The 72,089-nt window shown below is 35.9% G+C and overlaps 2 protein-coding genes across 3 annotated transcripts; one reads left to right on the forward strand and one right to left on the reverse strand.

Moving 5' to 3' along the window:
• Positions 1 to 37,852: 37,852 nt before the first annotated feature.
• Positions 37,853 to 38,299, reverse strand: LOC137940641 (uncharacterized mitochondrial protein AtMg00820-like). Its single transcript, XM_068785794.1, has one exon. It carries the CDS (start codon positions 38,297 to 38,299, stop codon positions 37,853 to 37,855), a length of 447 nt encoding a protein of 148 aa, XP_068641895.1.
• An 8,631-nt stretch (positions 38,300 to 46,930) lies between these two features.
• On the forward strand, positions 46,931 to 50,478 carry LOC137940581 (transcription factor MYBS3-like). 2 transcript variants are annotated; one of them, XM_068785727.1, is made up of 4 exons: positions 46,931 to 47,416; positions 48,803 to 49,011; positions 49,095 to 49,646; positions 49,897 to 50,478. In XM_068785727.1, the coding sequence occupies exons 1-3, from the start codon at positions 47,140 to 47,142 to the stop codon at positions 49,623 to 49,625; spliced, it is 1,017 nt and encodes a 338-aa protein (XP_068641828.1). In that variant the 5' UTR covers positions 46,931 to 47,139; the 3' UTR covers positions 49,626 to 49,646; positions 49,897 to 50,478. The 2 variants fall into 2 exon arrangements, with proteins under 2 accessions (XP_068641828.1, XP_068641827.1); XM_068785726.1 differs by having other exon boundaries at positions 49,095 to 50,478.
• The last annotated feature ends 21,611 nt before the right edge of the window (positions 50,479 to 72,089 follow it).

The following is a 72,089-nucleotide window of genomic DNA, read 5'->3' on the forward strand; positions in this document are numbered from 1 at the left end:
TCACTCAATAGGATTTAATTCTTATATTTGTTTGAGTAGGATTTATTTCTTATATTTTTTTAAGTAGGAGTTATTTCTTATATTGTTTTAAGTAGGAGTTATTTCTAATTACTTTATATGTAAGGGCATTATGGGGAATTATTGTAACCCTAACCCTAAAACTCCGTGACGTGACCTATTTAAGGGAAAGGTATGAATGAAATAGGTAAGCTTTGAGATTTTAGAATAACCTAGTCTAAACAGGTTGAGATCACCTCTTGATCTCGAGTTTAGGGTTTACTCCAAAAATCCAACCTATCCTTCACCCTCCATTGCCATCCATCTTCACCCAAATTCATCCCTCATCATTCATACTAAGAAAAGGTGTTTCCTACCCCTTTTCTGAGCCCAAAGAGAGGATATTCTCTCATCACCAGCGTCAACAAGAAGTTGGGTTCAATCCCCTCTTGACAAGCAGTAAAAGAGGAGTAATTCTGGTTCTCTCACGTGAGGGATTAGAGCAACTTTTCTTGCTGGGAATTCATCACGAAAATAGAGCAAGGACAGCCATCAACGTGAGCCAAGGCTGCCCCATCAAGCTAGGTCTTCAAGTCCTAGAACGAGCTGCATCAAATCAGGGTTTAAACCCTGATTAACGTGAGCAAAACAGGTATTTCTCCATTCTTTCTCCACCTGAATTACTTCCATTCTAGCTATAACTTTAGCACTAGAATGAGATCATAAAAAGGGAGATTGATCACTGGTGGAAGAGTACCCAAAGAAGGGACCTTTAACCCTCCTTACCGAATCCAGCAACTCAGTACTAGTGCTGGATTCACAACTCCCACGCCGTGTTACTCGATCCATGACCCGGGACCGTAACAGTATTACAATGTGGGGCCCTCCATGGTGCTCGAGCTGGTGGGACCCACCATGAGGACGTAGGTCATCAAAAAGAATCCTAGAGGACTTGGGACGCCAAGAAGAGTCCTCTCCCAAAAGCAAGCTCGAGTAAAGGAATCAAGAAGCACAAGCTAAGTTGATTTAGAAGACTTGAAGATCAAATGGGTCTCACAAGATCTCACGAGCTGGCACAATTATCAAGGTGCCCTCGAGAATCAGGAGGGGCCCACTAGGATAAGGCCACAAGCTGGCTTATCCCTTATATTCACGTGGATAATAAAGAACTCCTAGTCTACTCCAATTACTCTTCTAAGAGTTCTAGTTTGAATAGACTTACTTATATTGAAGAGTTAGAGTTATAATGCAATTAGGATTGAATGACAACTTGTATGAGGACTCTACCTCCTCCTCTCCTATTAATAGAGAGGTTGTAATTCGGAATTAATAAAGCAACACATTCAATCCCAAGTTTGTTCTCTCTCTCTCTCCCTCTCCTTGTTTGGTGCAGCTCATCCTTTCCCTTTTAATTTTGTCTGCTCTACCTGAGAGCTTTTCTCCCTTTTTCTCTCTTTTTCTTTCTTCTTTCTTTCGTTCGTGATTATGGAAAAGGGGCCCATCACAATCCCATCCAGCCCACTAAGCTATGTACATAATACAACATACAACAAGCATAAGTGATACCTAATATACATCCCAAAATATCGTAACACTAGGAAGAGGATTACTTTATAAAAAAACATGGGCTCTTCATCATAGAAGGTTTCTCATATGCAAATTGGGCTGGATCACCTGATGATAGGAAGTCTACATCTGATGTTGGAGGGAACTTGGTTATATAGAAAAGTAAGAAGCAAAATGTGGTTGAAAGATCTAGCGTCAAAACAAAATACTGAGCTATGGCCCACAGTTAGTGAACTCTTATGGATTAGGACCTTTCTTACCAAATTAGGATTTTATAAAGGAGGTCCCATGGGTCTAAATTGTGATAACCAAGCAGCCATTCATATTACTTCAAATCTAGTCTTCCATGAAAGGACCAAACATTGAGGTGGATTTCCACTTTATACGAGACAAATTTCAAGCTGGTATAATCTCTTTCAAACATGTTTCATCTCAAGAGCAAGTAGTAGATAGCCTTACTCAACCAGTTACATCAAAAATCCCATCCTTTATATGTGGCAAACTAGGTATCTATAATGTTTTTACTCTTCCAGCTTGAGTGGGAGTGTTGGAAGATGGGCTCACCCACAAGTTCAAGACAAGTAAGCCCACACATCTAAGTGGTGGCATATGGGAAAATAAGATGTTTTTTTCATAAAGATGGCATAAAGGTGTAAATGCTTGTTCTTTTTATGTCTCTTTTTTATAAAGTTGTAGCCCTAAGGGCATTGTAAAGCTATAAATAAAGGCATTGGCTCAGAGGTAGAGAATTGATGCCCTCTCCTCCTTTCTTCACTTGGTCGCCGCACCTCTCCTTCCCCTTAATCCAAACTTTCTCCTTCGTTAGTTTATCTCTTCTACATCTCTTCTTCTTCCTCCTCTTCTTCTTAGTTAATCTAAGTTCTCCACCTGGGATCCAAAATTCTACATTCTCTAACCTCTCTCTCGGCTGCACTTGATCATCTTACTCCGGGTGATAAAACCATAACAATGGCACTCCCAAATATAAAGAGAAAATTAGGGCAATCGGATTACAAGTGTAAAATCTCCAAACTACCCTAAATGAAACAACAATCAGTATACCGTACCTACTCATAGGACATTCGGATTTTCAATGTAACAGAATACCAGCATGACCTTTGATTCTTCTAATGGGAATATTTCTTTTAATATAGATCAGATTAACATAAAATTTTCTCATTATGAAAGTAGACTTAAATATGTTTCATCCAAGTATAACTTCACTCCATAAAATATAATTATCAGAAGATAAATAATCTGATAGATGTCGGTCTCTGTCATCTGGCCAAAGTAAGTATTGTTCCTCCTTTTTTTCCTAAATGACCATCGACTCTTCCAATAACAATATCTCTGTATAAAAAAATCATACCGAGAATTGGTTGAATAGATAAGAAAATAGATTTACGTATCTTTCTTTTTATATATAATTGTCTCAATAAATTCTTTTTCTTGATAGCATAAAATACCTCGAAAGTTGAGATTTTCTGCTGCCGCTTGAACCACTTTTTCAATCTGACCTTTGCTGCTTCAAATATCGATTTCTCTTAGAAGATAACTCAAATAAAAATTGGTTGAATAGGTAAAAGAATATACTTACAGATCATTCTCTTGATATATATTTCTCCATATCAAGTATAGTTCTTGATAGCAAAAAATACCTTGGAATCTGAAGATTGCTGCTGCTGCTCAAACCTTTTGCAATCTGACCTTAGCTCATTCAAATATCGACATCTCTCTATAGATAACTCTGATTGGAACAAATCATTTTTGTTTTTAAATTAGACTCAAATATCTTTCCTTAAATCTTTAATTTTAAATATGTAAAAATCCGTATAGAAATAAAAAATGCAAATAAAACTACGGGTATAGAGACTGAAAAAAATAACTACGAACCTAGACTTAGGGTTTAGGGTTTAGAGAAAATGATCACATTACTTCCATGAGTTGACCAAGTCAACTCACAGAACCTGCTCTGATACCATGTTGAATTTATGGAAAAGTTAAATACTTCATGGACATCAATAACTTGTTGTAATTAGAGTACATGAACCTCTATTTATAATAGAGGAAGATAGTTGAGTCCAATTACAATAAAACTACCCTTGTCCCAATTACACCCAAACTCTAACACTTAAAGATAAGTCCTAACATAATTAAATAACTCAATATAGTTAAAAGACAAACATAATTCAAACTAAAACTCTTCTTTGACATGACCATAAGATAAGATACTTTTGTGAGTCCTTCTTCATCTTCCAACTGATGTCATAAGGATGCCAGCTCTTGGTAATCATTGTGGGTGTTACTTCTTAAGGTCTTGGGCCCATATTGTGGGCATTCCTTGGTCGTGTGGCCCATATTATAATAATCTTATATATGTGGGCCTTCCTTGGTCGTGTGGGCTTGAGCTTCTCTTTTAACACATGTTAGGATCAATTTAAAATCTCATTCTGATAAATTTCCAAGCTATTAAGGTTGAAATAGTGGAATTTCAAAAACTTGGTTAACAAAACTTTTGTGTTCATTTGTTGTGTGTGAATAAATTTTATTTACTTATATTTATTATTATTTTAAATTTTTTCCATACATAAACTCTAAATTTTTCATTTTGTTGTGATCTATTTGCCTTACCTTTTTTGATTTGCGAGAGATAAAGGAAAAATGAAAACTCAAGTTTTGGTCTAAGAAAAAGTATACATTCAAAATGGAAATTCACAAATGTAGAGAGAGATAATTCCACAAACTCTCTATAAGTTTTAGGGATTGTAAACTCTTTTTAGTTTTTATATATTAGTTTTACAATCATCGGGAAAAGGGGGAGGTGGGGGATTTTTAACTGAGAGTTATATAAGTCATTTCTTACAAAAATATAGCCCATTACGCATGCTCAAACGATAAATAACTTGCCCAATCACCTATAATTTTTAGGTCCGCTTTTTTTAAATGGGCAAAATAATGGCTTGTTTGACTCAGGTAAATATCCCACCGCACATTCACTTGAGAATTTAATCAGCATTTGTTATTCTCTTCAAAAGGTTTGGATCCATAGGTCATTTGCATCTTTAACATGTTTCAAGAATGCACATTATCCATATTTAAAATAAGTTAGGATCAATCAGAAATATCTTTCTTATAAAATTTCAAGCTATTAGGGTTGAACTAGTCGAATTTCCCAAACCTGGATAACAAAACTTTTGTTTTTATTTGTGGTTTGTGAATAAATTTTCTTTACTTACTTTTTTATTCTTATTAATATTTTCCATTCATAAACTCTAAAAATTTTATTTTTTTGTGATCTATTTGCCTTATCTTTTTTTGTTCACGAGAGATAAAGGGAAAGTGAAAACTCAACTTTTTAATCTAAGAAAAAAGTATGCATCCAAAATGGAAATGCACAAATGTAGAGAGTGATAATTCCAAAAAGTATCTGTAATTTTTAGGGATTGTAAACTCTTTTTAGTTTTTATATATTACGTTTTGCAATCATCGGGAAAAGGGGGAGGCTGGGGATTTTTAACTGAGTGTTGCATAAGTCCTTTATTACAAAATATAGCTCATTACGTATGATTGATCGATAAATCACTTTAAAAATACCCTATGATAGTAAGGTCTGCTTTTTGTAAATGGGCAAAAATAATGGTTTGTTTGACTCGGGTAAATATTCCACCGCACGTTAACTTGAGAATTTAATGAGCATTTCTTATTCTCTTCAAAAGGTTTGGATCCACAGGTCAGTTGTATATTTAACATGTTTCATGCATGGATATTATCGTTATTTAAAACATGTTAGGATCAAATAGAAATCTCTTTCTTATAAAATTCCAGCTATTTGGGTTGAACTAGTGGAATTTCCCAAACTTGGATAACAAAACTTTGGTGTTTATTTGTGGTGTGTAAATAAATTTTCTTTACATACATTTTTTATTTTTTAAATATTTTTCTATGCATAAAGTATAAAATTTTTATTTTGTTGTGATTTACTTGCCTTATCTTTTTTTTGTTTACAAGAGATAAAGGGAATGTGAAAACTAAAATGGAAAGGTTACAATCTTTTTTTTGTCTTGATATCAGAAAAAAAAGTATACATCCAAAATGGAAATGCACAAATGTAGAGATAGATTATTCCATAAAGTCTATGCAATTTTTAGAGATTGTAACCTTTTTACTTTTTATATATTAGGTTTTTTAATATCATGGAAAAAGGGATAGAGAGTGGATTTTTAAATGATTTTTACTTAAGTAATTTCTTAAAAAAATATAGCATGTTACGCATGATTGACCGATACATCACTTTAAAAATCACCTATGATTGTTAGGTCAGCTTTTTTTAAATGGGCAAAAGAATGGCTTGTATAACTCAGGTAAAACTCCCACCGCGTGTTCACTTGAGAATTTTTAAACAAGTGTTGCATAAGTTATTTCTTACAAAAATATAGCCCGTTATGCATGATTGACAAATAAATCACTTTAAAAATCACGTATGATTGTTAGGTCAGCATTTTTTAAATGGGCAAAATAATGGCTTGCTTGACTCGGGTAAATATCCCACCGCACATTCAACTTTGAGAATTTAATGAGCATTTGTTATTCCCTTCAATAGGTTTGGATCCATAGGCCATTTTCATATTTAACATGTTTCAAGCATGCATATGATCCATATTTAAAACATGTTAGGATCAATTTGAAATCTCTTTCACATAAAATTCCAAGCTTTTAGGGTTGAATTAGTGGAATTTCCCAAACTTGGATAACAAAACTTTTGTGTTCATTTGCGGTGTGTGAATAAATTTTCTTTACTTACATTTGTTATTGTTTTAATTTTTCCATACATAAAATCTAAAATTTTCATTTTGTTGAGATCTTTTTGCCTTAGTTTTTTATTTTTGCGAGAGATAATGGGAAAGTGAAAACTGAAGTTTTGATCTAAGAAAAAGTATACATTATAAATGGAAATACACAAATATAGAGAGAGATAATTCCACAAAGTCTCTGTAAATTTTAGGGATTTTAAACTTTGCTTAGTTTTTATATATAAGTTTTGCAATCATCGGGAAAAGGGAGTGGCGTGGGATTTTTAACTGAGTGTTGCAGAAGTTATTTCTAACAAAAATAAAGTCTGTCACGCATGATTGACCAATAAATCACTTTACAAATCACCTATGATAGTTAGGTCAACTTTTTGTAAATGGGAAAAATAATGGATTGTTTGACTCAGGTAAATATCCCACCGCATGTTTACTAGAGAATTTAATGAGCATTTGTTATTCTCTTCAAAAGTTTTGGATCCATAGGTCAATATCATCTTTAACATGTTTCAAAATGCATATGATCCGTATTTAAAACATGTTAGGATATTTTAGAAATCTCTTTCTTATAAAATTCTAAGCTATTAGGGTTGAACTAGTGGAATTTCAAAAACTTGGATAACAAAACTTTTGTGTTCATTTGTGGTGTGTGAATAAATTTTATTTTCTTACATTTGTTATTTTTTTAATTTTTCCAGACATAAACTCTAAAATTTTCATTTTCTAGAGATCTCCTTGCCTTATCTTTTTTTGTATACGAGAGATAAAAGGAAAGTGCAAACTCAAGTTTTGATCAAAGAAAAAAGTATACATCCAAAATGAAAATGCACAAAGGTAGAGAGTGATAATTCCAAAAAGTCTCTGGAATTTTAAGCGATTGTAAAATATTTTTATTTTCTATATACTATGTTTTGCAATCATCAGGAAAAGGGGGAGGCAGGGGATTTTTAACTGAGTATTGCATAAGTCCTTTATTACAAAAATATAGCCCATTACGCATGATTGACCAATAAATCATTTTAAAAATCACCTATGATTGATAGGTCAGCTGTTTGAAAATGGGCAAAATAATGGCTTATTTGACTCGGGTAAATATCCCACTGCACACGTTCACTTGAGAATTTAAGGAGCATTTGTTATTCTTTTCAAAAGAATTGGATCCATAGGTCATTTGCACCTTTAACATGTTTCAAGCATGCACATTATCCATATTTAAAACATGTTAGGATCAATTAGAAATCTCTTTCTTAATAAATTCCAAGATATTAGGGTTGAGCAGGTGGAATTCCAAAACTTGGATAACAAAACTTTTGTGTTCATTTGTGGTGTGTGAATAAATTTTCTTTACTTACATTTGTTATTGTTTCTAATTTTTTCCATACATAAACTCTAAAAGTTTCATTTTGTTGTGATCTATTTGCCTTATCTTTTTTGTTTACGAGAGATAAAGGGAAAGTGAAAACTCAAGTTTTTATCTAAGAAAAAAATATACATCCAAAATGGAAATGCACAAATGTAGAGAGAGAACTCCACAAAGTCTCTGTAAGTTTTAGGGATTGTAAACTCTTTTTAGTTTTTATATATTAGGTTTTGCAATCATCGGGAAAAGGGAGAGGCAAGGGATTTTTAACTAAGTGTTGCATAAGTCATTTTTTACAAAAATATAGCCCATTAAAGTTAATTGACCGTTAAATCACTTTACAAATCACCTATGATTGTTTGGTCAGCTTTTTGTAAATGGGAAAAATAATTGCTTTTTTTACTCGGGTAAATATCCCTTCGCACGTTCACTTGAGAATTTAATGAGTATTTTTTATTCTCTTTAAAAGGTTGTATCCATAGGTCATTTGCATATTTAACATGTATCAAGCTTGGAGATTATCGATATTTAAAACATGTTAGGATAAAATAGAAATCTCTTTCCTATAAAATTCCAAGCTATTAGGCTTGAACTAGTGGAATTTCCAAAACTTGGATAAAAAAATTTTGTGTTCATTTGTGGTGTGTGAATAAATTTTCTTTACTTAAATTTTTTATTTTTTTAAAGTTTTTCCAAACATAAACTATATAATTTTCATTTTGTTGTGATCTACTTGCCTTGTCTTTTTTTTGTTTATGAGAGATAAAGGGAATGTGAAAACTAGAGTCTTGATCTAAGAAAAAAGTATACATCCTAAATGGGAATGCAAAAATGTAGAGAGAGATCATTCCAAAAAGTCTCTGTAATTTTTAGGGATTGTAAACTTTTTTAGTTTTAATATATTAGGTTTGGCAATATCCGAGAAAAGGGGGTAGTCGGGGTATTTTTAACTGAGTTTTACATAAGTCATTTCTTACAAAAATATAGCCAGTTACACATGATTGACCGATACATCACTTTACAAATCACCTATGATTGTTAGGTCAGCTTTTTGTAAATGGGCAAAAGAATGACTTGTATAACTCTGGTAAAACTCCCGTAGCACGTTCACTTGAGAATTTAATGAGCATTTGTTATTCTCTTCAAAAGATTTGGACCCATAGGTCATTTTCATCTTTAACATGTTTCAAGCATGCATATTATCCATATTTAAAACGTGTTAGGATCAATTTGTCTATATTGAAAACATGTTAGCATCAATTTGAAATCTCATTCTAATAAAATTTCAAGCTATAAGGGTTGACAAGTGGAATTTCCCAAACTTGGTTAACAAAACTTTTGTGTTCATTTCTTGTGTGTGAATAAATTTTCTTTACTTACATTTGTTATTGTTTATAATTTTTTCAATACATAAACTCTAAAATTTTCATTTTGTTGTGATCTATTTGCCTTAGCTTTTTTTGTTTGCGAGAGATAAACGGAAAATGAAAACTCAAGTTTTGATCTATGAAAATGTATACATCCAAAATGGAAATGCACAAATTTAGAGAGAGACAACTCCAAAAAGTCTCTATATGTTTTAGGGATTGTAAACTCTTAGTAGTTTTTATATATTAGGTTTTGCAATCATCAAGAAAAGGGGGAGGTAGGGGATTTTTAATTGAGTGTTGCATAAGTCATTTCTTACAAAACTATAGCACGATACACATGATTGACGGATAAATCACTTTGAAAATCACCTATGATTGTTACGTCAGCTTTTTGTAAATGGACAAAATAATTGCTTGTTTGACTCGGGTAAATATGCCTCCGCACGTTCACTTGAGAATTTAATGAGCATTTGTTATTTGTTGGAAGAGAAGCTCAAGCCACACGACCAAAGAAAGCCCACATATCTAAGATTATTATAAGATCGGCGACACGACCAAGGAAGGCCCACAAGATGGGTCCAAGCCCATAAGAAGTAGGACCCATACTGATTACCATGTGTTGGCATCCTTATCCCATCAATTGGAAGATCGAGGAGTCACAAAAGTACCTTATCTTATGGTCACGTCAAAGAAGAGTTTTACTTTGAGTTATCTTTGTCTTTTATCTATATTGAGTTATTTAATTATGTTAGGACTTATCTTTAAGTGTTAGAGTTTGGGTGTAATTGGGACAAGGGTAGTTTTATTGTAATTGGACTCTACTACCTTCCTCTATTATAAATAGAGGTTCATGTACTCTGATTACAACAAGTAATTGAAGTCAATGAAGTATTTCTCTTTTTTATAAATTCAACATGGTATCAGAGCAGGTTCTGTGAGTTGACGTGGTCAACCTACAGAGGTAATGTGATCCTTTTCTCTAAACCCTAAACCCTAGGTCTAGGTTCGTAGTTATTTTTTTCAGTCCCTACCCTGTAGTTTTCTTTGCATTCTTTAGCTCTACACTGAGTTTTTAATATTTAAAATTATATATTTACAGAAAAATATTTGAGTCTACTTTCCAAAGAAAAATGATTTGTTCCAATCGGAGTTATCTACAAAGAGATATCGATATTTGAATGAGTGAAAGTCAGATTGAAAAAAGGTTCAAGCAGCAGAAACAATCTTCATATTCTGAGGTATTTTTTGCTATATAGAACTAAAATTTATATGGATAAATATATATATCGAAATAAATATCTGTAAGTAAATTCTTTTACCTATTCAACCAATTTTTTATCTGAGTTATCTACAAAGAGAAATCGATATTTGAAGCAGAAAAGGTTAGATTGAAAAAGAGGTTCGAACGGCAGAGAAAAGCCTCAACTTCCGAGGTATTTTATGCTATCAACAAAAGAGACTTTATATGGAGAATTATATATCAAAAGAAAGATACGTAAGTATATTTTCTTACCTATTCAACCAATTCTCATTATGATTTTTTTATAAGGAGATATTGATCTTGGAGAGTCAATGGTCATTCTGAAAAAAGTAGGAGTAACTGAACTTAGTTCGGCAAGATGACAGAGACCGAAATATATCAGATTATTTATCTTCTGATACTTATATTTTATGAAGTTAAGTTATACTTGGATGAAAGTTATATAAGTCTACTTTCAAAAGGAGAAAATTTTATTTCAATGTGATCTATATTTAAAGATATATTCGCATTAGAAGAATTAAAGGTCATACTTGTATTCTGTTGAATTGAAAAATACGAATTATGCCCATTGTTTTGCGTCACTTTAAGAGTTGATATATCAGAAAATATCTCACTTCTCCCTGGTTTGAGGGCTTATTTATACATCTCTATTATTTGGGCCTATCGCTACATCTATGATATTTGGTTCAAGTTGGGATCACTGCTATTACCTCCCAGCTTGAGGGGGAGAAGTAGAAGAAGTACAAGAAAGAGGTATTTTATTTCATATGTTGTGAATAAGTTTATGTAACCAAAATATTCAAGAAAGGGGGAGTACAAAAGATGAAGCTTTTACATCTAAGAAGAAATTTTTATATCGGATTATTTCATGGGTTCTTTTACAAAGTTTATTATTTGGTTCATGTTATATGTGTTCGAAAAAGGTCGTGTTATTATACGGCTATTGCAATGCCGATAGACACACTACCGATAAAAGACGGAGTGTGCCCTATATCTAGCATTAGGACTGGAGTATGAAACAATGGCTTACCAGCTAGGAGTAATTTTTAGTCTCACTTATATTATGCCAGTAGGGCATCATCTAAGGACGCAACAGCGTGAGGGGGAATGTTGGAAGATGAAGGCATATTGGAAGATGTGTCATTATATACAAAAATATTCTATACATCATTTGGAGCAAGCTGGGAGTTCATGTCGTTCTCTCACCCCCAGCTTGAGGGGGAGTGTTAGAAGAGAAGCTCAAATCCACACGACCAAGGAAGACCCATATATCTAAGATTATTATAAGATGGGCTACACGACCAAGGAAAGTCCATAGTATGGACCCAAGCCCATAAGAAGTAGGACCCACAATGATTACCATGAGTTGGCATCCTTATCATATCAGTTGGAAGATCAGGAAGGACTCACAAAAGTAACTTATATTATGGTCACGTCAAAGAAGAGTTTTAGTTTGAGTTATGTTTGTCTTTTATCTATATTGATAAATTTAATTATGTTAGGTCTTACCTTTAAGTGTTAGAGTTTGGGTGTAATTGGGAAAAGGGTAGTTTTATTGTAATTGGACTCTACTACCTTCTTCTATTATAAATAGAGGTTCATGTACTCTTATTACAACAAGTTATTGATGTCAATGAAGTATTTCTCTTTTCCATAAATTTAACATTATTCTCTTCAAAAGGTTTGGATCCATAGGTCATTTGCATATTTAACATGTTCAAGCATGGATATTATCGATATTTAAAACTTGTTAGGATCAAATAGAAATTTCTTTCTTATAAAATTCCAAGCTATTAGGGTTGAACTAGTGGAATATCCCAAAATTGGATAACAAAACTTTTGTGTTCATTTGTGGTGTGTGAATAAATTTTCTATACTTACATTTGTTATTGTTTTTAATTTTTTCCATATATAAACTATAAAATTTTGATTTTGATGTATACTTTTTTTTTTTGTTTATGAGAGATAAAGGGAATGTGAAAACTCTAGTCTTGATCTTAGAAAAAGTATACATCCAAGATGGAAATGCACAAATTTAGAGAGAGATCATTCCAAATGGTCTCTGTATGTTTTAGGGATTGTCAACTTTTTTAGTTTTTATATATTAGGTTTTGCAATATCCGGGAAAAGGGGGTAGACGTGCATTTTTAACTGAGTGTTACATAAGACATTTCTTACAAAAATATAGCCTGTTACGCATGATTGACAGATACATCACTTTACAAATCACCTATGATTGTTAGGTCATCTTTTTCTAAATGGGCAAAACAATGGCTTGTATAACTCAAGTAAAACTCCCACAGCACGTTCACTTGAGATTTTAATGGGCATTTGTTATTCTTTTCAAAAGTTTTGGATCCATAGGTCATTTTCATCTTTACCATGTTTCAAGCAGGCATATTATCCATATTTAAAACATGTTAGGATCAATTTGAAATCTCTTTCTGATAAAATTCCAAGCTATTAGGGTTGAACTAGTGAAATTTCCCAAACTTGGATAACCAAACTTTTGTGTTCATTTGTTGGGTGTGAATAAATTTTCATTACTTACATTTGTTATTGTTTTTAATTTTTTCCATTCATAAACTCTAAAAATTTTCATTTTGTTGTGATCAATTTGTCTTAGCTTTTTTTTATTGCGAGAGATAAAGGGAAAGAGAAAACTCAAGTTTTGATCTAAGAAAAAGTATACATTCAAAAACTAAATGCACAAATGTAGAGAGAGATAATTCCACAAAGCCACTGTGAGTTTTAGGGATTGTAAACCCCTTTTAGTTTTAATTTATTAGTTTTGCAATCATCGGGAAAAGGGGGAGGCAGGGGAATTTTAACTGAGAGTTGCATAAGTCATTTCTTACAAAAATAAAGCCCATTACACATGATTAATAGTTAAATCACTTTACAAATTACCTATGATTGTTTGGTCAGCTTTTTGCAAATGGACAAAATAATGGCTTGTTTGACTCGGGTAAATATCCCACCGCACATTCACTTGAGAATTTAATGAGCATTTGTTATTCTCTTCAAAAGATTTGGATCCCTAGGTCATTTGCATCTTTAACATATTTCAAGAATGCACGTTATCCATATTTAAAACATGTTAGGATCAATTAGAAATTTTCTTCTTATAAAATTCCAAGATATTAGGGTTAAACAAGTGGAATTTTCAAAACTTGGATAAAAAAACTTTTGTGTTCATTTGTGGTGTGTGAAAAAAATTTCAATACTTACTGTTTTTATTGTTTTTAATTTTTTTCCATACTTAAACTCTAGAATTTTTATTTTGGTGTGATCTATTTACCCTATCTTTTTCTGTTTACGAGAAAAAAAGGGAAAGTGAAATAACAAGTTTTGATCTAAGAAAAAAGTATACATCCAAAATGGAAATGCACAAATGTAGAGAGTGATAATTTCAAAAGTCTGTGTAATTTTTAGAGATTGTGAACTTTTTTTAGTTTTTATATGTAATGTTTTGCAATTATTGGGAAAAGGAGGGAGCTGGGGGGGATTTTTAACTGAGTGTTGCATAAGTCCTTTATTACCAAAATATAGCCCGTTACTCATGATTGACCGATAAATCATTTTAAAAATCACCTTTCATTGTTGGGTCAGCTTTTTGTAAATGGGCAAAGTAATGGCTTGTTTGACTCGGGTAAATACCCCACCTTACGTTCACTTGAGAATTTAATGAGCATTTGTTATTCTCTTAAAAAGGTTTGAATCCATAGGTCATTTGCTTATTTAACAAGTTTCAAGCATGCACATTATCCATATTTAAAACATGTTATGATCAATTAGAAATCTCTTTTTTTAAAAATTCCAAGATATTAGGGTTGACCTATAGGAATTTCCCAAACATGAATAACAAAACTTTTATGTTCATTTGTGGTGTGTGAATAAATTTTCTTTACTTACATTTTTTATTGTTTTGTTTTTTTTTCCAAACATAAACTCTAAAATTTTTATTTTGTTGTGATCTATTTGCTTTATCTTTTTTTTTTTTTTACGAGTGATAAGGGAAAGTGAAAACTCAAGTTTTGATCTAAGAAAAAAGTATACATCCAAAATAGAAATGCACAATGTAGAGAGAGATAACACCACAATGTCTCTGCATGTTTTAGGGATTGTAAACTCTTTTTAGTTTTTATATATTAGGTTTTGCAATCATCGGGAAAAGGGGGAGGCAATGGATTTTTAACTAGGTGTTGCATAAGTCATTTCGTACAAAAATATGACCCGTTGCGCATGATTGATTGATAAATCACTTTACAAATCACCTATGATTGTTAGGTCAGCATTTTATAAAGGGGAAAAATAATGGTTTGTTTGACTCGGGTAAATATCCCTTCGAACATTCACTTTAAAATTTAATGAGCATTTTTTATTCTCTACAAAAGGTTTGGATCCATATGTCATCTGCATATTTAACATGTTTCAAGTATGCATATTATCGATATTTAAAACATGTTAGGATCTAATTGAAATATCTTTCATATAAAATTCCAAGCTATTAGGGTTGAACTAGCGGAATTTCCCAAACATGGATAACAAAACTTTTGTGTTCATTTGTGGTGTGTGAATAAATTTTCTTCACTTACATTTGTTATTGTTTTTAACTTTTTCCATACATAAACTTTAAAATTTTCATTTTGTTGTGATTTATTTGCCTTATCTTTTTTTTGTTTATGAGAGATAAAGGGAATGTGAAAACTAAAGTCTTGATCTAAGAAAAAAGTATAATTCCAAAATAAAAATGCACAAATGTAGAGAGCGATAATTCAAAAAAAAAATTGTAATTTTTAAGGATTATAAAGTTTTTTTAGTTTTTATATATTAGGTTTTGCAATATCCGGTAAAAGGTAGTAGATGGGGGATTTTTAACAGAGTGTTACATTAAGTCATTTCTTACTAAAATATAGCCCATTACGTATGATTAATCGATAAATCACATTACAAATCACTCATGATTGTTAGGTAAGTTTTTTTTAAATGGGAGAAATAAGGGATTGTTAGACTCAAGTAAATATCCCACAAAACGTTCACTTGAGAATTTAACGAGCATTTGTTATTCTCTTCAAAAGGTTTGGATCCATAGGTCATTTGCATCTTTAACATGTTTCAAGATTGCAAATTATCCATAATTAAAACATGTTAGGATCAATTAGAAATTTCTATCTTATAAAATTCTAAGATATTAGGGTTGAACTATTAGAATTTTCCAAACTTAGATAACAAAACTTTTGTGTTCATTTGTGGTGTGTGAATAAATTATCTTTACTATTGTGATCTATTTGACTTATCTTTTTTATTTTACGAGAGATAAAGGGAAAGTGAAAATTCAAGTTTTGATCTAAGAAAACAGTATACATCCAAAATGGCAATACACAAATGTAGAGAGATATAATTCCAAAAAGTCTCTGTAATTTTTAGGAATTGTAAACACTTTTTAGTTTTTATATATTGGTTTTTTCAATCATCGGGAATAGGGGGAGGCGGGGGATTTTTAATTGAGTGTTGCATAAGTCTAATCTTAAAAAAATATAGACCGTTACACCTGATTGACCGATAAATCACTTTACAAATCACCTTTCATTGTTAGATCAGCTTTTTGTAAATGGGCAAAATAAAGGCTTGTTTGACTCTGGTAAACATCCCACCACACGTTCACTTGAGAATTTATTTAGCATTTGTTATTCTCTTCAAAAGGTTTGGATCCATAGGTCATTTGCATCTTTAATATGTTTCAAGCATGCATATTATCCATATTTAAAACATGTTAGGATCAATTAGAAATCTCTTTCATACAAAATTCCAAGATATTATGGTTGAATTAGTGGAATTTCCCAAACATGGATAACAAAAATTTTGTGTTCATTTGTGGTGTGTGAATAAATTTTCTTTACTTACATTTGTTATCGTTTTAAATTTTTTCCATACATAAAATCTAAAATTTTCATTTTTTTGTGATCTATTTTCCTAATTGTTTTTGTTTACGAGAGAAAAAGCGAAAGAGAAAACTCAAGTCTTGATCTAAGGAAAATACATCCAAAATTGAAATGCACAAATGTAGAGAGGCATAATTCCAAAAAGTCTCTGTAATTTTCAGGGATTGTAAACTCTTTTTAGTTTTTATGTATTAGGTTTTGCAATTAACGGGAAAAAGGGGAGGCAGGGGATTTTTAATTGAGTGTTCCATAAGTCAATTCTTACAAAAAATATAGCCTGTTACGCATGATAGAAAGATAAATCACTTTACAAATCACCTATGATTGTTGGTTCAGCTTTTTGTAAATGGGCAAAATAATGGCATGTTTGACTCTGGTAAATATCCCACAACACATTCACTTGAGAATTTAAAGAGCATTAGTTATTCTCTTCAAAAGGTTTGGATCCATAGGTCATTTGCATCTTTAACATGTTTCAAGCATGCAAATCCGTATTTAAAACATGTTAGGATCAATTAGAAATCTATTTCTTATAAAATTCCAAGCTATTACGCTTCAACTAGTGGAATTTCCCAAACTTGGATAATTAAATTTTGTGTTCATTTGTGGTGTGTGAAAAGATTTTCTTTACTTACATTTGTTATTGTTTTTTATTTTTTCTATACATAAACTCTAAAATTTTCTTTTTGTTGTGATCTCTTTGCCTTATCTTTTTTGTTTTCGAGAGATAAAAGGAAAGTAAAAACTCAAGTTTTGATATAAGAAAAAAGTATACATCCAAAATGGAAATGCAAAAGCTAGAGAGAGATAGTTCCAAAAAATCTTTGTAATTTTTAGGGAATGTAAACTCTTTTTAGTTTTTATAAATCAGGATTTGCAATCATTGGGAAAGGGGGAGGCGGTCGATTTTTAACCGAGTGTTGAAAAAGTCATTTCTTACAAAAATATACCCTGTTACGCATGACTTAACGATAAATCACTTGACAAATCACCTATGATTGTTAGGTCAGCTTTTTGTAAATGGGCAAAATAATGGCTTGTTTGACTCGGGTAAATATCCCACTGCACGTTCACTTGAGAATTTAATGACCATTTGTTATTCTCTTTAAAAGGTTTGGATCCAATGGTCATTTGTATCTTTAACATATTTCAAGCATGCATATTATCCATATTTAAAACATGTTAGGATCAATTAGAAATCTCTTTCTTATAAAATTCCAAGGTATTAGGGTTGAACTAGTTGAATTTCTAAAACTTGGAGAACAAATCTTTTGTGTTCATTTGTGGTGTGTGAATAAATTTTCTTTACATACATTTGTTATTTTTTTTAATTTTTTTAATACATAAACTCTAAAATTTTCATTTTGTAGTGATGTATTTGTTTATCTTTTTTTGTTTACAAGAGATAAAGGGTGAGTGAGAACTCAAATGTTAATCTAAGAAAAAAGTATACATAAAAAATGGAAATGCACAAATGTAGAGAGAGATAATTCCAAAAAGTCTCTGTAATTTTTAGGGATTTTAAACTCTTTTTAGTTTTTATATATTAGGTTTTCCAATCATCGGGAAAAGGGGGAGGCGGGTGATTTTTAACTGAGTGTTGGATAAGTCATTTCCTACAAAAATATATCCCGTTATGCATGATTGACTGATAAATCACTTTACAAATCACCTATGATTGTTAGGTCAGCTTTTTGTAAATGGGCAAAATAATGGCTTGTTTGGCTTGGGTAAATATCCCACCGCACGTTCACTAAAGAATTTAAAGAGCATTTGTAATTCTCTACAAAAGGTTTGAATCCATAGGTCATTGGCATCTTTAACATGTTTTAAGCATGCATATCCATATTTAAAATATGTTAGGATCAATTAGAAATCTCTTTCTTATAAAATTCGAAGCTATTAGGGTTCACTTAGTGGAATTTCCCACACTTGGATAATAAACTTTTGTGTTTATTTGTGGTGTGTGAATATATTTTCTTAACTTACATTTGTTATTGTTTTTTATCTTTTCCAAACATGAACTCTAAAATTTTCTTTTTGTTGTGATCTATTTGCCTTTTCTTTATTTTGTTTACGAGAGATAAATGGAAAGTGAAAACTCAAGTTCTGATCTAAGAAAATGGTATACATCCAAAATGGAAATGAACGAATGTTGAGAGAGATAATTCTAAAAAGTCTCTGTATTTTTTAGGGATTGTAAACTCTTTTTAGTTTTTATTTTAGATTTTTCAATCATCGGGAAAGGGGGGAGACAAGGGATTTTTAACTGAGTGTTGCATAATTCATTTCTTATAAAAATATAGTATGTGACGCATGATTGAATGATAAATCAATTTACAAATCATCTATGATTTTTAGGTCAATTTTTGTAAATGGGATAAATAAGGTCTTGTTTGACTCGGGTAAATATCCCACCACACGTTCACTTGAGAATTTAATGAGCATTTGTTATCTTCAAAAGGTTTGGATTTATAGATCATTTGCATCTTTAAAATTTTTTAAACATGCATATTATAAGTATTTAAAACATGTTAGGATCAATTAGAAATCTCTTTCTCATAAAATTCCAACCTATTAGGGTTGAACTAGTGGAATTTCTAAAACTATGAAAACAAAACTTTTGTGATCATTTGTGGTGAGTGAATAAATTTTTTTTACTTACATTTTAATGAGCTTTTGTTATTCTCTTCAAATGGTTTGGATCTGTAGGTCATTTGCAACTTTAACATGTTTCAAGCATGCCTATTATCCATATTTAAAACATGTTAGGATCAATTAAAAATCTCTTTGTTATAAAATTCCAAGCTATTAGGGTTCAACTGGTGGAATTTCCCAAACTTGGATAAGTAACTTTTGTGTTCATTTGTGGTGTGTGAATAGATTTTGTTTACTTACATTTGTTATTTATTTTTTTCGTACATAAACTCTAAAATTTTCTTTTAGTTGTGATCTATTTGCCTTATCTTTTTTATTTTTACGAGAGATAAGGGGAAAGTAAAAACTCAAGTTTTGTAAGAAAAAAGTATACATCCAAAATGGAAGTGCTCAAATGTAGAGAGAGATAACTCCTTAAAGTCTCTATAATTTTTAGGGATTGTAAACTATTTTTACTTTTTATATATTAGGTTTTGCAATCATCGGGAAAATGGGAGAGGTAGGCGATATTTAAATGAGTGTTGCATAAATCATTTCTTACAAAAATATAGCCCGTTATGCATGATTGACCAATAAATCGCGTTAAAAATCACCTACGATAGTTAGGTCGGCTTTTTGTAAAGTGGCAAAATAATAACTCTTTTGACTCAAGTAAATATCCCACCGCACGTTCACTTGAGATTTTAATGAGCATTTTTTATTCTCTTCAAAATGTTTGGATCCATAGGTTTGTTTGCATCTTTAACATGTTTCAAACATGCATATTATCCTTATTTAAAACATGTTAGGATCAATTAAAAATCTCTTTCTCATAAAATTCCAAGCTATTAGGGGTTAATTAGTGGAATTTCCATTACTCTGATAACAAAACTTTTGTGTTCATTTGTGGTGAGTGAATAAATTTTCTTTACTAACATTTGTTATTTTTTTTAATTTATTCCCAACATAAACTATAAAATTTTCATTTTGTTGTGATATATTTGCCTTATCTTTTTTTGTTTATGAGAGAGAAAGGAAAAGTGAGAACCCAAGTATTGATCTAAGAAAAAAGTATACATACAAAATTGAAATGTACAAATGTAGAGAGATATAATTCCAAAAAGACTTTGTAATTTTAGGAATTGTAAACTCTTTTTAGTTTTTATATATTTGGTTTTTCAATCATCAGGAAAAGGGAGAGGCGGGGGATATTTAACTGGGTGTTGTTTAAGTCATTTCATACAAAAATATAGCCTTTTACGCATGATATACCGATAAATCACTTTAGAAATCAACTATGATTGTTAGGTCAGATTTTTTTTAAATGAGAAACATAATGGCTTGTTTGACTCAGTAAATATCCCACTGCACGTTCCCTTAAGAATTTAATGAGCATTTGTTATTTTCTTCAAAATGTAAGGATCCATAGGTCATTTGCATCTTTAACATGTTTCAAGAATGCATATTATCCATATTTAAAAGATGCTAGGATCAATTAGACATCTCTTTCTTATAAAATTCAAATCTATTAGTATTGAACTAGTGGAATTTCCCAACCTTGGATAACAAAACTTTTGTGTTCATTTGTAGTGAGTGGAAAAAATTTCTTTTACTTACATTTGTTATTGTTTTTATTTTTTCCATACATAAACTCTAAAATTTTCATTTTGTTGTGATCTATTTGCCTAATTTTTTTTTTCTTTAAGTGAGATAAAGGGAAAGTGAAAACCCAAGTTTTGATCTAAGAAAACAGTATACATTCAAAATGAAAATGCACAAATTTAGAGAGAGATTATTCAAAAAAGTCTTTGTAACTTTTAGGGACTGTAAACTCTTTTTAGTTTTTATATATAAGGTTTTGCAATCATCAGGATAAGGGGGAAGGCGGGGGATTTTTAACTAAGAGTTGCATAAGTCATTTCTTACAAAAATATAGCCTGTTACGCATCATTGACCAATAAATCACTTTACAAATCACCTATGATTGTTAGGTCGGTTGTTTGTAAAAGGGCAAAATAATGGCTTGTTATACTCGAGTAAATATCCCACCGCATGTTCACTTGAGAATTTAATGAGCATTTTTTATTCTCTTCAAAAGGTTTGGATCCATAGGTCATTTGCATCTTTAACATATTTCAAGCATGCATATTATCCATATTTAAAACATTTTAGGATCAATTAGAATTCTCTGTCTTATTAAATTCCAAGATATTAGGGTTGAAGTAGTGGAATTTCCAAAACTTGGATAACAGAACTTTTGGGTTAATGTGTGGTTTGTGAATAAATTTTATTTAATTGCATGTTTTTTTTTTTTTTTTTTACTATACATAAACTCTAAAATTATTTTTTGTGATCTTTTTGCCTTATCTTCTTTTTGTTTACGAGAGAAAAAGAGAAAGTGAAAACTCATGTTTTGATCTAAGAAAACAGTATACATCCAAAATGGAAATGCACAAATGTAGAGAGAGATAATTCTGAAAACGTCTCTGAAATTTTTAGGGATTGTAAACACTTTTCAGTTTTTATATTAGGTTTTTCAATCATCGGGAAAAGGAGGAGGCAAGGAACTTTTACCTGAATGTTGCAGAAATCATTTCTTACAAAAATTTAGCCCGTTACACATGATTGACCGATAAATCACTTTACAAATCACCTATGATTGTTAGGTCAGCTTTTTGTATGTGGGCAAAATAATGGCTTGTTTGACTCGGGTAAATATCTCACGGCATATTCACTTGAGAATTTAATGAGCATTTTTTATTGTCTTCAAAAGGTTTGGATCCAAAGGTCATTTGCATCTTTAACATCTTTCAAGCATGCATATTATCCATATTTAAAACATTTTAGAATCAATTAGAATTCTCTTTCTTATTAAATTCCAAAATATTAGGGTTCAACTAGTGGAATTTCCCAAACTTGGATAACAAAACTTTTGGGTTCCTGTGTGGTTTGTGAATAAATTTTCTTTAATTACATTTGTTATTTTTTTTTATTTCTTTCCATACATAAACTCTAAAATTTTCATTTTGTTGTGATCTTTTTGCCTTATCATTTTTTGTCTACGAGAGATAAAGGGAAAGTGAAAACTCAAGTTTTGATCTAAGAGAACAATATACATCCAAAATGGAAATGCAAAAATGTAGAAAGAGATAATTCCAATAAGTCTCTGTAATTTTTGTGGATTGTAAACTCTTTTTAGTTTTTATATTAGGTTTTTCAATCATTACGAAAAGGGGGAGGCATGGGATTTTTAACTGATTGTTGCATAAGTCATTTCTTACAAAAATATTACCAATTACACATGATGGACCGATAAAATAATTTACAAATCAGCTATGATTGTTAGGTCAGTGTTTTTGTAAATGGGAGAAATAAGGGCTTGTTTGACTAGGGTAAATTTTCCACCGCACGTTCACTTGATAATTTAATGAGCATTTTTTATTCTCTTCAAATGGTTTAGATCTATAGTTCATTTGCACCTATAATATGTTTCAAACATGCATGTTATCCATATTTAAAACATGTTAGGATCAATTAGAAATCTCTTTCTTATAAAATTCCAAGCTATTACGGGTGAACTATTGGAATTTCCAAAACTTGGATAAATAACTTTTGTGTTCATTTTTGGTGTGTTAATAGATTTTCTTTACTTACATTTGTTAATTTTTTTTCCATACATAAACTCAGAAAACTTCTTTTAGTTGTGATCTATTTGCCTTATCATTTTTTATTTTATGAGAGATAAAGGGAAAGTAAAAACTCATGTTTTGATCTAAGAAAAAAGTATACGTCCAAAATGGAAATGCACAAATGTAGAGATCATTCCTAAAAGTCTATGTAAGTTTTAGGGATTGCAAACTCTTTTTACTTTTTAAATATTAGTTTTTCAATCATCGAGAGAAGGGGAGAGGCAGGGGACTTTTAAATGAGTGTTGCATAAGTCATTTCTTACAAAAATATAGCCCATTATGCATGATTGACAAATAAATCACTTTAAAAATCACCTATGATTGTTAGGTCAGTTTGTCTTTAAATGGGCAAAATAATGGCATGTTTGACTCAGGTAAATAACCCACTGCACGTTCCTTCAAAAATTTAATGAGCATTTCTAATTCTCTTCAAAATGTTTGGATTCATATGTCATTTGCATCTTTAACATGTTTCAAGCATGCATATTATCCATATTTAAAAGATGTTAGAATCAATTAGAACTCTCTTTCTTATAAAATTCAAAGCTATTAGTGTTGAACTAGTGGAATTTCCCAACCTTGGATAACAAAACTTTTGTGTTCATTTGTGGTGAGTGAAAAAAATTTCTTTAGTTACATTTGTTATTGTTTTTATTTTTTCCATACATAAACTCTAAAATTTTCATTTTGTTGTGATTTATTTGCCTTATATTTTTCTCTTTAAGAGAGATAAAGGGAAAGTGAAAACCCAAGTTTTGATCTAAGAAAATATTATACATCCAAAATGGAAATGCACAAATGTAGAGAGAGATAATTCCAAAAAGTCTCTGTAACTTTTAAGCATTGTAAACTTTAGTTTTGATCTAAGAAAACAGTATACATCCAAAATGGAAATGCAAAAATGTAGAGAGAGATATTTTCAAAAAGTCTATGTAACTTTTTGGGATTGTAAACTCTTTTTAGTTTTTATATATTAGGTTTTTCAATCATCGGGAAAAGGGGGGAGGCGGGGGATTTTTAACTGAGAGTTGAATAAGTCATTTCTAACAAAAATATAGCCTGTTACGCATGATTAACCAATAAATCACTTTACAAATCACCTATGATTGTTAGGTCGGCTGTTTGTAAAAGGGAAAAATAATGGCTTGTTTGACTAAGGAAAATATCCAACTACACGTTCACTTGAGAATTTAATGAGCATTTGTAATTCTCTTCGAAAGGTTTGGATCCATAGGTCATTTGCATCTTTAAAATGTTTTAAACATGCTTGTTATATTTATTTAAAACACGTTAGGATCAATTAGAAATCTCTTTCTCATAAAACTCCAAGCTATTAGGGTTGAACTAGTAGAATTTCCAAAACTCTGATAACAAAACTATTTTGTTCGTTTAAGGTGAGTGAATAAATTTTCTTTCCTAACATTTGTTATTGTTTTGAACTTTTTGCATACATAAACTCTAAAATTTTTATTTTGTTTTGATCTGTTTGCCTTATCTTTTTTTTTCATTTACGAGAGATAAAGGGAAAGTGAAAACTCAAGTTTTTGATCTAAGAAAACATTATACATCCAAAATGGAAATGCACAAATGTAGAGGGAGATAATTCCAAAAAGTCTTTGTAATTTTTAGGGATTGTAAACATTTTTCAGTTTTTATATTAGGTTTTTCAATCATCGGGAAAAGGAGGAGGCATCAGTCATTTCTTACAAAAATATAGCCCGTTACGCATGATTGATCCATAAATTACTTTACAAATCACCTATGATTGTTAGGTCAGCATTTTGTAAATGGGCAAAATAATGGCTTGTTTGACTCGGGTAAATATCCCACCGCACGTTCACTTGAGAATTTAATGTGCATTTGTTATTCTCTTCAAAAGGTTTGGATCCATCGATCATTTGCATCTTTAACATGTTGCAAGCATGCATATTATCAATATTTAAAACATTTTTGGATCAATTAGAATTCTCTTTCTTAAATTCTAGGATATTAGAGTTGAACTTGTGGAATTTCCCAAACTTGGATAACAAAACTTTTGGGTTCATTTGTGGTTTGTGAATAAATTTTCTTTACTTACAATTGTAATTTTTTTTATTTTTTTCTATATATAAACTCTAAAATTTTCATTTTGTTGTGATCTATTTGCCTTATCATTTTTTTTTTGTCTACAATAGATAAAGGGAAAGTGAAAACTCAAGTTTTGATCTAAGAAAATAGTAATCATCCAAAATAATAATGCACAAAGGTAGCGAGATAATTCAAAAAAGTCTCTATAATTTTTAGGGATTGTAAACTCTTTTTAGTTTTTGTATTAGGTTTTTCAATCATCAGGAAAAGGGGGAGGCAAGGGATTTTTAACTGAGTGCTGCATAAGTCATTTCTTACACAAATATAGCCCGTTACACATGATTGATAGATAAATCTCTTTACAAATCACCTATGATTCTTAGGTCAGTTTTTTTTAAATGGGAGAAATAAGGTCTTGTTTGACTAGGGTAAATATTCCACCGCACGTTCACTTGAGAATTTAATGAGCATTTGTTATTCTCTTCAAATGGTTTCAATCCTTAGGTCATCTGCATCTTTAACATGTTTCAAGCATGCATATTATCCATATTTAAAACATGTTATGATCAGTTAGAAATCTTTTTCTTATAAAATTCCAAGCTATTAGGGTTCAACTAGTGGAATTTCCCAACTTTGGATAAATAACTTTTGTGTTTATTTGTGGTGTGTGAATAGATTTTTTTTACTTACATTTTTTATTGTTTTTATTTTCCGTACATAAACTCTAAAATTTTCTTCTAGTTGAGATCTATTTGTCTTATCCTTTTTTGTTTGCGAGAGATAAAAGGAAAATAAAAACTCAAGTTTTGATATAAGAAAAAAGTATACACCCAAAATGGAAATTCACAAATGTAGAGAGAGATAATTCCTAAAAGTCTCTGTAATTTTTAGGGGTTGTAAACTCTTTGTACTTTTTATATATTAGGTTTTTCAATCATCGAGAAAAGGGGAGACACAGGGGATTTTTCAATGAGAGTTGTGTAAGTCATTTCTTACAAAAATATAACCCGTTATGCATGATTGACCTATAAATCACTTTACAAATCACCTATGTTTGTTAGGTCAGCTTTTTTGTAAATAGGCAAAATAATGGCTTGTTTGACTCGGGTAAATATCCCACCGCACACTCCCTTGTGAATTTAATGAGCCTTTGTTATTCTCTTCAAAATGTTTGGATCCCTAGGTCATTTGCATCTTTAACATGTTTCAAGCTTATTATCCATATTTAAAAGAAGTTAGGATCAATTAGAAATTTCTTTCTTTTAAAATTCAAAGCAATTAGTGTTGAACTAGTGGAATTTCCCAACCTTGGATAACAAAACTTTTGTGTTCATTTGTGGTGAGTGAAAAAAATTATTTACTTACATTTGTTATTATTTTTATTTTTTTCATACATAAACTCTAAAATTTTAATTTTTTTACTGATCTATTTGCCTTATATTTTTTTTCTTTAAGAGAAATAAAGGGAAAGTAAAAACCCAAGTTTCGATCTAAGACAACAGTATACATCCACAATGGAAATGCACAAATATAGAGAGATAATTCCAAAAAGTCTTTGTAACTTTTAAGGATTGTAAACTCAAGTTTTGATCTAAGAATACAATATACATCCAAAATGGAAATCCACAAATGTAGAGAGAGATAATTCCAAAAAGCCTCTATAACTTTTAGGGATTGTAAACTCTTTTTAGTTTTTATATATAAGGTTTTGCAATCATCGAGAAAAGGGGGGAGGCGGAGGATTTTTAACTGAGAGTTTCATAAGTCATTTCTTAAAAAAAATATAGCCCATTATGCATGATTGACCAATAAAACACTTTAAAAATCACCTATGATTGTTAGGTCGGCTTTTCGTAAAAGGGCAAAATAATGGCTTGTTTGACTCGGGTAAATATCCCACTGCACGTTCACTTGAGAATTTAGTGAGCATTTGTTATTCACTTCAAAAGGTTTGGATCCAAAGGTCATTTGCATCTTTAAAATGTTTTAAACATGCATATTATATGTATTTAAAAAATGTTATGATCAATTAGAAATCTCTTTCTCATAAAATTCTAAGCTATTAGGGTTCAATTAGTGGAATTTCCAAACCTCTAATAACAAAACTTTTGTGTTCATTTGTGGTCAGTGAATAAATTTTCTCTACATACATTTGTTATTGTTTTTAATTTTTTCCTTACATAAACTCCAAAATTTTCATTTTGTTGTGATCTATTTGCCAATCTCTTTTTAGGTTTAAGAGAGATAAAGTGAAAGTGAAAACTCAAGTTTTGATCTAAGAAAATAGTATACATCCAAAATAGAAGTGCACAAATGTAGAGAGAGTCAATTCCAAAATGTCTCCATAATTTTTTGGGATTGTAAACTCTTTTCAGTTTTTATATTAGGTTTTTCAATCATCGGGAAAAGGAGGAGGCAAGGGATTCTTACTTGAATGTTCCATAAGTCATTTCTTACAAAAATATAGCCTATTATGCATGATTGGCCAATAAAAGACAATACAAATCATCTATGATTGTTAGGTCAGCTTTTTGTAAGTGGGCAAAATAATGGCTTGTTTGACTCAGGTAATAATCCCATCGCACATTCACTTGAGAATTTAATGGGCCTTTGTTATTCTCTTCAAAAGGTTTGAATCCATAGGTCATTTGCATCTTTAACATGTTACATGCATGCATATTATCCATATTTAAAATATTTTAGGATCAATTAGAATTCTCTTTCTTATTAAATTCCAAGATATTAGGGTTGAACTAATGGTATTTCCCAAACTTGGATACAAAACTTTTGGGTTCCTTTGTGGTTTGTTAATAAATTTTTGTTTACTTACATTTGCTATTGTTTTTATTTTTTTCCATACATAAACTCTAAAATTTTAATTTTTTTGTGATCTACTTGCCTTATCTTTTTTTGTTTACAAGATATAAAGGGAAAGTGAAATGTCAAGTTTTGATCTAAGAAAACAATATACATCCAAAATTGAAATGCATAAATGTAGAGAGAGATAATTCCAAAAAGTCTCTATAATTTTTAGGGATTGTAAACTCTTTTTAGTTTTTATATTAGGTTTTTCAATTATCGGGAAAAGGGGGAGGCAGGGGATTTGTAACTGAGTGTTGCATAAGTCATTTCTTACAAAAATATAGCCCATTATTCACGATTGATTGATAAATCACTTTACAAATCATAGGTCATTTTTTTTTAAAATGGGAGAAATAAGGGCTTGTTTGACTCGGGTAAATATCCCACCGCACGTTCACTTGAGAATTTAATGAGCATTTGTTATTCTCTTCAAATGGTTTGGATCCATAGGTCATTTGCTTCGTTAACAGGTTTCTAGCATGCATATTATCCATATTTAAAACATGTTAGGATAAATTAGAAATCTCTTTCTTATAAAATTCCAAGCTATTAGGGTTCAACTAGTGGAATTTCCAAAACTTGGATAAATAACTTTTGTGTTCATTTGTGGTGTGTGAATAGATTTTATTTACTTACATTTTTAAAAAAAAATTTTGCATACATAAACTCTAAAATTTTCTTTTAGTTGTGATCTATTTGCCTTATCTTTTTTTGTTTACGAGAGATAAAGGGAAAGTAAAAACCCAAGTTTTGATCTAAGAAAAAAGTATACATCCAAAATGGAAATACACCAATGTTGATAGAGATAATTCCTAAAAGTCTCTGTAATTTTTAGCGATTGTAAACTATTTTTTACTTTTTATATGATAGGTTTTGCAATCATCGGGAAAAGGGGAGAGGTAGGGGATTTTTAAATGAGTGTTGCATAAGTCATTTCTTACAAAAATATAGCCTGTTATGCATGATTGACCAGTAAATCACTTTACAAATCACCTATGATTGTTAGGTCAACTTTTTTTTTAAATGGGCAAAATAATGGCTTGTTTGACTAGGGTAAATATCCCACCACACATTCCATTGAGAATTTAATGAGCATTTGTTATTCTCTTCAAAATGTTTGGATCCATAGGTCATTTGCATCTTTAACATGTTTCAAGCATCCATATTAAAAAGATGTTAGGATCAATTAGAAATCTCTTTCTTATAAAATTCAAAGCTATTAGTGTTGAACTAGTGGAATTTCTCAACCTTGGCTAACAAAACTTTTGTGTTCATTTGTGGTGAGTGAAAAAACTTTCTGTACATACATTTGTTATTGTTTTTATTTTGTCCATACTTAGACTCTAAAATTGTCATTTTGTTGCGATCTATTTGCCTTATATTTTTTTCTTTTAGAGAGATAAAGGGAAAGCGATAACCCAAGTTTTGATCTAAGAAAATAGTATACATCCAAAATGGAAATGCACAAATGTAGAGAGAGATAATTCCAAAAAGTCTCAGTAACTTTTAAGGATTGTAAACTCAAGTTTTGATCAAAGACAACAGTATACATCCAAAATGGAAATGCACAAATGTAGATAGAGATAATTCATAAAAGTCTTTATAACTTTTAGGGATTGTAAACTCTTTTTAGTTTTTATATATTAGGTTTTGCAATCATAGGGAAAAGGAGGGAGGCAGGGGATTTTTAACTAAGAGTTGCATAAGTCATTTCTTACAAAAATATAGCCCGTTACGTATGATTGACCAATAAATCACTTTAAAAATGCATGTGATTGATAGGTCGGCTTTTTTCTAAAAGGGCAAAATAATGGCTTGTTTGACTCAGGTAAATATCCCACCGCACGTTCACTTGAGAATTTAATGAGCATTTGTTATTCTCTTCAAAAGGTTTGGATCTATAGATCATTTGCATCTTTAAAACTTTTTAAACATGTATATTATATGTATTTAAAACATGTTAGGATCAATTAGAAATCTCTTTCTCGTAATATTCCAAGTTATTAGGGTTGAATTAGTGGAATTTCCAAAACTATGAAAACAAAACTCTTGTGATCATTTGTGGTGAGTGAATAAATTTTCTTTACTTATATTTGTTATTGTTTTTTTTATTTTTTCCGTACTTAAACTCTAAAATTTTCATTTTGTTGTGATCTATTTGCCTTATCTTTTTTTGTTTACGAGAGATAAAGGGAAATTATGAACTCAAGAGTTGATCTAAGAAAAAAGTATACATTCAAAATGGAAACGCACAAATGTAGAGAGAGATAATTCCAAAAAGTCTCTCAAATTTTAGGGATTGTAAACTCTTTTTACTTTTTATGTATTAGGTTTTGCAATCATCTGGAAAAGGGGAAGGCGGAGAATATTTAACTGGGTGTTGCATAAGTCATTTCTTACAAAAATATAGATCGTTACGTGTGATTGACCAATAAATCACTTTAAAAATCACCTATGACTGTTAGGTTAGCTTTTTTTAAATGGGCAAAATAATGGCCTGCTTGACACGGGTAAATAACCCACTTCACGTTCACTTGAAAATTTAATGAGTATTTGTTATTCTCTTCAAAAGCTTTGGATCCAAAGGTCATTTTCATCTTTAAGTTTCAAGCATGCATATTCTCCATATTTAAAACACGTTAGGATCAATTCAAAATCTCTTTCTAATAAAATTCCAAGATATTATGGTTGAACTAGTGGAATTTCCTAATCTTACATAACAAAACTTGTGTTTTCATTGGTGGTGTCTAAATAAATTTTCTTCACTTATATTTTTTTTTTTTAATTTTTTCATACATAAACTTTAAAATTTTCTTTTTGTTGTGATCTATTTGCCTTATCTTTTTTTGTTTACGAGAATTAAAGGGCAAGTCAAAACTCAAGTTTTGATCTAATAAAAAAGTATACATCCAAAATGGAAATGCAAAAATGTATAGAGAGATAATTCCAAAAAGTCTCTGTAATTTTTAGGGATTATAAACATGTTTTAGTTTTTGTATATTAGGTTTTGCAATCATCGGGAAAAGGGGGAGACGGGGGATTTTTAACTGAGTGTTGCATAAGTCATTTCTTACAAAATATAGCTCGTTACGCATGATTGACCGATAAATCACTTTACCAATCACCTATGATTGTTAGGTCAGCTTTTAGAAAATGGGCAAAATAATGGCTTTTTTTACTCAGGTAAATATCCCACCGTGCATTCACTTGAGAATTTAATTAGCATTTGTTATTCTCTTCAAAAGGTTGGATCCATAGGTCATTTACATTTTTAACATGTTTCAAGCATGCATATTATCCATATTTAAAACATGTTATTTTTACTTAAAATATTTTCCACCGTTTCCTAAAAAAGACACTTAAAAACCGTATAGTTGTAAAAAATAATTTATTTCAGCAAAATTGTCATACCAAAAAAATTTCCTGGTAATAATTTACAGCTAGAAAAGTGATTCTATGAAACATGAGGCACTAACAGTCCCCAAATAAGTATTTTTACTAGAAATATTTTTCTAACGTTTCCTGAAAAAAGGTACTAACAAGGCCTTATAGTTCTAGAAAATTATATGTTTCAACAAAAAATTGTTTTGCCACAAAATTTTCCATGAAATAATTTTCAACTTGAAAAGTGTTTCTAGGAAACTCGAGGCACTAATTGTCCTTGGAGATGTATTTTTTCAAGAAATAATTTTCTAACTTTTCTAGAAAAAATGTACTAACAAGGCCTTATAGTTGGAGAAAGTGTTTCAGCAAAAAGTGCCTCGCCACAAAGTTTTTGAGGTAAGAATTTACAACAAAAATAGTATTTCAAATAAACATGAGGCACTAATAGTCCTTAGAGACATATTTTTACTAGAAATACTATTCCAATGTTTCATTAAAAAAGGTACTAATGAGGCCTTATAGTTGTAGAAAGTAATTTGTTTCACCAAAAATTACCTTTACTCAAATTTTTCCAGGTATGAATTTTTAGTTTGGAAGATGTTTCCAAAAAATATGAGGCACTAATGGTCCCGAGAAACGTATTTTGACTATGAAAGTTTTTCTAACGTTTCCTAAAAAAAAAAAAAAAAGGCTTTAACAAGTCTTATAGTTGTAGAAAGTAATTCTATTTCAGCAACAATTGCCTTAAGACAAAATTTTCTTGGTAAGAATTTTTAGTTTGAAAAGTGTTTCCAGGAAACATGAGGCACTAATGGTCTTTGGAGAAGTATTTTTATTAAAAATATTTTTCCAATATTTCCTAAAAAAAGCACTAACAATGCCTTATAGATGTAAAAAAAAATGATTTGTTTCTGCAAAAATTGTCTTACCATAAAATTTTCTTAGTAAGAATTTTTAGCTAGAAAAGTGTTTTTGGGAAATATGAGGCACAAATGGTCCTAGGATATGTATTTTTACTAGAAATATTTTTTAAATGTTTCCTGAAAAAAAAAAGGGCACTAACAAGGTCTAGCAGTTGTAAAAAGTAATTTGTTTTAGCAAAAATTGCCTAACAACAAAATTTTCCTGGTACGAATTTTTAGCTAGAAAAGTGTTTGAAGGAAGCATGATGCACTAATGGTCTCTGAGACGTATTTTTACTAGAAATACATTTTTGACGTTTTCAGAAAAAAGGCACAAACAAAGCCTTATAGTTGTAGAAAGTAATTTATTTATCCAAAAATTGTCATACCACAAAATTTTCCAGGTAAGAATTTTCAACTCTAAAATTGTTTCCAGGAAACATGATACACTAATGGTGCTTGTAGACGTGTATTTACTAGAAATGCTTTTTTTAGGTTTCCTAAAAAAAATACTAACAAGACCTTATAGTTGAAGAAAGTAATTTATTTCTGCAAAAATTGTAATACCACAAATTTCGCAGGTAAGAATTTTCAGCTTCAAAAGTGTTTCCAAGAAACATGAGGCACTAATGTTCCCAGGAGATGTATTTTTAATAGAAATAAATTTTCAACATTTTCTCAAAAAAATACACTAACAAAACCTTGTAGTTATAGAAAGTAATTTGTTTCAGCTTAAATTGCCTTACAAGAAAATTTCATGGAAAAAATTTTCTACTAGAAATTTTTTTCCAGGAAACATAAGGCACTAATGCTCCTCGGAGACATAGTTTTACTAGAAATAATTTTCCAATGTTTCCTAAAAAAGGCACTAATAAGGCCTTACAGTTGTTTGAAGTAATTTGTTTCAGCAAATATTGCCTTACAACAAAATTTTCTTGGTAATAATTTTCAACTAGAAAAGTATTTGTAGGAAACATGAGGCATTAATGGTCCCTAAGACGTATTTTTAAAAGAAATACTTTTTTGACTTTTCTTGAAAAATGTGCTAACGAGACCTTATTGTAGTAGAAAGTAATTTATTTCAACAAAAATTGAGTTACCATAAAATTTTCCAAGTACTAAGTTCCTGCTTGAAAAGTGTTTCCCAGAAACATGATGCTCTAATGGTCCCTAGAGGCATATTTTTACTAGAAATACTTTTCCAAAGTTTCCTAAAAAATACTAACAAGGCCTTATAGTCGTTGAAAGTAATTTATTTCACCAAAAATTGTCTAACCACAAAATTTTGTAGGAAACAATTTTTAGCTACAAAAGTGTTTCCAAGAAACATTAGGCATTAATGTTCCCTGGAGACGTATTTTTTCTAGAATTAATTTTTCAATGTTTCCTTAAAAAATGCAATAACAAATCCTTATAGTTATAGAAAGTAATTTGTTTCAACAAAAAATGTCTGACCACAAATGTTTCCTGGTAAGAATATTTAGATAGAAAAGTGTTTACATTAAACATGAGGCATTAATGGTCCTTGCAGACATTTTTTACTAGAAATGTTTTTCCAAAGTTTCCTAAAAAAGCACTAACAAGGCCTTAAGAGTTATAGAAAATAATTTACTTCAGCAAAAATTGTCCTACCACAAAAAATTCCTTGTAAGAATTTTCAGCTACAAAACTATTTCCAAGAAACAAGAGGCACTATTGGTTCCTGAAGACAATTTTTTTTGAGAAATCATTTTCCAACGTTTCCTAAAAAAAGGCAATAACAAGGCCTTACAGCTATAGAAAGTAATTTGTTTCAGCAAAATTGCCTAACCACAAAATTTTCTTGGTACAAATTTTTAGTTAGCAAAGTATTTGCAGGAAACATGAAACACTAATAGTCCCTGAGACATATTTTTACCAGAAATATTATTCCAAAGTTTCCTAAAAAAGCACTAACAAGGCCTTACAGTTGTATAAAGTAATTTATTTCAGCAAAAATTATCTTACGACAAAATTTTGCTAGTAACAATTTTCTGCCACAAAAGTGTTTCCAAGAAACATGAGGCATTAATGTTCCCTTAAGACGTATTTTTTATAGAAATAATTTTTCTACATTTCCTTTTAAAATGCATTAACTAAACCTTATAGCTGTAGAAAGTAATTTGTTTCAACAAAAAAAGTCTTACCACAAAAGTTTCTTGGTAAGAATTTTAAGATAAAAAATTGTTTCCAGGAAACATGAGGCATTAATGGTCCCTAGAGATTTATTTTTACTATAAATACTTCTCCAACGTTTCCTGAAAAATGCATTAACATGACCTTATAGTTGTAGAAAGCAATTTGTTTCAATAAAAATTGTCTTACCACAAAATATTTCAGGTAAGAATTTTCAGCTTGAAAAGTATTTCAAGGAAATATGACGCACTAATGGTCTTGGGAGATATACTTTTACTAGAACTATTTTTCCAAAGTTTCCTCACAAAAGCACAAACAAGGGTTTATAGTTGTAGAAAGTAATTTATTAGCAAAAATTGTCTTACTACAAAATTTTGCAAGTAAAATTTTTTTGCCACAAAACTGTTTCCAAGAAACATGAGGCACTAATGGTCCCGGGAGTTGTATTTTTACTAGAAATAATTTTTCAACGTTTCCTAAAAAAAAAACGCACTAACAGGCCATACATTTGTAAAAAGTAATTTGTTTCAGCAAAAAATGTCTTACAACAAAATTTTCATGGTAAGAATTTGTAGCTAGATTAGTGTTTGTGGGAAACTTGAGGCACTAGTGGTCCTTGAGATGTAGTTTTACTAGAAATACATTTCTAATGTTTCCTAAAAAAAACACTAACAAGGCCTTATAGTTGTAGAAAGTCATTTGTTTAAACAAAAATTTCGTTATTAAAAAATTTTTCAGGCAAGAATTTGCGGCTTGAAAATTTTTCAAGGAAACATGATGCACTAATTGTCTTGGGAGAAGTATTTTTACTACAGGCGCAAGCACCTGCGCGAGCAAGACTCCAGGTGCAGGCGCACGCGCGGCAGGCTAGGAGCCCGCGCGCAACCAGGACTCCAGCCGCGCGCGAAATGGGGTTTCCTCAGGACCAAGTCGCTAGGCGCCCGCCTGACCAGGGCGCCCCTGACGCCAGAAACTGAATTTTCGGGATCTGGCGAATTTCTAGGCGTTTTTAGATATTTCAAAGGACCAGGACGGATTCTGAGCCTTCTAAAGCCCAGGGGAGGAGGCTATAAATAGGAGGGGCCTCTCCCATTGTAAAAGGAGAGGAATTTCGGATTCTTAGCATTCTTTGCTCTTTGAGTGTATAGAGAGAGTTTTTGGCCTTGGCCTTCAAGAGTGTTTGGCCACCCTTTGTAATCTTGTATTCTCAATACAAAGTAGGCTTTTCTCTTCTATATCTTGGTATTTTCATTGTCCCTTTTGGCTTGCAACATCTTGTGTGAAGTACCGGTGGAAAGATCCGAGGCTCAAGGAGGCTGACTAGTTCTTCGGAAGAGCTAGGCCGCACGGGGTAGATATTCCGCTGGGCTAGACGGACTTAGCCCAAATTTGACCGCAGGGAAGGGGGTGGTGGTGGCGTTAGGAACGTTAACTATTGGTGACAGATTTCGGTGGGTGAGCTAGCTTTTTGGGAAGTTCCTACTAGGCCGGTTTTTTAGACCGGTTTTTTGGGAACATTTGGTTAGGCACTAACAAATGGTATCAGTGTTGGGCGCCAGGTTCGACGTTCGAATCCCCGGACCAACAAGTGGGGGGGGAGGGGGGGTTTCCATCGCCCTCTCTGCCACGTGCTACCTATGCACACAATTTTACTAAACCCAATCCTAATCCGTTGTAGGGACTTGAACCCGGTTGTCTCTTGGGTGAGAGCCCAATATCTTGACTGACTAGACTACAATAGATTCTCTATCGATGAAAAATTTAGTCAGGATTAAATTTTTTGTAGTCAAATTAAGACAAAAATTCGGGTTACATTTCCTAGACTATGTTCTAAAATGGAGTTGGTGACATATGGAAGATAAAAGGGACATATTTTTCCATATAAATGGTGTTCTAATTCTCCAATCAACCAACGTGTAAGAGCCAAATCCGAGAAGAGGAATGTGATGCGGATACTGAAGCGGATGTGGTGTTTATGCGGATTTTCTATCGGTTTCCAACACGAATCCCGTACTATGCAGCGGATTGTGCAACGGATACTCGAGTTGGAACCAAACCCATGTATCAGTTTTGGGCATGGTTTCTAAAATTGGATGCGCGAACCAGCATGCCTATCAGGTTGAGCCAAACTGGTTCGTCATCTTCCTCTCGACGTAAAATGAATAAGAGAATTTAAAAACTCAATTGCACCATTTTTTTTATAGATTTTGACGAAACAAGAGGGAAAATACTCGAATATGAGTCCTCTTTCAAAATAACTCTTTCATTTCAAAAAATAATCACGATATTGCAATGACAAAAGTGATTCAAAAACACAATGCTCGTCGGTGAAAAATACAAATTTATAAACCATTTCTTAATGGATTATGACGAAACAAGAGGAAAAATGCTCCTAGTAAGTGATATATCTCATTCATAAATCAATTTGAATGAAAACAAATGGAAAAAAATGCATAAAAATTATGCAAAAATCAACTAAGAAACTATTGTGATCCTGGGCTAAGTACTTGGCTTTTTGTTACCTACCAGCCGATCTTTTTTAGGCCAGTCTTTTGGGTAGTATTGGCTAGGTACTTAACATTTGGTATCAGAGTCGGCACTTACGTTACGAGTTCGAATCCCGACGTGAGCAAACCTATACGAAGGGGGCGACCTAGCAGAAACTAGAGTGGGTCGTCAGGGCCGTCCTGGATGGTATTGTTAAACAAACGATCCGACGATTGAACGAACGATCTGACGAAACTCAATGGCTGACGGCACGACGAGCTCACGGTGGTGGACGAAACCACCACTACCTCACGGGACTAACGGAACAGTCCAAAACACTAACGACAGAGAGCGTTGAGCTCTCTAGTTTCACGGCGAACACAAAGTACACGAGCGACGAAGGAAAAATGTTTCCGTTAGGGTTTTTCCCCCTTTCATTATGTATTTAAGCTATAGGTTTTCCTGTCACAAAATGGCCTATGGGCCCAATACAATAACACCCATCCCATTAAGTCTAATCAAATAACCCTATGTACATAACCCAAATTATACAACAATTATGAACATAAATTACATCTAATATATATTTGAACATATCGTAACATCCCCCCTCAAATTGATGCTAGTGAGTCAATCAGCAACAATTTGTCAACCAAAAAATTATGTCGGGATTGAGACAATGCTTTGGTGAAGACACGGCCACTTGAAGATCCGAAGAAATGTACGGAAGAGATATTACTTGGCACTCCAAAGTGTTGCGGATGGAGTGATAGTCAACCTCAATATGCTTGGTGCACTCATGAAAAACCGGATTGGCCACAATCTGGATAGCACTTGTATTATCTACATGAAGCGGTGTAGATGAGGGTTGGGGAAACTGGAGCTCAGCAAGAAGACCGCAGAGCCAAATAACTTCAGAATACGCAGTAGACATAGCGCGATACTCGGCCTCGGTAGATGACTTGGACACCCAGTCTTGTTTCTTACATTTCCAAGAAATCAGTGCATCCCCTAAAAACATACACCAGCCAATAGTAGAGCGGCGGGTATGAGGGCACCCTACCCAATCAGTATCACTGTAGGCAACCAGACGTAGTGTGGAGCCGGTAGGAAAGAATAAGCCACGAGCAGGGGAGCTGTGCAGATAGCGGATGATGTGCTGAACTGCCACAAGATGAAGGTGCTGAGGAGATGACATAAACTGACTGACCTTATGAACAACATAGGAGATATCCGAGCGAGTAGTAGTCAAGTATATGAGACTCCCAACTAGTCGTCAATAGATAGTCGAATCACCAAGGAGAGTCCCTTCATGCTGCAAATCACCGTGGAGAAAGGCATTTTTCACATCCATCTGATGAAGTGGCTAGGATTGAGATGCTGCAATGGCTAAGATAGTACAGATTGTGGTCATCTTGGCAACGGGTGCAAAAGTTTCCTCATAATCAATCCCATATTCCAACCTATTCCCCAGGGCCACAAGGCAGGTTTTGTACCTATCCAACGATCCATCTGAACACAACTTGACAGAGAAAACCCACTTACTTCCAAGAGGTCGAATAGTAGGAGGGCAAGCCACAATGTTCCAGGTGTGATTCTCCTCTAGCGCTTGTAGTTTAGATTGCATTGACTTTTGCCAACACTCATGTGCCATAGCCTGTTTATAGCCAGAAGGAATGGAAATAGAAGACAAAGTAGCTACCAGAGATACAGGGGAGGGAAAACCATACCGGGCAGGAGGGTAAGAATGACGCATGGATCTACGAAGAGTGATGGGAGCAGGAGCAAAGGGAGGATCAAGAGCAAGCGCCATGTCAGGATGAGGAGAGGGCAGCGAGGTAGTGGGGTGAGGCTCATCAAAGCTCGGCAAACTAGACAGAGAGGCAGACGGTAGAGTAACTTGAGATGGAAATAAAACTTTATTTTCAAAGAAAATCACATTCCAAGAAACACAGACTCGACGTGCTTGGGGATAGTAAACATAGCCCTTTTGAGAACCGGCATACCCAAGAAATGCTCACATAACTGATTGGGTTGTAAGTTTATGCCGTTCATGATCAGGTAAATGCACAAAACAAACACAACCGAACGTCTGAAGATCAGTGTAGGACGGAGAATAAGCAAATAATTTAACAAAGGGAGAGACATGATACAAGATAAGTGAGGGCAGAAAGTTGATTAAATGAACAGAGGTAGAGAGAGCTTCACACCAAAACCTAGGAGGAACGGATGACTCAATGAGAAGGGTGCAAATCATATCAAGAAGGTGACGATTTTTGCGCTCAACAACACCATTTTGTTGGGGTCGAGGGACAAGAACGTTGAGAGATAATGCCTTTGCTTTGAAGAAATTTTTGGAATTCCACCGACATGTACTCGCCTCCAGAGTCAGAGCGGAGTACTTTAAGGTGAACAGAGATTTGTGTTTCAATGAGTGCAAGAAACCTCTTAAAAATGACAAAAACTTCAAACTTAGCCCGTAAGAAGTAGACCTAGGTAAATCGACTTAAGTCATCAATAAAGTTGACAAAGTATTTAATTTGTGTGCGGGACAACAAGAGCAACTCCCTAGACATCACTATGACTAAGGTCAAAGCAGTGAGAGGCATGCGACGCATGATGCAGAAATGGTAGAGTTTTACATTTTCCAAGTTTATATGATGAACAGTCAAAATAAGTATCACGAGAAGTGCAGTCTTGATTGCCTAATAAACCCGATTTAAACAATGTATGAAGTATAGTCAAGTTTGGGTGGCCTAGACATCTATGCCACATCTTAGTGCCAAAGCCAACAACATTACTAGCAAAAGAAAGTACAGGAGAACGTCGAATAACAGTGGATAAAAAAACTTTAAGTGGAAATAGCATGTCCACTTTAGGCCCCTTCGCGATCACCTTCCTCGACGCTTGATCCTGCACAAAACAACCAGATCGAGAAAACTGAACATTACAGTTTTTATCTACCAATTGACCAACAAATAGAAGGTTTGTAGACAGGTCAGGAGACACAAAGACATTAGCTAACAACGGAGAGAGATCACCAACAACACTGATAAGCAGAGTGCTGCCATCAGCAGTGTTAATGTGAAGGTTGCCTTCATACTTTTTGACATTCGAAAGAGATACAACATTGTTGGTCATGTGGTTAGAGGCATTGGAATAAAAATACCATGGGTGAGTAGAGAGTTTTTGCTTACCTAAGATACCAAAAGTAGAAAAGGAAGATATGATCATATGTTGTACCATTTCAGGAGTAAGGGTGGTTGAACTGGCAGGTGCTGGTGGAACTGGAATGGTAGTGACTGGGACGACAGGCAACAATGCTACAGAACTAGAAGTACTGATGGTGTCATGATAATCGGTTTCCTCCTCCTTTTAGGGCATGTAGGACAAACGGCGATGTCATGACCCGACTTCTTGTAGTAGCTACAGGACCTCTTGGGGCAGTCCCAAACAAAGTTACCATAAGCCTTGCAGTGGAAGCACTGAATAGAACTGGTGTCTTGACCCTTATTTCTTCCTTGTGCTACATAAGCTACAGGAGCCGAGATATCAACCTGAACTCGAGGTTCCATGACAGCCTGAGTAGCAAGGCGCTGCTCCTCTCAGAGAAGTTCACTCAAACAGGCATCCAGTGACGGCACTGGATGACGATTCATCAGATGTGATCGAGCAATCTCAAATTCTGGACAAAGCTTCATCAAGAATTGATCTCTTTTACTGGTTTCATGTACGACTTTCACAACAAAGAGAGCAGCAACAGGGACATCCTCATAAACAATGTCAGTATAGTCAGCCCACAGATTTTGGAAGCCTGAGAAATATTCTTCAATGGAACGACTGCCTTGGGTGAAATTTGTCATTTCAAATTCAACTTGAAATCGACAGGCCGTACTGGTTTGACGATAAACCTTGTGGAGGTAATTCCACATATTTGTTGCAGTTCTGTAGGGCCTCAGATTAAGGACTAAGTGAGGCTCAATGGATCCAAGTATCTTAGTCATGACTCTAGCATCCAGGATGATCCATTTTGACAATGTGTCAGCATCGCCAGGTGCCGAATCATACCCATCAATATGGTCAAATCATTTCCTTGAACAAATAACCGGAACTGAAATTCTCAAGCACCATAGTTCTTGCCCGTGAATCGAATAGGAGAGAAATCTAACTTGTCTACTGACATGGTAAGATCGGATCTAACAAAATTCCCGATCTACCCTCATAATATCATAAATTCTAAATATACCCCCCCTTTTTGGAAATTTCAAATAGACCCCTACACTTTAAGAAATTAAGGATTTGCCCCCAAATTATTAGAAATTCAAAATATACCCCCACACCTTCAGAAATTCTAAATATACCCCCACACCTTTAGAAATTCCAGATCTGCCCACAAAATATCAAAAATTCTAAATAGACCCCAAAACCTTCAGAAATTTCAAATCGGCCCCCAAAGTTTCTCAAAATTTCAGAACGACTTTATGCCAAATAATTTTCCTCTTAACCGAACACGAGGGGAAAAAAAACGCACCTTTCTTTTCCCCTTCCGGCAAAAACTCTTTCCCGGCAAGAACCCCCTCCCCGGCAACAGAACCACCCGTTGTAACTTCTCATGCAACGAAATGACCCGTTGGAGCTTTTCTGACAACTTTTTCATGCTCCAACAAGATTTTTCGACAACCCTCGAAAGCACTGCCGAAAACAGAGTCGTTGGACAGTGTAGGTCATCGGACAGGGATGCTTCTGAAAACGAACGATCAAACGAATGCTTCGGGCGGAAAACTCAACGATCCGACGAATCCAGCTCTAATACCATGTTAAACGAACGATTCGACGGTTGAATGAATGATCTGATGAAACTCAACAGCTGATAGCACAGCAAGCTCACGGTGGTGGACGAAACTACCATTACCTCACGGGACTAACGGAATAGTCCAAAACACTAACGAGAGAGAGCGTTGAGCTCTCTGGTTTCACGGTGAACACAAAGTACATGAGCGACGAAGGAAAAATGTTTCCGTTGGGGTAAAAAAATTTAAGCTTTATGTTTTCCTGTTACGAAATGGCCCATGGGCCCAATACAATACCACCCATCCCATTAAGCCTAATCTAATAACTACATAACCCAAATTATACAACAATTATGAACATAAATTATATCTAATATACATTTGAGCATATCGTAACAGGTATGGGCCGTCCTAGGTGGTCGACTCGCAGCAGCTGGGCTTGGGGACAAGCCCAATCCCCAAGGGGCGTGTGTTGTTGTGGTCCTGGGCTAAGTACTTGGCTTTCCGCTACCTATCAGGCCGGTTTTTTAGATAGTATTGGCTAGGTACTTAATAGAAACAAAAAAAACCAAACTCAAACATTCGGCTTTGATACCATGAGAAATTTCTATGCGAAAATGAAATTGAAGATGAAAGGAAAAAAATGCACAAGCCAATTTTACATGGTTCAGTCCTAGGAGCCTAATCCAAGGAAGGAAAGAGAGAATTTTTTTTGTTGAATCAAAATAAATTTTTACAATCAATACAAGCCTAAGGATTGTTTAATTCTCTAACTAAGGATTCAAATTTCATTAATTTAAGAAATAAAAAATCAATCAAAATTTTCTCTTGATTTTAGGAAATCATGAAAAATCAATCTCCTAATAATCTCTTGATTTTAGTAATCTCTTGATTGATTTCTTATTAATTTATCAAATTATTATACAATTTGATTTCTATTTTTTAATTTTAAAATTAATTTAATTTCTCTCTTAATAATTTCATTGATTTGTCTCCTCAAATGTTGTAGCTATTTCTTAGATTAGTCGGGGGGCTTCGTAGGGGCTTCATATAAGGAGAAAATAAAACCTTTCAACAAAAGAGATCATGCCTTAACTAATTTAGTGATTAGGCTCTGTGGTGATTGAATGGTGATGAAATTCATATCCAAATCTGCTTCGTTGCATCTCAGTGGGATTTTTTAGAAGTTTTGGTTGTTACTTCCTAGCACTACTTCACCCAATCTTTATCAACCTTTTTGAGTTTGCCATTTTCTTAATTCTTCCTTTCATTTATATAGGCTTTGATCCCTTTCACTTTAGTATTTGGTATTTGTGGACTTAGCTCATAATCTACAAGAGACGAAAAAAGTATTGTGGACTTTCTGCTAGGGAAGTTAAGGGAATTTCTTCCCTCTTTTAACTGACAAAAAATTAAGATTAGGAATAGTAATGGGCACAAGAAAAAAACACTATGAAATTTCATTTGTTGTTTCTCTATTCAGCTGTGAAGCTTCAGTGATGTTTGGTTGCATAATACTCTTCTTGATCTGTTCAAAGATATCAATTTTGGTACTGCTAATTTTACGCTTTCACCTTGTTATTGAGCCTCTTAGCAACAAAAATAAGATCATCATCGAATTTTTGTCCTCTTGAGGGAAGTGCACCCCAAAATTTTCCAAATCAATGGCCAACAAAGGGTATTCGTATCTTTTTTTCTAAGTTATCAAGTTTCGTTTAATGAGAGTAATGACAAATGTTTTTTCTTTCCAGGATTGTGGCTCAAAGTTTACTCTTTGACTACATTGGCACTCAATTTGAATGAAGGGGTTTTTTTTTTTTACAAAATAGAAGCAAATTCACCTTCTGCTTATGTTCTCTCATACACAATCCAGGTTAAATGGACTTCTAGCTACCACTAGGTTCACTGGGCTTCAAACATGTACTATGAACTTGAGGCATGCCAGCTGAACTTTTGTCTTTTACATGCAAGGAAAAAGACATTAATTTTTTTATATTTTTTAAGATCATAATACCTTAGGAAGTTTGCCACCATAACACATGCTAAAAAATTCAAGAAAATTCAGTCTATAAACATAGTTAAAGTTTCACATGTAGCTCTAGAATTGGCAACAATGTTGGATCTCATTAATAGGCCCATCTACAAAAAAAATGAGTTTTTGATAAGGGGTTAATACAATCTCTTAAATTATCGGATAAGATCTCATTGTATTTATCCCATGTTGTAATTATCTTCTCATGTAAAGTTTATCTTTTCTTTTTTAAATTGTATAAATATCACCCTTAATTAATTGTAAAGGTATGGTTTTGTTCAATATCTGATATGGTATCAGAGCATCTCGATTTTCTGCATATGCCATCTTTCAAAATTTTTTCTGCCTCTCCACCTATAACTCCCTTTTTACAACACCCTCCAACAATTCAAGTTGAACCACCGAAGCATAGCCATTTCCATCGTTTCTTCTCTATCTCCCTTCGGCCATCAATGATGACCCTTCCGCGATGCTGTAAAAGCCTTTTCTTCCACTATTTCTTCTCTGCCTCCCCCCGACCATCTGTGTTGAGCCTTTAGTGATGCCACAAAAGCCTTTACATCCATCATTTCTTCTCTGCCTCCCTCGGACATCCGTGTTGACCCTTCAGTGATGCTGCAAAAGCCTTTACTTCCATCGATTCTTCTCTTCCTCCCAACCATCTAAGATGCTACAAAAGCCTTTAATTCACCGTTTCTTCTTCTCTGTTGCCCCCTCGACCATCCATGATGACCGTTTCGCGAAGCCGCAAAAGCCTTCCTCTTAATATTTTCTTCGAAATTGTCTCCTCACTCCTGTGCCAAAGTCGCGTCTCTCCTCACATAATCCTCACCACGATATCTCCTTATTCTCCAAGCCTTCTGGTTGATGTAGTTGTTCACCCAACATTTTCGAACCTCCCAGAGCCATCATCATCGTTGTAGAACAACCTACCCTGATGTTCCTGTCGTCACCTTCATTGCCAGTGCCTCTGTTGCTCTATTTGCCATCATCTAGTTGTATTTTGACTCTTCTCCCGTCGCCAAACATCATTGCCACTTCCTTTCCGAGCTGCCTCCTTCATTCCCTTTGACTTTGTTTCAACCATCACCTTTGTCGTCGCTGTCGACCTTCATTGCTGTCGTCTGCCACCGCTGTCAGCTCTATTAGCAACCACGCTTGACTGCACTGCACCAGCCTTCTCCCTCCATTGCATCATCTCAGTAGAGCCAGACATAAGTCCACTTCTCTTCGTCGGACAATATATTCTCTCTGATTCCATTAGCCCCAACCAATTCTAGTGCTATTGTTATTCTCGCCCTTTGGCTTCCAAAAACCCTCAAAACACATCTCTTCATGCGGACGATTCGCTCTCTCTAATTTCGTTTTCTCCAACCGTTACCTGTGCCATTGCTCTTCCCGTTCTTTTGCTTCCAAGAACCCTCAAAACATATAACTTTATCGAACGATGCGCTCTCTCCAATTCTGTCCGCCCCAACCACTACTAGTGTCATTGCTCTTCCCGTCCTTTTGCTTCCAAGAACCGTCAAAACATATAACTTTATCGAACGATGCACTCTTTCCAATTTTGTCCGCCCCAACCACTACCGGTGTCATTGCTCTTCCTGTCTTTTTGCTTCCAAGAATCCTCGAAACACTTCTCTTCGTCGGACTATACGCTCTCTCTGATTCCATCCACCTCAATCGCTGTTCTTCCCATCCTTTTGCTTCCAATAACCCTCAAAACAAATCTCCTAACAAAGCCAGTGCCAAGTTCATAGTTTTAGTGACTACGAGATAAGATTGACCTCTCTAACTGTGACCTATCTTTAAGGGGCATAGTAAAGGATTAAGATAATCCCTACGATTATCTGATAAGATCTCATTATATTTATCCCATGTTGTTATTATCTTCTCATGTAAAACTTATATTTTTTATTCAAAATTATATAAATACCACCCTTAATCAATTATAAAGGGTTGATTCAGTTCAATACCTAACAATTTTTTGCTTCGTTACATATGCTTTCATTTAGTGAGAGTCAGCAATGTCAGGCTGTTTCTCTAGTAGATGATTATACAAAATAAACATTTGCTTTCGACAAAAGAAACACCGGTGCTTCCCTTACATTCATTCATGTTTTTGTTTCGTACCAGACTCTGTAAACGTCTCTTCAGTGCTTTCATTGTCAATATTGGTGATCTTATGGAAGGGTGCTTGTTTCGGTAACTATATCATTCCCAGTTTTTCATGAAGATTATTTTGCATGGTTTCTATTACAGTTAGGACCTCTGAACTCCTCTTAACTAAATTGTAAACTGAGGAAAGAAAATGGGAAAAAGAATGATTGCTGGCATGACAGTTAATCACTGCCGCTGGTCCCAGGCGCTTCCAAAGGTTATTAAAGAAATTACTGCAAATCACAACCATAAGTCCACCACATAAAATAAGCAAATACCAACTACTCATCTTAGTTTCTTAACCTCATGAACTTGGCTTATTTAATCCATTTAAGACGTATATAAGACGGTTAGGATGCATTGCATTCTCCCTGCAATTGGCTCTTCATTGTCACTTCCTTCCTGTCTTCTCTTATTAATTTAATCTGTTAAATCGTCCGTTAAACTTAATTTAGTCCACTTGATAATATAATATTATAAAAAAATAAAAAAAATATGTGCTTAGAGGATGAAAATGATGAAGCAATTACTCTGGTTTCGGTTCCACTTTTGACTGGTCTCTCCCGTGATTGCAATGGTTCTGTTAGTTAAATAAGATAATAGACGTATAATCTGATTGTTTATGGAAATTAACTATTATGAATTTATCTGTTAAAATAAAAAATACTAAAAATTTCGGATAAGTTTGCCTTTCACATGGTCCGGCGGGAGTTCCAACACTTTGGAAAACCTGTTTCGGCTCCCGAGGGAAGGAGATGTAGCGCACAGTCGCGAGTCTCATGATTCTGACTTTTCTTGCTGACACCGACTAGAGCTGGTCCACTATTTCCTGAGGTCTTAGCCGCGCGCTACCTGTCTCTTTCTTCCGGACACGTAATCCAAGCCTCACAAGCGCATTTTCCTCGATTTAATCTAAATCTGTCAATCCTCCCTCCCTTCCTCCCGATACATTGCCCGTCGGTGGTTACGCTTTTAATTTTAGTTTTTTTTATTAATTTATTTATATTAAATATTAAATATATAATATTTTAATTATTTTTCTCGTCAATAGCACGCGTATTTAATGTAACTCACAATAAATGCGCTTGTCGTCACCGTGTCTCCCGTCGTGGATATCTCCACGAATCGCTACCGTCAAATCTTTCTTCTTTGCGGGTCCCACAGTATGTGGGATTGCTTCTTACTGTGGAACACTAAAATGACACGTGGGGGGGGGGGCAGATCAACGACAATGGTAGAGGTCTGACTCGTGAGTCGTGACATTCGCCGGCGGAATCGGATGGTCTCCTCCAGATAAGCTTTTTAATCCTTACGCGAAGCCGCGGCTACTCTTCCCTATACGCGTACACTATTACTCGTGTGGTACGTGCCACGGAGACGAGCCCACGTTGCGGGTCTTCGGAGACCCTCATCTCACCGATTGCTTTATCGATCTCATTCGTTCCCTCGTTCCACTCTCGTCTGTCCTTCTCTCTTTCCCCCCTGCGAAATCCCGAGCTCTCCCTCTTTTCTGTCTTTCTTTCTTTCTTCTATCCTTTTTTTTACCCCTTCTCTGAAATCTTCCTTTCAAACCCTAGTGATCCGCCTCGGTGCCGTGGCTTATCAGCGTCTTGCGCGGGAGTTTCGGATCTGTTCGATCGTGATCGGACTGGTCCGGACCGGGAGGACGAAATGACTCGGCGTTGCTCGCATTGCAGCCATAATGGGCACAATTCGAGGACGTGTCCGAACAGAGGGGTTAAGCTGTTTGGAGTTAGGTTAACGGATGGATCGATCCGGAAGAGTGCGAGTATGGGGAATCTTTCGCACTATGCCGGCTCCAGTGGTAATAACGGAAATAATCCGGGATCTCCGGATCATGCACCCGAGGGCGGTGGTCAGACGGATGGGTATGCGTCGGAGGATTTTGTACAAGGGTCTTCTTCGAGCTGCCGTGAGCGCAAGAAAGGTAATACTTGCTTTTACCGGCCTGGTTTCATGTTTAGAATGGCGGGCGTTTTCTAGTTGAGTTTGAGTTTTTTTAATTTTATCTGTTTTGTTGCTCTTGCCCTTATTTGATTGCGAAGCGAATTCAATTCTTTCTTATCTTTCATTTGTTAGGTTATTTCGATTTTTCTTCGGATAGGTGTCAGAGTTTTGTGTTCGGAGGAAAGCTTCTGAAAAGATGCCCTTATGGGTTGGTTGACTTCTTAGTTCATAGCCTGTGTTGACATAGAGAGTGAGAATTGTTTTCCATCTTGAATTGATCACGATATAGATTAATCTTCTTACACTGAAACTCTTTAGAACTCGCTTTTAAAGAATTCAAGTTACTGTTATGATAGGTCCATGTAGAGTCAATAAGAACCATTTTACACCTAGAACCGGATTGAGATACAACATTTAGGCATGGTTTAACACCAACTTAAAAATCCTTGGGACTGGTTAGTAAAGGATTGAGGTCCGTTTATGCTGAAGTTATCTATAATGGTAAAGAAGGTTACCATACTCCACATCTTCTGCGTAACAGTCAAGGTGGTGTTTGGAAAAAATATATATCGTGTGTTCAAGGTGGCTCTGCACCTGCTAAATGTTCCCTTCAAAATTATTGCATTTTGCTCTGAGCTGAAGAAGAATTGCCATAGACGCTCGTTCCTGAAGTCTAAATCATCTGCAGTAAGTGCATCAATATTTCAGCATAATCCTCATTATGATAGTGGTGAATTTGAAAAAAAAAAAGTTGTTAATGATACCTCCTAATTGCAGAAGCAACTCTCCTCCTTTGTGTTTCATTTAGTGAACTGTATTTGTTCGTGCGGTACCTCACTCTGAAGGTTTTCAACGATGTACCCTGTAACCTTTGATGTGATGCGTGACATACCTCTTGCATCCATTGAGAGATATGCATATGCACTCAGTTTGGCAGAAAATAAGGGGTAACAGGAAGAAATGTTGAGTTCCTGAAATTCATACAATTTGCTATGACATGATGAACAATGTTGAATGCAAGTCCCAAGTTTGTTTGATAAGATGGCACAAGTATGGTGGATCTCATTATCTATGGTTCTCATTTATCAGTACTCATTTAAGTAGAATTTCCAGCTCAGTTATAGTTACAAATTGACTTAGTCATGATCTATGTTGAAACACAAGTGATCAAGGCTTTTAGTCTTATCTTTGTGCTGAGGAAATGGGTGTTAACATACAAAAAAAATAAATGTAATAAAAGGTTTTAACAGAGCTGGTCTAATTGTTGTTTTATAGCTGGTTCACTATTTAGTGTCTAGAAACACTTCAAAAATTTCCTTCATCTTTCATGCAGTTTAGATTGACATCAGATGGTTTTAATTTTCAGGTGTGCCATGGACTGAAGAGGAACATCGCATGTTTCTCCTTGGATTGCAGAAGTTGGGGAAAGGTGATTGGCGAGGCATAGCACGGAATTTTGTGGTATCAAGGACACCAACCCAGGTAGCTAGTCACGCACAGAAATATTTTATTCGCCAGACCAATGTAACCCGTAGAAAGAGACGATCCAGCCTCTTTGACATCATAGCAGATGAGGTTAGTCTCTCTCTCACTCTCTCTCTCTCTCTCTCTCTCTCTCATATCTATGCCAATGTTTATGATAGTTGTTGTTATCTCAGCCTGCAGACACTCCCCCTGTGGTCTCGCGAGATTTATTTCCTGTCAACCATCAGCAATCTGAAATGCAGAGCAACAATCCTTTACCTCCTCCTTCCCCCCCTGCAGCTATTGATGAAGAATGCGAGTCAATGGATTCGACTCCTTCCAATGATGGTGAAACTGCCGTTCCAAAAGCAGAGAGTTCACAGTGCAGCTATCCAGTAATATTTCCTGCCTATTTCTCGCCCTTTTTTCCGTTTTCATTTCCTTTCTGGCCGGGTTACTCTGGGGAGCCAATGGAGAGAGGTACGCATGAAGTGGTAAGGCCAAGAGCTGTACACTCGAAGATTCCGATCAATGTTGATGAGTTGGTGGGCATGTCTAAGTTAAGTTTAACAGAACCAGTTGATGGGGTGGAAGCGGGTCATATGGCACCGTCATCGCTTTCACTGAAATTGCTTGAAGGCTCAACCAGACAGTCAGCGTTCCATGCTAACACTGCTTCAGGCAGTTCTGGTATGAATTCTAATAGCCCAATCCACGCGGTCTAGTGGGTGCTTGGAACTTCCAAGGTTAGACTGGTATTTTGATTAAATTCTGCAGAATTCGTGTTAATATATGATGAATAAACTGCAATCCTGTTTCGTATGAATCAGAAAACATTTTTTATATCCGAGGAATTTCTTTCTTTACAACACAGCTGGTTCATGGGGGAATGATCCTAACTACCCCCCACGGTTCCTTTTGTGATAACCAAAGAAGCAGGTCGGCTGGTTGGCATTATTTTTATTTATTTTGTTTCATGTTCTTAAAACCTTGCAGGCTTGCTACAGCAGTACTGGTTTATTAGTGACTGCTGAATCTTGTAAAAACTGACCACTGAAGTGAGTAATCTTGATGGAGCTTGGGCATGTTATAAATAGTTAAAAAGAACAGGTAGGTGATGGTCTTTGTATACCCTGTTGCTTCTGGTACGTCGTTAACATCCTTTCGTCCTCAAAAAGTGGCAGAAAAGAGACTAGTCACTGAGGCGGGGAATCATGTTCCTTTTTAAATGTCATACTGGATGAGTCTAACCTCTCCGTACTATATGTGGTAGACTTAAAAGTGAAACGCAACGTCATTTTACTTGTTATTGAGAACGACGGTCTTTATCTTTGCTTTTGGTACTATTGAGCTGACTTTTTTGACCCTTTCCGATAAGGTCGTTCCAGTAAGATCACTTTTGGAGGCCCACGTTCGGACAAATCCTTTGTCAAAATACTGATTTATTTATGTATTCTGTTCTCTCTATGATCCTTTTCTTGGTCTGGATGCTCGTAACCTCCTCATCTTGGGAGAAGCCCAAGGGTGGGCGCTATTGTACTTGGGTTTTTGTCATGAATGCATTTATTCTTTGGACTACTGGTACGTGTATTGGTAACTTCATTCCGAACAGGGAAGACGACGGTCAGAAAGGTTCTATCTGCTCTCTACGACACGAAAAATTTAATACATATGCACCGTTTATTAAAATTTACTTGTACCAGATAACGCAAGTGGTGCTCCCAAGGTCTCTTTTGTGTAGTTATAGAATCTTATCATAATAGATATCAATAGCATAAAATTTATATTAAGTAAAGGAGTTTTATAATATGTAAGTTTATTGTTAAAGATTTATGTTTGTATGTTTAAAATATTTTTATTTTATTAAAATCATGGCTGTTTACGGCTTGGGCGACATCAAATCAATTTCCAATTTTGTTTTTCTTTGTTAATTTATTTAATTCTTAAAAGGCTAAATCATTAATTTTTTTTAATATTACAATAGGCTTATGTGACCTTCATTTAATGGTAATCTATATAAATTTATAATAATTTTTCATGAGGGCTGATCAAATACGAAATATGTGAAATGTTTATCTTAGCCCTTTCCATATTGTATCAGCCGTGTTTTCTTTGTATATACTAGCGAGAACCTCATGCACCAATAAGAAAAACAACTACGAGATAGTATATAGATAAATAAGATTCCTCAATAATTTTCAACAGTAACTTTAGAACTAAAATGTAAACTTTAAAAAAAAAAAAAGTAAAATAATTAAAATAGATAATCAACACCCTTTGCAAGCAATCTTAGGAGTCTTGTCTAATGGATCAACCATTAATAATTTGTAAACTTGGTCCATAATAATGCCAGTGAGGGTAAGTCCAGTGAGTTCTTTTAATGGATTTTCCCAATTCTCTCCAACTCCTCATCTTGCTAGAGAGAACTCCATGCTTAGTCAATTGCTTGTCCATGGCCGTAAATTCTTTGACACATTGCTTTAGTTTATAGATAGATGAATACAAATTCTTATGGTAGCAAGAAATATCCAAATGAAGCATTTTAAGCTTTCAATTCTTAATCTTATTTATCTTTGTTTTTATTTGTAAATGGCTTATGTTAGTATCGTCATTGATTTGTGATTGTTTGCCTCATAAAATTTTCTATTATTGATAAGTTTTGCTTGATTTTTTGAGATTAGCACGACTTTTTCTTGGTTGGGTCATCCTTTTGGGGACGGGGAACAAGGTGGGAGTGGGGACGGGGCCAGGGACGGGGTTGGTTTCCCAATCTTGTTTGGAGATGGGGATTGGGTTCCTGTTTTAAAAAACCCGTCCCCTCCCCCACCCGACCCGTGCCCATCCCTAAGTTTATGAATGGAAAAAACAAGAGGGAGTATGATAAGTAGGCTTCTAAAGTAAACAACATATAGCAAATAAAATTATGACTCCAAACAACATAGAACAAATCTTTTCACGGGAAAAAGAAAGAAAAAAAAGGTTAGCATACATTCATATTTACCATATCGTAAGGGGATACTTCTTTTATGATGGGCACTTTTAAGCTTAGGATGATTTGACATATTTAATGGGTTAAAACTAATATCATGTTTAACTTGCTATTTTAGTGAATAACATTTCCAAATCAGGACTTTTCAATTAAAATAAAACTGTATGGATAGAGAAGGTGTTATGGACTCCATAGCAGGACGAGTCATCCAGAGACGACGTGGATGAGTCGGTGACTCAGGGGAGCAATGAGGCACTTAGGCATTATATGTTTCTTTATTTCCTTGTTGATAGTAGGCAGCCACGAATGACATTATTGTTATAATCTATAGCTCAAACTTTGGCATGATAGCCTTATAAAGCTAACGTAAGTGAATGACGGTAAGTAGAAAATTATCAAGGATCTGAGTTCTTCTCTAACGAACCAAGGGTTGGCGTTCTCATGGAACCCAAGGTGCAGGTATACCTTTGAAGAGCCTGATTATCCTTCTTCTCCACTCACGTTTGGGCGTTCATCCTTCTTTCTCGTCGATTCCATTATTCAACCCAAATCCGTCATCATAGGTAGACCAGAAAAGGTCCCGACGTCCTGGTTCTACCCCCGAATTGCAAGAAGACCTCTCCCATCGTCAAATCACTCGGTCCATGGTCAGAGACCATAACAAAAGGACAAAAGGAAATAGCAGGCAAAAATGGTGCATTCAAATGCAGATCGCATCAAGGAAAAGGTAGTAACCCGATAGATAAAAAATAGGAACAAAGAAAAAATTATATCCTTGTTGATGAAGTTCACCACCAATAAGGTTCAACAATCAGCTCAAAGAAATATAAGAGTAAGCTAGTGGGATTTTAGTCATTCTCACCTCCCGGGGAGCTCCAAGTTCCTCTATGAGATCCCTCATTTTACCCAGATTAGTTTGATAGTTTGGACTACCTCCACGAACATAAATGTGGATTCTTGCTGCTTTTAGCTTGGGCTCTTGCAAAATCAGGAGAGCTTTATGAAACGGAAGCTTGAGAGAAGAAGGAATGCTTCTAGAAGTATTTTAAGTAAAGCTTATCTTTTGGCCTTCCAATTGAGTTTCTGCTTACCTCTAAGTTCAATATAGGAATTCAGGTAGGTAAAATTAAATCAAATCACCAAAGCTGACAAATTTATAGTTTAGACAAACCCGTTTTCTTTCAGCTACATTTCGTAATCTTTTCTTGCTAAGTGATAGAGATTCTGGGGTTGACTGAAGGGGATTTGGATAGGGATGATCAGTAGGGGTTTATACTATAGAAATAGATGAATGTATTGTTTACCGATACTTTACATTCATTGATACAGGTAATTTATAGGTTACAGAATGATAAAATTTTACATGATAAGGATTATCTCTAAGAGAGTTTACATGACTGTAGAGTTACAAGTTGAAACAATCTCAACTTCTCTTATCCTTGTCTTCTTTATCTCTATCATGCCCCTGCAAGATGAAGCTTCGAGAGGAGATTCCAATCTTGATCTTCAAGAAGAGGAAGCATGTTCGGAGAAGCGGTTTGGTGAGAGCATTTGCTAATTGATTAGTAGAGGAGACATGAGTCACCCAAAGAGCACCACTCTAAATATGTTCTCAAATGAAATGGTAATCTAAATCTACATGTTTTATGCGCGAGTGAAAGACTAGATTGGAGCATAGATTTATAGTACTGATATTGTCACAATAAAGGACCGATTGTCGTTGAAGAAAAACACCAAGGTCAATGAGAAGAGAACAAGTCCAATGGATCTCAGCTGTAGTGGTAGCAACAGATCAATATTCTGCCTTCATAGAAGATCGAACCACAATCCATTGCTTCTTAGAACTCCAAGAGATAGGATTGCGACCTAGGTAAAAAAATATAGGCACCGGTTGAAGTGAAATCATCCTTGTTACCTGCTCAATCAGCATCAGAGAACGCATCAAGGGACAAAGAAGATTGTCGATATAAAACGATACCATAATCTAGAGTCCCACAGAGATATCATAACAAACGCTTGACAACATCCTAGTGATCAGTAGTGGGACAATGCATAAATTGAGATAACTTATTTACCACATAAGCAATTTCAGGGCGAGTAAGAGACAAATATTGCAAACTCCCAACAAAAGTTCAATATTTAGATGCATCGGAGAGTGTTGTGCCAAGCTGAAGTGTGAGTGTAGATGATGTGGCAAGTAGTGTAGTGATAGGCTTTGTATTGGTCATGCGTGTGTGAGCAAGGAGATCAAAGATATACATTGTTGAGACAAAAGTCGTCTTTGAGAATGAAGAACAATTTCAATACCGAGAAAATAAGCCAAGGGGCTAAGATCCTTGAGTGAGAATCTCTGAGCAAGTAGGTGGACGAACATCACCATAGCTTGATCATTGTTTCTTGTAATAATGATATCATCAACATAGACCTGAATATACAACACAACTGAAACTGTGTGAAAGATAAATAGAGATGAGTCTACATGGCAGTTGGTGAATCCCGAGGCAATGAGAAATTGGCACAACTCATGCTACCAAGCATAAGGTGTTTGCTTGAGACCGTAGAGGGCCTTAAGAAGTTTGCATACATAATTCGGATTATCACGATCAATGAAACCAGGTGGTTGTGTCATAAAGACATCTTCAGATAGAGTACCTTGGAGAAAAACATTATTAACATCAAGTTGTCGAAGCCACCAGCCACGACTTATTGCAAGGCTAAGAACAATGTGAATAGTGGTAGGCTTGACAAATGACTAAATGTTTCATGTGATACCATGTTGAATTTAGGACCCATAAATAATATCTCGAGCAAGGTGAAAGAGAGAAGGGAAAAAACCAAGAAGGAGAGAGAGTAATCTTGGGTAGAGGTGAAACAAGAAGAAAAGAAGAAGAAGAGGGAGAAGAAGAACCTCTATAGGAGAGAGGGAGAGGAGATAACTCCTTGCCTAGATGAATTTATTATGAATACAAGCTCCTCTTTATGGTGGAGGAGTGATAGAATTTACGTACACTTTCCAAATGTAATTCAACTCAATTTAGAACTTACCCAAATTCTAACTTCCTTAACTTGTGACTTACTTAAATTCTAAGTCCTCCATAAGGACGTGACCTCTTAGATGGATTTACCAGCTTGTATAATATATTTTATGGGTCCCACATAATCTTCCAGCTCATGTGTCAAAGATACCAGCTCGTGGTATCTATTGTGCATCCCACTAGATCTTCAATTCTGCCAACTCATGCCAGCTCATGCAAGCTTATGTGCTAACTCCTCTTGGCTTCTCATGTCCTCATGGTGGGTCCAACCAACTCATGCAACCATGGTGGGTTCCACATTGTAACACTCCCTCTCAATCTGGGGGTGAGAAAACATCGTAGATGTCTAGCTTGTAGTAGATGGTGGACAAAATTTTTTGAGTGACTGGTTTGGTGAGAATATCTGCAACCTGGTTCTGAGAAGATATATACTTGAAAGATAAGATGCCTGTAGTGAATTTTTCTCATATGAAGTGGCAATCTACTTCAATATGCCTTGTTCTCTCATGGAAGACTTGATTCGATGTGATGTGTATTGCAGCCTGATTATCGCAATCTAGAACCATATGAGTTTTTTTTGTAGAATCCTAGTTCAATAAGAAGATACCTGATCCATAAGAGTTCAATGACTGTGTGTGCCATGGCTTTGTACTCTGCTTCTGCACTAGACCATGCAACTACGTTCTATTTCTTGCTTCACCATTAAACAAGTTCCCTCCAACCATCGTACAATATCTTGAAGTAGATTTTCTATCATCCAGGGGTTTGGCCAAGTTCGCATTTGAGAATCTTTCGATGTTGAAGTAACCATGATTTTTATAGAAAAACCCTCTTCCTGTTTCTCCTTTCAGATATCACAATATCCTTTCTAGTGTTTGCCAATGACTTAGTTGTGGGTTGTGCATATATTGACTTACGACACTGACTACATATGAAATATCTAGCCTTGTACTCAGAGGTAAATAAGTTTTCCCACCAACCTTTGATATTTTTCAGTATCTATCTCTTCTCCAGTACCTACACATAATTTTGTATTTGGGTCTGTAGGAGTTTTTGCTGGTCTGCATCCTATCATTCTGGTCTCCTCCAGAAGGTCAAGAACATACTTTCTCTAAGATAATATAATTTCATGTCTGGATTGTAGTACTTCAATACCCAAAAAATATTTGAGTAGTACGAGATCCTTTGTCTTGAATTCAGCATACATACTTTCTTTTGTTTTCTGGATGCCCTCGGGATCGCTACCGGTTATAATAATATCATCAACATATACTGCAAGAATAAATTTGCCCTTCGGTGTGTCTTTAATAAATATAGAGTGATCTCCAGAGCATCTGTGAAATTCGGCCCGTATAAGTGTTTGGCTAAAATTTTTAAACCATGCACGAGGAGACTGTTTCAAACCATAAAGGGATTTTTTTAGTGGACACACGGACTCCCCCTCAACCACATACCTAGGTGGTTGTTGCATAGGAAGAGTTAGTTGCCAGAATTAATAATACACGTATCGAGTTCATTTTTTCCACTGGAGAGAAGGTTTCCTCATAATCAATGTCTTAGCATTGTGTATGGCCTTTAGCAACAAGGCGAGCCTTTAGCCGAGCCACGGACCTATCCGGATTGTGTTTCATAGTAAACATACATTTGCTACCGAAAAGTTTCTTGTCTGATGGTAGTGGGACTAGTGCCCATGTCTAATTTTCATAAAGAGACTGTACTTCTTCATCCATTGTCGCCTTCCACCCTGGATGTGTGAGAGCCTCCTGATAGGACTGTGGTACAGAGACGAAAGAAATAGTAAAGAGAAATTTACAATATACAAGGGACAAATGATGACGAGACACAAAATTTATTATGGGATGAGAAGTAGAGGGCATGGTGCATGATCAGGGTTCTTTTATGAGGGCAATAGGACAAGTATCATATTTTAGGCCAAAAACAACTGGAGAAGATGGACTTACCTCGATGGGATCCATAAACTCAACAGGTGTGGTGTAGCCAGAGTGTTAGGGGGATGAGTAGTGTCTATAACACGGGGCACAACCGATTGAGGAGACCTTGGTACGGAAGATAAACCTGGAGGAGCATGGTCATAATATAATGGAGAGTCTTCAAAGAATGTGACATCCCTAGACATGAGTAAATGGTGAAGAGTGGGATAATAGAAAACATAACCCATTTGTGTGCGGGAGTATCTTAAAAAATACACTTGATAGATTCTGGATCAAGTTTACTTTGTTTGGGGGAAGAAATATGGGCAAAACATTGACACTCGAGGACTCTCAAGGGTAGTGAAAAAGGATCATCATTGGGTAATAAGAGAGAGTAAGGGGATTTATTACCAAGAATGGAAGATGATAACCGGTTTATAAGAAAACATGCCCTAAGGATTGCATGTGGCCAATAAAAGTAAGGAACTTTCATGGCTTATAGTAAACTGTGAGCTACCTTAAGAATATGACGATTCTTCTATTCGGCTACACCATTTTGTTGAGGGGTTTAGGCACATGATGTTTGATGGATAATGCCATTTTCTTGATAAAAAGAGTCAAGGTCTTTGGAGGTATATTCTTTAGCATTATCAGACTGGAGGATTTTAATTTTCTGACCAAACTGAGTGAGTACCATAGCATGAAAAGATTTAAAAATTAATGGTATTTCAGAACGTTCTTTAAATAGAAATAGCCAAGTGGTATGAGTGAAGTCATCAATAAATGATATAAAATATTTAACTTGTGAAATGTTTGAGACGCTCAAGGGTCCCCATACATCAGTATGGATTAAGGAAAAGGGAGTGACACTTTTAACTTCTGGACGAGGTGCGTATGTGGACCTCTGATGTTTGCTCATGTGACAGACTTCACAATGAAACTCAGACCTTGCTTTAAGAGTAGGAAACATATGATGAAGAGATTGTGCAGAAGGATGTTCCAACCGGTTGTGCCATAACTTGGTCTCAGTTTCACTGGTGGAAATAGTATTTATTTTTGGCATATCTAGGTAGTAGACCCCCCCCCCCCCCCCCCCCCCCCCCCTTCCCTTGTTCACGGCCTCCACCAATCACTTGTTTCGCTGTAAGATCCCAAAAAACACATGAAGTGGGTGAGAAGGTGATAAAGCAATTAAAATGTTTGGTGAGTTGACTAACTGATAAAAGATTTAAAGGGAAGGTAGGAAAAAAAAGTACCTCAGTTAGCAGAAGTGATGGTGTAATAGAAGTGGAACCTTTCTCTAGAACTTTAGTTTGAGACCCATAAGCTATGGTAACAATTTTTTGTGAAAGACAAGGAGACACTGAGTGTAGTAAATTTTTGTTACTTGTGAGATGCTCGAAGGCCCCTGAATCAATTATCCAGGATGAGGAGGAGGCAAATAGCATACCTTAAGCGGTGGTAGTAGCAGTAGTGGAGGATGAACTTGGAGCAGAACCCAGTAGTGTTTTCATTTTTTGGAATAACTCATACTCATCATCATGAAGGGTTTTCTTTTATGTTGATGTGGTAGGTTGTTCCTTTTTTATAGCACTTAATAAGACTTGAGTAGCCTTCTTATAACACATCTCTTCAAGGTAGCCATATATTTTGCAAAAGGGTCATTGCTAGTCTGAATAGCATGTGGCCAGTTTTTCCACACTTGGTGCATTCTTTCCAATCGGTTCTGCCATAGCCATCCCTTCCACCTCTTCCTCGACCTCCTTTAAAATTTCTTCCATGGCCTTGGCCTTGGTCAAATCGTGTTCCCCTATATCCAAAGTACATAGCGGATGATACTTTAGTATTAGGGGAAGAAGCGTCTGGAATACGGAGAAGTGTGGCACATACATCATCAAAAGTGGGAACCACGAAAGAGCTAAGAAGTTGACTCTTGGCAATTTCAAGATATGGTTTAATATTAGCAAGGCATATGGTAGTAACTAAGGCCTCTTTTTTGTTTGTCTTGGATAGAGATGTCTGTGGAGGTAGGGCTGGGCTAGCTTCCATTCTTGTAGAAGTCCTCTAAAGTGAGCCAAATATTCATGGATATTATCGCCTTGTTTGGTGTAAACATCTGTTGGAGAATATCATATGGCTTGTGTAAATTGTCGGAGCAAGAATACAGTTTCGCACATGTCTCCAAAATTTGTTTAGCCGTCTCAAGATGAATAACATTATTGGAGACATGTTCTTCCATTCTATTAATAAGCCAACTAATAAACAACATATTAGCTCATGGATTCCATACTGTTGATTTTCAGGACTCCATGAATTTAGCTCAGGGAGAAAAAGGGAGAGAGACCCATTGGGAGAAAACTTGAGCAAGAAGGGTTATGGACTTGATGCTCCTAACCCTCCCCATGCAGCTCTATTTATTAATTAATAAAACTAATGTATTAAAATAATACTCTCGAACTTAAGGTTTAGGGTTGTAACCCTGGAACTTTAACCTAATTACATTAATGCCATCTCTATGAGATGACTCTTTATTTACCATCTTGCCATCATTGTATGGGCCTTCTCCTTGATCTGTGAGCCTTGAGCCCGTCTTCTACATCTCTTGGATGTATGGGTCTTCCTTGGTCTTATGGGCTTGGGTCCATCTTCTAACACACTTGGATATGTGGGCCTTCCTTGGTCGTGTGGGCTTGGACCCTATCTTCCAACACTCCCCCTCAAGTTGGGGGTGAGAACTCTCAGCTTGCTTCAAATGGTGTATAAAATGGCAAGCCTCCATATCTTCCAACACTCCCCCTCATGCTGGTGCTCTCGTTCATGAGGCCCAACTGGTATAAGATAAGTCAGAGTAGTATTAATTCAAGTCATATGACATTGCTCCATAATCCACTCAAATAACTCATGTTGGATGTTCGACACGCTCCTATCTTTTGCAGGTAATATCACTCCTATTAATGTAGGTAGTTGGTCTATACGCTGTTCTGAAGGGTAATAAAAAAAAAATTCCTCCATCACCGTGTCCCTCCATAGGACAATGTCTCTCAAGTGGTAGGAGTAATAAATGACATTAATGGATGGGAGGGGGGAGGAATAAAATGATATGTTTTAATAAACTCATCCATCATGGCGTCCCAATCCGGGCACCGACTCTCATGGTGTCCCCACCTCAATATTTTTTAGAGTAAAAATAATTGATAGTTTCTCAATCCGGTCACCGACTCTCATGATGTCCCAACCGTAATATTTTTTAGAGTCAAATAAATTATGGTATGAGGAAAGATACCAAGGCCACCTCTTCTTCAATAATAATGTCTCATCCAAAGAGACACAATAGCAACAGTTGAAATGGTCTTGCACCCATATAACACGAACCAAAATAATCCTTGTAAAAATGACCTTTGAAATAATCCAATGCAAGTATCTGTACCAAATAATATGTTGACCAAGGAATAATCTGTCAATACTTCAAAATAGTAATCTAGTTGGAAAAAAATTTATCGAGTCGCGTCGAGTGAAATAGCAGATCAATATATCCTACTCGTGGAAGCAATTTGTATAAACTTGGGTCTGGACACGTATGCCGATGCAAAAAATAACTGGCCTGAGTTAAGTTGACCTGGACCTGGTTGAGTTAGTCCAAGTTAAACTCGGAATAAGTAAGCTCGAGTTGCTGGTTTGCCTCGGGCGGGTCTGGTCCAAGACTCAGCAGGCACCGAACCGACGTTCAATGAAATTTCCTAACTTAGGAAATGTTTTAATCAATATGCCTTCGTCTTCCTCCTCGCTTCCGAACAGAGTGGAAAACTAGAGATGGCGCCGAAGCTGGCAAAGGAAAGGCCAGCCTCTTTGCCCTCCCAAAATAGCAACCCATCTGACATTACCGTCACGAGACAACAACTCAGATGATAGATAATTAAGCAAGCAAAGACAGAGCAGGAAAGTAGTAGTTAGTGGACAATAATCTTTTGAAGATAACAGAGAATCTCGGCAACCCAGCTCGGCAAAATGAAAATAATCAGCCAGATACCAACCAGCCAGCAAAAATCTTCCGGCGAGATCATTTTTATTTTTTGACTGGCATGCTCTATTGTTTGTTGTTGTTTTCAGAATGAAATATAAGATGCCAGTGGGATAATCTTCCAGCAATGCAAAAAATTCCGAAGATAGATGGCAATGTAGAGGGATCTTCAAACGGCAACAACAGTAGAATTAGCGGAGTTTGGTGTCATCGTCTCCGGTAATATGTTATGGTCCAGGGTCATGGATCGAGTAACACGGCGTGGGATTTGTGAATCCAGCACTCAGAATTTACTCACTTCACGTCAAGGGTCTGTGTATGAGTATTTCTCCTTAACCAGTGCTTGGCCAGGAGGAAAGATCCTATTTTGAGGGTCCTACCGAGTTGTTGTGGTAGATAGAAGACCCCACACCAATGCTGACCTTGCTAGAGCAAGGTGCTCTCTTTTCTTGGTCATGGCAAAGAGGGTTTGGCCCTCTTTGTTGCTGCTCTAGCTAAGAATGCAATCCTTCTTTTTTATATAGCTTGAAACACGAGTTTGGGATAGATTAATACCTCTTCTTTGAAGCTATGATCAGCTCCCACATTGCACCAGGATTTGCTCAAGATTTGAGGATCAAAATCATCGCTTTGCTGCTTGGTAAGGGAGGAATTGGGCCTCTCTTGCTGCTACTGCCGAGAGGGAGGATAAACCTCCTCTTTGCGCTTGGAAAAGGGGCAGGAAGCTCCTTTTCTTAGTAGGGATGATAGTGGATGAATTTGGGTGAAGATGGATGGTGATGGAGGGTGAAGGATAGGTTGGATTTTTGGAGTAAACCCTAAACTCGAGATCAAGAGGTGATCTCAACCTATTTAGACTAGGTTATTCTAAAATCTCAAAGCTTCCCTATTTCATTCATACCTATCCCTTAAATAGGAAGTTTTAGGGTTAGGGTTACAATAATTCCCCATAATGTCCTTACATATAAAGTAATTAGAAATAACTCCTACTTAAAACAATATAAGAAATAAATCCTACTTAAAACAATATAAGAAATAAATCCTACTCAAAGAAATATAAGAATTAAATCCTATTGAGTGAGTTGTTGTTGTCTTCTTCGTTGTGTGACTCGGTGTGCTATTGAGTCCACAACATCTGCCTCTCCATGGAGAAAGAGCTTGTCCTCAAGCTCAAAAGTTGGGTAGACTTGTTTGAAGATGTCCACACGTTCCCATGTTGCAGCGTCGGGGTCAGTGTCCGTCCACTGAACGAGAATCTCCCAATGATCATTGGTCAGTCGTGCACGTAACACCGCAGCTGGGTTAAGAATAACCTCGCCATGATCAACCGGTGGTAGGAATGGAGTGGATGTAGGCTGTGCTCCGGAATGCGGCTTCAAAAGAGAGACATGAAACACATCGTGAATTCTGGCTGTGTCCGATAATTTGAGTTTATAGGCGACTGGTCCCACGCGACGAAGATTGGGGAACGGCCCAAAAAATATGGGTGAGAGCTTATGACGTGGAGGTCCCGCTAGAGACTGCTGACGGTAGGGCTGGAGCCGTAGCCACACATACTTTCCAACCTCAAAAGAGACCTCACGGTGGCCTCTGTCGTATACATCCTTCATCCGAGCTTGGGCACGTCGTAGCCGTTCTGTGATATTCTGTAGCAGTAGATCCCTGTCTATGAGTGCCTGATCAATCGTGTCCACGCGGGTGGACCCTAGGTTGTACGAGAGGAGGCGAGGTGGATCCCGGCCATATATAACCCGAAAAGGAGTGGACTACAATGCAGAATGGAACGAAGTGTTGTAACAGTATTCAGTCCACAGAAGGCATTGAACCCATTGCCGCGGACGATCCCCCACCAAGCACCGTAGATACATCTCGATGGTGCGGTTCACCACCTCAGTCTGCCCGTCTGTCTGTGGATGATAGGCGGAGGAGAACTTCAATTTCGTCACACTCAAGCGAAACAGTTCCCACCAAAAGGTGCTCGTGAAAACTGCATCTCTGTCACTCACAATGGATTCTGGAATGCCTTGTAAGCAGACTATTTGCTCCAGGAAAGTCTGAGCAACCCATGTTGCTGTATACGGATGAGCCATCGGTATAAAATGCCCGTACTTGGAGAATCGATCAACCACTACGAAAAGTACGGATTTGCCGGCTGACAGGGGTAGGCCTTCCACAAAATCCATTGAAATGTCGACCCAAACCTGCGTAGGAAGGGCCAGAGGCTGGAGAAGACCGGCTGGACTCAAGTGCTCGGCTTTGTTGCGCTGGCATACCTGACAGTCGCCCACATAAGTCGCAATAGAGGGTTTCATGGCTTGCCAATAAAAATCAGCTCGAATTCTGTGCATGATCTTCTGGATCCCCTCGTGTACTATCGTGGTAGGCTGAGAGAATAGCTGGAATCAACTCGGACTCAGGTGGAAGGAAAATCCAATGCTTGTAATAAATAAGTGAATCCTGGATGGACCACTTCACATTCATTGTCCCTTCTGAGATCTGCTGATGCAGTTCCTGTAGTGCAGGGTTAGTTGCATGTGCTTCTAGCACCAAGTCCATAATGAGAAATCTCGGCTGGCTGATAGAATAGACCGACTGCTGATCTTCAAAACACTGTGACAAGGCATCTGCCACCTTATTTAATCTCCTCGCATGATATTCCACCGAGAAGTCAAACCCCAACAACTTACTGATCCAGTGCTGCTGTGGCGACGTCGTCAAACGCTATTCTAGTAAGAATTTAAGGCTCTAGTGATCCGTGCGTATGAGAAAAGCCCGGCCCCAGAGATAAGGCCTCCAATGTTGGACCGCTTTGGCCAACCCAATCAATTCGCGCTCATAGGCTGCCAGTTTGTGATGGCGGACTGCCAACTGTCTGCTAAAATAAGCAATAGGATGGCCCAGCTACTGTAAAATGGCCCCCATGCCCACGCCCGAAGCGTCGCACTCTACCATAAACAATTCGTCGAAGTTGGGAAGTTGTAATACTGGCACGGATGCGAGGGCAGCTTTGAGTGCCACAAATGACGTGGTGGCTCCCTCATTCCAAATAAAGGAATTTTTCTTGAGTAAACTCGTCAATGGTGCTGCCACTGGCCCATAGTTCTGAATAAATTTGCGGTAGTAGCCCACAAGACCCAGAAAACCCCGTAATGCAGAACACAACTGTGGTTGCGGCCACTCGTGAATAGCTCAGAACTTCTCGGGATCCACCGTAACCCCCTCATGTGAGATAATGTGACCCAGATATCCCACATGTGAAGCCGCAAAAGAACACTTGGAGTGTTTCAAATAGAGCTGATGTGCTCTTAACAAGTCGAAAACAATCCTCAAGTGTGCCAAGTGCTCCTCAACTGACTTGCTATATATCAAAATATCATCGAAAAATACAAGAACAAATTTTCGAAGAAAGGGGCTAAATACCTCGTTCATCAAAGCTTGAAAAGTGGAGGGTGCATTGGATAACCCGAACGGCATGATGACGAACTCAAAGTGGCCATGGTGCATGCGGAACGCCGTCTTCTCAATATCAGAGGGGTGCATTCGGACCTGATGGTATCCCGAACGGAGGTCGAGTTTAGTGAATAACCACGACCCATGTAACTCATCCAGAAGCTCATCCACTACCGGAATCAAGAACTTGTCTTTTACTGTATGCACATTCAACTCCCGATAATCCACGCAGAACCTCCATGTCCCATCATGTTTCTTCACAAGTAAGACGGGTGAAGAGAACGGGGAGCAGCTGGGACGAATAAGACCCTGTTTCAACATCTCATGGCATTGACGCTCTATCTCGTCCTTCTAAAGGTGTGGGTAACGGTATGGTCTCACGACCACTACCTCAGAACCTGGTTTCAGATAGATCCTGTGGTCACAGTGCCTCATGGAAGGCAACCCCGAAGGCTCTTGGAAGAGGTCATAGAACTCCTCAACCAGACCATCACTAGTACTGTCAGGCTGATCCTGTGTCTGCAAAGTGTGTATGCGGTGGGCCCTGTCCACCTGACAGCCCTGTAAGAGCACCCGACTTCCGGCCAAATCAAAGTTCATGGTTAAAGCCGAAAAGTCCCACAGAATGGGCCCCAATGTTTGTAACCATTTAATGCCTAAAACCATATCAAATCCCGCTAGGGGAATAACAAAAAATTTCGCATTAAATGAAGTAAATCAAATGAAAAAAGTTACCGCCTTACTAATCCCATAGCTAGGGACCTTCTCACCATTGGCCACTGAGACGGTGGCTGTCGGATGAGTGTGTATCTGGAGCTAGAGATGTTGTGCTGCTGTCAAACTCAGAAAATTGTGTGTACTCCCTGAGTCGACTAGTCCCACCAGTTCTCAGTCGATGACATGAGCTCAAACTTGCATTGTAGTAGGCGATTTCTGCCCAGTAATAGCATGCAAGGATATCTCTGGTGGTTCCTCCTCGATAATATCCTCTGGTTCCTCTGGATCCTCTGAATCCTCCATCTCGAGCCAAAATAATCGTTTACATTGGTGTCCAACCCGATACTGCTCATCGCAGTTATAACAGAGATTTTTGGACCACCTTTCTTCCATCTCCGCACTCGTCAATTTTTTTATAAAGCTCGGTAGGGAATTACTAGGGCGGGGATCAGCTACCCGAGTCGTAGTCGGAGTGTGTCTAGATGGTGCTGCTGTAGATGCTCCCTGAGATGAATTATAGCTGCGCCCTTGCCACATGGAGGAAGTGTTCCTCTCACTCGACCAACCCGGCTTACGTTGCTGCAACTGTTGTGGTTGTTCCATTGCTCGGGCCATATTCATGGCATGAGCTAGATCCGTGGGCATAAGGAGTTCTACCTCTAGCCGTAAATACTCATTGAGACCTGCTGGTCAACCAATACCCTCTCTCTAGCACGAGCCAACTTTTCCTGGAAGAGTTTTTGATAGTGTTCCACCAAACCCGTTTGTCTCAATAGGACTAACTCTCCCAAGGGGTTGCTGTTGGCGGGAGGCCCAAATCTAACTGTGCATAGATTTTTAAATTCTCCCCAAGTCATTCCCGATCTCTCTTTCTCTACTTGAGTCACCCATAACATGGCTTCATCTGTCATATGGAAAGAGGCTAGTTGCACCTTATCCCATTCAGTAGTCCTTTGGTTCAATTTTTTTTTCACATCTATGCAACCAAATTACGGGATCCACAGAACCATTGAAAGAGGGAAACTCTAACTTGGTGTACCTTGGGATTGTGCCTCCATGCTGAGGTGCTTGGACAGCAGTGCGCCTAGGCCACTGCTCCGCTCTTCTGTGATATGGTTGAGCAACCTCTCGCACCTCCGGACTCTGATGTCTCTCTGTCCTAAACTCCTGTAGCATGCTAATGATTCGGCTCATCTCTTCTTCCAAACCACAAACCTTTCCCAACACTAGTTGTGCTGTTTCAAGGCTATCTTCTATCTTTTGTATCCTGATTTGGATTTCTTCATTGCTGATATGATCCCCCATGATACCCTGCTCTGATACCAAGTTGTTACGGTCCCGGGTCATGGATCGAGTAACACGGCGTGGGATTTGTGAATCCAGCACTCAGAATTTACTCACTTCACGTCAAGGGTCTGTGTATGAGTATTTCTCCTTAACCAGTGCTTGGCCAGGAGGAAAGATCCTCTTTTGAGGGTCCTACCGAGTTGTTGTGCTAGGTAGAAGACCCCACACCAATGCTGACCTTGCTAGAGCAAGGTGCTCTCTTTTCTTGGTCACGGCAAAGAGGGTTTGGCCCTCTTTGTTGCTGCTCTAGCTAAGAATGCAATCCTTCTTTCTTAAATAACTTGAAACACGAGTTTGGGATAGATTAATACCTCTTCTTTGATGTTATGATCAGCTCCCACGTTGCACCAGGATTTGCTCAAGATTTGAGGATCAAAATCCTCACTTTGCTGCTTGGTAAGGGAGGAATTGGGCCTCTCTTACTGCTGCTGCCGAGAGGGAGGATAGACCTCCTCTTTGGGCTTGGAAAAGGGGCAGGAAGCTCCTTTTCTTAGTAGGGATGATAGTGGATGAATTTGGGTGAAGATGGATGGCAATGGAGGGTGAAGGATAGGTTAGATTTTTAGAGTAAACCCTAAACTCGAGATCAAGAGGTGATCTCAACCTATTTAGACTAGGTTATTCTAAAATCTCAAAGCTTCCCTATTTCATTCATACCTATCCCTCAAATAGGAAGTTTTAGGGTTAGGGTTACAATAATTCTCCATAATGCCCTTACATATAAAGTAATTAGAAATAACTCCTACTTAAAACAATATAAGAAATAAATCCTACTTAAAACAATATAAGAAATAAATCCTACTCAAAGAAATATAAGAATTAAATCCTATTGAGTGAGTTGTTGTTGTCTTCTTTGTTGTGTGACTCGGTGTGCTATTGAGTCCACAACATAATAGAACCATCATCTTCGGCAAAACAAAGACTCGGCATAACGGCAAGGCAGCACTGGGAACCTGCGAGAATTATGGCAAATCAGCCAAGATATGAGATTAATGAGATTAATGGCAACTTTGGACAACAGTCAAAAGAATAGCGTCACCGAGCTAGATCACTGGAAATTTTCATGCAGGTTATATCTCCAATGTAAGAAAAATCAATCTTCCAAGGTTTCTTCCTTGTCACTGCTCAATTCCGTGGTGAAAAATCCGCCAGCTTCACAACTTTATCCATGGCAATCTAACCATGGCTGAAGCTGGGTCAACTTTAACTTCTGGCAGTTTAGGGGGATTTCAAACTTTCTAATTAGTGCTACTCCAACTAATAGAAGATTCCAGGTCTCAACTAATTCTAACCTATTGTTCTTTCCAGGTCTTAAAAAATTCAAAATCAAGGGATCAACAAAAACTAGATAATTCAGTTTTTTTCTTCTCCTAAACTGTTGAAGCATTAAACAAGCTAGGTCAATCAGATCAGTTCCATTAGAAAAAAAGAAAAAAATAAATTAAACTTATTAAGTTGGGACTTAAGACTTCTCTCTTGAAAAGAGAAGCCTACTACCCAAGGCTATTCTAATGGCAAAGTGAAGATCACAAACAACCCTTCTCATGTTAATGGATAGCCCTCATCGTTGTCTCTTGTTAAGACATGTCTTAGAAAACCTAATGGGGGGTGTGTCTATAGGGACTGAATGAGCAACTTTCTTTTGGTTCAACATTATTGCAAGCCTATGGATGAATCAATGATAGGTCTGCACTCTTATTTGTACATACTTAACCTCTAGTTGTGTCTGAGCAGGTGTTGATTGTTCTAATAGGAAGAACAGGGAGTAGGAAAATTCTCTCAAGAGGGACTTTCTGTCCTTCAACAATAACTTACAGAGAAGGGGGACTGCCATTTTATTCAAAAAGATTTTACACACCATTTACAGCAACCTGGAAGTTTATGATGTGCTTTCACTCCTAGCTTGAAGGGAAGCGTTGGAATATGGGTCCAACCCACATGACCTAGGAAGGCCCACATATCTTAGAGTATTGGAAGATGGGTTCAATCCCATAAGAAGTAGGACCCACCATGATTTCTACAAGTTGGCATCTTTATCACATAAGTTGGAAGATGAAGAACGACTCACAAAGATAACCACAAGTTGGTTATAAGATCAATGACTCATAAAGATACCCACAAGCTGGTTGGAAGATCAAGAAGGACTCACAAAAGCATTTTTATCTTATGGTCACGTCCTAAAAGAGTTCTAGTTTGAGTTATGTTTGTCTTTTATCTATATTGAGTTATTTAATTATGCAAGGACTTATCTTTAAGTGTTAGAGTTTGGGTGTAATTGGGACACAGGTAGTTTTATTGTAGTGGGACTCTACTACTTTCCTTTATTAGAAATAGAAGTTCATATACTATTATTATAATAAGTCAATGAAGTATTTTTCTTTTCAATAAATTCAACATAATGTATGATAACAAACTTAATTGACCTAAAATAAAGAGCAAACACTTTCATCAATAGTGTTTATTTTATTAGAAAATAACAACCTTACATGTTTAGGAATCCAAAAAGGTTGAGTGATCAATCGTCTTTGAGGTTTGAGGCAAATAAGAAAAACTATCAACCAACTAAAGAGGAAATTAACGAGATTAATTAGAGTAAAAGGTATTTTCATAAAAAAATTATACTAACGAGTCAGCTCACGAGCTTACAATCCGAGCTTGGAAAATCCAGAGTTTGACTTGTTATACTTAACGAGCCTTATTCCAAGTTTGAGCTCAAGCCGACCTCAAATAAAAACTAAACTGAGTTGAGCTTTTTTCAAGACGAGCTCGAACGGTTTGCGATCCGGTTTGGCTTGATGCCACCTCTCGTGAATACCTTTAGGGGGAATATCAATAACAAAAATTCTTTTCTATATTCCACACGTTAGTTAAGATTTTAACTTTTAAATGTCATTTGACCCCCCTCCTCAGAAGCCACATGGGCCAACAAATTCGCCCAAATTGCATTTGACAAATTAAAGTACGCCACGACAAGAGTGTTAGTGCTAGTCATGCAAGATTTATCTAAACAATCCATTATAGAGACCAACGCTTCATGAAAGTGAATTGGAGTTGTACTTGCTCAGGAAGGGAGGCCTATCACATATTTAAAACAATCGAAGAAACAGTGTAGGCCAATCTACTCCATTAGGATTGGAGCTAGTACCTTGGTGGTTCTCAATTCCACTGAACTTGCAAAATAGGTTGCTTCTAACTGACTGCATGCTTAACATTTTATCATTTCTTTCTCATATTTAATACATAGTATCCCCATGGATATTATTAAAAGCACATATTGTTTCCATTATCTATCTAGCAAATTGTCTGCCGAAAGCTGCATGTTCCTGACACATTTGTTTTAGTTTCAGTGGTGGCATTTTCTGCCACTTTGCATGCCAATGTGATTGGATTCTCATCATCTCTCATATCCATGCCAATCGAACCATGGCTGAAGCTTGGTCAACTTTAACTTGTAGCAGTTTAGGGGGATTCCAAAGTTTCTATTTAGTGCTACTCCAACTAATCTAAGATTCCAGGTCTCAACTAATTCTAACCTGTTGTTCTTTCCAGGTCTTAAAAATTCAAAATCAAGGGGATCAACAAAAACTGCATAATTCAGTCTTTTTTTGTCTCCTAAACTGTTGAAGCAATAAAAGAGCTAGGTCAATCAGATCGGTTTCATTAGAAAAAAAGCAAAACATAAATTAAACTTATTAAGTTGGGACTTGGGACTTCTCTCTTGAAAAGAGAAGCCTACTACCCAAGGCTATTCTGATGGCAAAGTGAAGAGCACAAACAGCCCTTCTCATGTTAATTGATAGCCCACATTGCTGTCTCAAGTTAAGACATGTCTTAGAAAACCTAATGGGGGGTGTACCTATAGGGGCTGAATGAGCAACTTTCTTTTGGTTCAACAGTATTGCAAGCCTATGGATGAATCAGTACCAGTCAGGCCATTCCCTGTTAAGATCTCAAAGTTTCCTGCTACGAATTTCTGATCAGCACCAAAAGTGATTAGTCTGCGTGAATGAGCATAGGCGTAGTATTCCACGTCATAAGCGAAGACATTCTTGAGAAGTGAGGAGATTGCAAGTCCAACTCCTTCACCTGTGACATTTATATGATGGTATGAATGGTCTATAACAAAATCTAAAAACAGGGGTGGCAGAATTACCAATACATGTCACATATCGGGCTGTCCATGTCAGATTTCAGAATACCATTACAGCCCTAAAAGACAATACAGGCTCAGCACAGCTTCTTATATGGAGTGTACCGGCCAGTGTATTGGATTTTAGGTATCTGATACGATTCCCAAAATTGATTAAACTTCCCCTTGCTTAAAACATCTTTAAAAGGTGTGAAAAAAATTAATTTCATAATAGAAATGATACACGAACTGGACTTAAAACAATTGCTAATGGCAGAACATGACAGTTTACCATGAGTAACAAACAGCAAATTTTCACGAGGAAATTTGTTTGCCAGTGCAGTGATAACTTTTTCATATCTAGACCTTGCTTCTTGTGTCTCTTCTTGCCACTTTGGAAGCTGCAAAATCACATTTTCTCTCACAGATTACTTCAAAGATCTCTGTTGACCATAAATTCAGAAGAAGTCTGGAAAAAGAAACTTACCTCTTTATATACGCGCTCTACGGTGTGATCTACTGTCTCAGATGGTAACATAGCCTCCAGCTGCCAGAGCTCAAGATTCCAAGAACCATTTTTGGGGGCTATCACACCACGTATAGCATCCGTGTTCAAAACTTTACAGAGTCCATACTCTGTTGATACCTGGACCATGGCCAAACAATAAAGACTAAAGTTGAACCATATAAGTTAATCACAAGACAACAGCAAAGTTGGGGCAATACCCTGGTGATGGTGAAGACGATGATTAGATCAACATTTCCGCTCTAGTTCAGAGCTTATCTTCAAGGGTGAAGAAGATGACAGAGTGAAGTCAGTCAGTAAGCAATCAGATAAAGCAACGAACTTTGCTTAATCACTCCATGCACCCATCAATTTGGATCAAAATATACTGCTCTCGAGATTTGGTCAATTTGCTTATAACGAGAAGATTTTCTTTCAGAATTTCATTTGATGTCTCTCTTGTAAAAATTATGTGCAGCAGCCACTCCTAGTTTTCTTTTTCTCTAAGCAACTCTGTTTTACTTAAGGGGAAGTTTTTTACATCATTGACTAGAGTTAAGAACGATGACCGTCAAAAATATTGCCTCACCTAGCACCCACACTAAATTCCTCATATAATAACTAAATTCTCTCAAATCCTTGGAGACGCAAAGAGGAATCCAAATAACCCAATCATATAGATTAAGATTTAGACAGATCTCAAATCCAATCGAAGGGAAAGAAGAAGACATCCACTTGCATGTCGCAGAGGAGGAAAAGAAAAAAGAAATGAAGGATCCCCCACCAATATGTAGCTTAACTTTGAACGGGTTGATGATGGCGTTCTGGCTAGTCTCAGCCTTACTATCGTCATCAACTGCACAGAGAGAAACAACGGCCTCTGAGGCGGTTTGTATACACCGGAGTAAAGGAGAGTGTTATGGTCCCGGATCTCACACATGGATTCGTAGGGAAGGAGATAAAGACGAAAATCAAGCCAAAGGGAAGCTTGAAAACCCTTGGTTCATTAAGGTGAACGCACACCCCTGAGCTCGTTGAGGAGAACTCAAAACCCTGTTTAACCTAAAA

The sequence above is a fragment of the Aristolochia californica genome, unplaced genomic scaffold (genome assembly GCF_029961685.1).
Source record: "Aristolochia californica isolate CCGP_79_NKW_82.1479 unplaced genomic scaffold, dmAriCali1.0.hap1 SCAF_9, whole genome shotgun sequence".
NCBI lineage: Eukaryota > Viridiplantae > Streptophyta > Magnoliopsida > Piperales > Aristolochiaceae > Aristolochia > Aristolochia californica.

Excerpts from the sequence above, each read along its gene's own strand:
- LOC137940641 (XM_068785794.1), bottom strand. The coding sequence starts at position 38,299 with ATGGCGCTTGCTCTTGATCCTCCCTTTGCTCCTGCTCCCATCACTCTT.
- LOC137940581 (XM_068785726.1), top strand. The coding sequence starts at position 47,140 with ATGACTCGGCGTTGCTCGCATTGCAGCCATAATGGGCACAATTCGAGG. Across the intron at positions 47,417-48,802 it reads CTGCCGTGAGCGCAAGAAAG|GTGTGCCATGGACTGAAGAG; the intron begins GTAATACTTGCT and ends TTTAATTTTCAG. Across the intron at positions 49,012-49,094 it reads TTGACATCATAGCAGATGAG|CCTGCAGACACTCCCCCTGT; the intron begins GTTAGTCTCTCT and ends TTGTTATCTCAG.